The 72,089-nt window shown below is 44.2% G+C and overlaps 2 protein-coding genes across 5 annotated transcripts; one reads left to right on the forward strand and one right to left on the reverse strand.

The window, feature by feature from the left end:
• Nucleotides 1-22,092: 22,092 nt before the first annotated feature.
• Nucleotides 22,093-30,971, forward strand: LOC141026028 (uncharacterized). Its single transcript, XM_073501977.1, has 3 exons — nt 22,093-23,069; nt 23,822-23,959; nt 30,409-30,971. The coding sequence occupies exons 1-3, from the start codon at nt 22,154-22,156 to the stop codon at nt 30,969-30,971; spliced, it is 1,617 nt and encodes a 538-aa protein (XP_073358078.1). The 5' UTR covers nt 22,093-22,153.
• Nucleotides 30,972-39,705: 8,734 nt separating this feature from the next.
• On the reverse strand, nt 39,706-45,407 carry LOC109757660 (uncharacterized). Of its 4 annotated transcripts, none has more exons than XM_073501384.1 (5): nt 44,716-45,407; nt 42,830-43,515; nt 42,655-42,741; nt 40,463-41,383; nt 39,706-40,286 (listed from the first exon to the last, which is right to left on the reverse strand). In XM_073501384.1, the coding sequence occupies exons 1-5, from the start codon at nt 44,816-44,818 to the stop codon at nt 40,191-40,193; spliced, it is 1,893 nt and encodes a 630-aa protein (XP_073357485.1). In that variant the 5' UTR covers nt 44,819-45,407; the 3' UTR covers nt 39,706-40,190. The 4 variants fall into 4 exon arrangements, with proteins under 4 accessions (XP_073357485.1, XP_073357486.1, XP_073357484.1 ...); XM_073501385.1 differs by having other exon boundaries at nt 42,830-43,512; nt 44,716-45,388; XM_073501383.1 differs by having other exon boundaries at nt 40,463-41,392; nt 42,830-43,512; nt 44,716-45,387.
• Nucleotides 45,408-72,089: the final 26,682 nt, after the last annotated feature.

Raw genomic sequence — 72,089 nt, forward strand, 5'->3', positions numbered from 1 at the left:
ATTTCCGCATACTAATATCTCTACAACCCTAGCGTCACCGAACCTTAAGTGTGTAGACCCTACGGGTTCGGGAGACATGCAGACATGACCGAGACGACTCTCCGGTCAATAACCAACAGCGGGATCTGGATACCCATGTTGGCTCCCACATGTTCCACGATGATCTCATCGGATGAACCACGATGTCGAGGATTCAATCAATCCCGTATACAATTCCCTTTGTCAATCGGTACGTTACTTGCCCGAGATTCGATCGCCGGTATCCCAATACCTTGTTCAATCTCGTTACCGGCAAGTCACTTTACTCGTACCGTAATGCATGATCCCGTGACAAAACACTTGGTCACATTGAGCTCATTATGATGATGCATTACCGAGTGGGCCCAGAGATACCTCTCCGTCATACGGAGTGACAAATCCCAGTCTCGATTCGTGCCAACCCAACAGACACTTTCGGAGATACCCGTAGTGCACCTTTATAGTCACCCAGTTACGTTGTGACGTTTGGCACACCCAAAGCACTCCTACGGTATCCGGGAGTTGCACAATCTCATGGTCTAAGGAAATGATACTTGACATTTGGAAAAGCTCTAGCAAACGAACTACACGATCTTTTGTGCTATGCTTAGGATTGGGTCTTGTCCATCACATCATTCTCCTAATGATGTGATCCCGTTATCAATGACATCCAATGTCCATAGTCAGGAAACCATGACTATCTGTTGATCAACGAGCTAGTCAACTAGAGGCTCACTAGGGACATGTTGTGGTCTATGTATTCACACATGTATTACGATTTACAGATAACACAATTATAGCATGAACAATAGACAATTATCATGAACAAGGAAATATAATAATAACCATTTTATTATTGCCTCTAGGGCATATTTCCAACAGTCTCCCACTTGCACTAGAGTCAATAATCTAGTTACATTGTGATGAATCGAACACCCATAGAGTTCTGGTGTTGATCATGTTTTGCTCTAGGGAGAGGTTTAGTCAACGGATCTGCTACATTCAGGTCCGTATGTACTTTACAAATATCTATGTCTCCATTTTGAACACTTTCACGAATGGAGTTGAAGCGGCGCTTGATATGCCTGGTCTTCTTGTGAAACCTGGGCTCCTTGGCATGGGCAATAGGTCCAGTGTTGTCACAGAAGAGAGTCATCGGGCCCGACGCATTGGGAATAACTCCTAGGTCGGTAATGAACTCCTTCACCCAGATTGCTTCTTGTGCTGCCTCTAAGGCCGCCATGTACTCCGCTTCACATGTAGATCCCGCCACGACGCTTTGCTTGCAACTGCACCTGCTTACTGCCCCACCATTCAAAATATACACGTATCCGGTTTGTGACTTAGAGTCATCCAGATCTGTGTCGAAGCTAGCATCGACGTAACCCTTTACGACGAGCTCTTCCTCACCTCCATAAACGAGAAACATATCCTTAGTCCTTTTCAAGTACTTCAGGATGTTCTTGACCGTTGTCCAGTGTTCCATGTCGGGATTACTTTGGTACCTTCCTACCAAACTTACGGCAAGGTTTACATCAGGTCTGGTACACAGCATGGCATACATAATAGACCCTATGGCCGAGGCATAGGGGATGACACTCGTCTTTTCTCTATCTTCTGCCGTGGTCGGGCATTGAGCCGTGCTCAATTGCACACCTTGCAATACAGGCAAGAACCCCTTCTTGGACTGATCCATATTGAACTTCTTCAATATCTTGTCATGGTACGTACTTTGTGAAAGACCAATGAGGCGTCTTGATCTATCTCTATAGATCTTGATGCCTAATATGTAAGCAGCTTCTCCAAGGTCCTTCATTGAAAAACACTTATTCAAGTAGGCCTTTATACTTTCCAAGAATTCTATATCATTTCCCATCAATAGTATGTCATCCACATATAATATGAGAAATGCTACAGAGCTCCCACTCACTTTCTTGTAAACACAGGCTTCTCCATAAGTCTGTGTAAACCCAAACGCTTTGATCATCTCATCAAATCGAATGTTCCAACTCCGAGATGCTTGCACCAGCCCATAGATGGAGCGCTGGAGCTTGCATACCTTGTTAGCATTCTTAGGATCGACAAAACCTTCCGGCTGCATCATATACAATTCTTCCTTAAGAAAGCCGTTAAGGAATGCCGTTTTGACGTCCATTTGCCATATCTCATAATCATAGAATGCGGCAATTGCTAACATGTTTCGGACGGACTTCAGCTTCGCTACGGGTGAGAAAGTCTCATCGTAGTCAACCCCTTGAACTTGTCGATAACCCTTAGTGACAAGTCGAGCCTTATAGATGGTCACATTACCATCCGCGTCCGTCTTCTTCTTAAAGACCCATTTATTTTCTATGGCTCGCCGATCATCGTGCAAGTCAGTCAAAGTCCATACTTCATTTTCATACATGGATCCTATCTCGGATTTCATGGCTTCTAGCCATTTGTCGGAATCTGGGTCCGCCATCGCTTCTTCATAGTTCGAAGGTTCACCGTTGTCTAACAACATGATTTTCAAGACAGGGTTGCCGTACCACTCTGGCGCGGAACGTGTCCTTGTGGACCTATGAAGTTCAGCAGTAACTTGATCCGAAGTACCTTGATCATCATCATTAGCTTCCTCTCTAGTCAGTGCAGGCATCACAGGAACATCTTCCTGATCTGCGCTACTTTCCGGTTCAAGAGGTAGTACTTCATCAAGTTCCACTTTCCTCCCACTTACTTCTTTTGAGAGAAACACTTTCTCCAGAAAGGACCTGTTCTTGGCAACAAAGATCTTGCCTTCGGATCTGAGGTAGAAGGTATACCCAATGGTTTCCTTAGGGTATCCTATGAAGACGCATTTTTCCGACTTGGGTTCGAGCTTTTCAGGTTGAAGTTTCTTGACATAAGCATCGCATCCCCAAACTTTTAGAAACGACAGCTTAGGTTTCTTCCCAAACCATAATTCATACGGTGTCGTCTCGACGGATTTCGACGGAGCCCTATTTAAAGTGAATGCGGCAGTCTCTAAAGCATAGCCCCAAAATGAGAGCGGTAGATCGGTAAGAGACATCATAGATCGCACCATATCCAATAGAGTGCGATTACGACGTTCGGACACACCATTTCGCTGAGGTGTTCCAGGCGCGTGAGTTGTGAAACTATTCCACATTTCCTTAAGTGTGTGCCAAATTCGTGACTCAAATATTCCCCTCCACGATCTGATCGTAAGAATTTTATTTTTCTGTCACGTTGATTCTCAACCTCACTCTGAAATTCCTTGAACTTTTCAAAGGTCTCAGACTTGTGTTTCATTAGGTAGACATACCCATATCTACTCAAGTCATCAGTGAGAGTGAGAACATAACGATAGCCACCGCGAGCCTCAACACTCATTGGACCGCACACATCAGTATGTATGATTTCTAATAAGTTGGTTGCTCGCTCCATTGTTCCGGAGAACGGAGTCTTGGTCATCTTACCCATGAGGCATGGTTCGCACGTGTCAAATGATTCGTAATCGAGAGACTCTAAAAGTCCATCAGCATGGAGCTTCTTCATGCGCTTGACACCAATGTGACCAAGGCGGCAGTGCCACAAGTATGTGGGAGTATCGTTATCAACATTGCATCTTTTGGTATTCACACTACGAATATGTGTAACATCACGTTCGAGATTCATTAAGAATAAACCATTAACCAGCGGGGCATGACCATAAAACATATCTCTCATATAAATAGAACAACCATTATTCTCGGATTTAAATGAGTAGCCATCTCGAATTAAACGAGATCCTGATACAATGTTCATGCTCAAAGCTGGCACTAAATAACAATTATTGAGGTTTAAAACTAATCCCGTAGGTAAATGTAGAGGTAGCGTGCCGACGGCGATCACATCGACCTTGGAACCATTCCCGACGCGCATCGTCACCTCGCCCTTCGCCAGTCTCCGCTTATTCTGCAGCTCCTGTTTTGAGTTACAAATATGACCAACCGCACCGGTGTCAAATACCCAGGAGCTACTACGAGTACTGGTAAGATACACATCAATTACATGTATATCACATATACCTTTGGTGTTGCCGGCCTTCTTGTCCGCTAAGTATTTGGGGCAGTTTCCCTTCCAGTGACCACTTCCCTTGCAATAAAAGCACTCAGTCTCAGGCTTGGGTCCATTCTTTGGCTTCTTCCCGGCAACTGACTTACCGGGCGCGGCAACTCCCTTGCCGTCCTTCTTGAAGTTCTTCTTACCCTTACCTTTCTTGAACTTAGTGGTTCTATTCACCATCAACACTTGATGTTCCTTTTCGATCTCCACCTCTGCTGATTTTAGCATTGAATATACCTCAGGAATGGTCTTTTCCATCCCCTGCATATTGAAGTTCATCACAAAGCTCTTGAAGCTCGGTGGAAGCGACTGAAGGATTCTGTCAATGACCGCGTCATCCGGGAGATTAACTCCCAGCTGGGACAAGCGGTTGTGTAACCCAGACATTTTGAGTATGTGCTCACTGACAGAACTATTTTCCTCCATCTTACAACTGAAGAACTTGTCGGAGACTTCATATCTCTCGACCCGGGCATGAGCTTGGAAAACCATTTTCAGCTCTTCGAACATCTCGTATGCTCCGTGTTGCTCAAAACGCTTTTGGAGCCCCGGTTCTAAGCTGTAAAGCATGCCGCACTGAACGAGGGAGTAATCATCAGCACGCTGCTGCCAAGCGTTCATAACGTCTTGGTTCTCTGGGATTGGTGCTTCACCTAGCGGTGCTTCTAGGACATAATCTTTCTTGGCAGCTATGAGGATAATCCTCAGGTTCCGGACCCAGTCCGTATAGTTGCTGCCATCATCTTTCAGCTTGGTTTTCTCTAGGAACGCGTTGAAGTTGAGGGCAACATTAGCGTGGGCCATTTGATCTACAAGACATATTGTAAAGATTTTAGACTAAGTTCATGATAATTAAGTTCATCTAATCAAATTATTCAATGAACTCCCACTCAGATAGACATCCCTCTAGTCATCTAAGTGAAACATGATCCGAGTCAACTAGGCCGTGTCCGATCATCACGTGAGACGGACTAGTCAACATCGGTGAACATCTTCATGTTGATCGTATCTTCTATACGACTCATGCTCGACCTTTCGGTCTTCCGTGTTCCGAGGCCATGTCTGTACATGCTAGGCTCGTCAAGTCAACCTAAGTGTATTGCGTGTGTAAATCTGGCTTACACCCGTTGTATTCGAACGTTAGAATCTATCACACCCGATCATCACGTGGTGCTTCGAAACAACGAACCTTCGCAACGGTGCACATTTAGGGGGAACACTTTCTTGAAATTATTGTGAGGGATCATCTTATTTAAGCTACCGTCGTTCTAAGCAAATAAGATGTAAAAGATGATAAACATCACATGCAATCAAATAGTGACATGATATGGCCAATATCATTTTGCTCCTTTGATATCCATCTTCGGAGCGCCATGATCATCTTCGTCACCGGCATGACACCATGATCTCCATCATCATGATCTCCATCATCGTGTCTTCATGAAGTTGTCACGCCAACGATTACTTCTACTTCTATGGCTAACGTGTTTAGCAATAAAGTAAAGTAATTTACACGGCATTATTCAATGACTCGTAGGTCATATAAAAATAAAGACAACTCCTATGGCTCCTGCCGGTTGTCATACTCATCGACATGCAAGTCGTGATTCCTATTATAAGAACATGATCAATCTCATACATCACATATATCTCATTCATCACATCATTTTGGTCATATCACATCACAAGGCATATGCTGCAAAAACAAGTTAGACGTCCTCTAATTGTTGTTGCAAGTTTTTACGTGGCTTCTATAGGTTTCTAGCAAGAACGTTTCTTACCTACGTAAAACCACAATGTGATATGCCAATTTCTATTTACCCTTCATAAGGACCCTTTTCATCGAATCCGTTCCGACTAAAGTGGGAGAGACAGACACCCGCTAGCCACCTTATGCAACTAGTGCATGTCAGTCGGTGGAACCTGTCTCACGTAAGCGTACGTGTAAGGTCGGTCCGGGCTGCTTCATCCCACAATGCCGCCGAAACAAGATAAGACTAGTAGTGGCAAGAAAATTGACAACATCTACGCCCACAACAAGTTTGTGTTCTACTCGTGCATAGAAACTACGCATAAACCTGGCTCATGATGCCACTGTTGGGGATCGTAGCAGAAATCAAAAAAATTCTACGCATCACCAAGATCAATCTATGGAGTCATCTAGCAACGAGAGACAGGAGTGCATCTACATACCCTTGTAGATCGCGAGCGGAAGCGTTCAAGTGAACGGGGTTGATGGAGTCGTACTCGTCGTGATCCAAATCACCGATGACCGAGCGCCGAACGGACGGCACCTCCGCGTTCAACACACGTACGGTTGGGGAAGACGTCTCCTCCTTCTTGATCCAGCAAGGGGGAAGGAGAGGTTGATGGAGATCCAGTAGCACGACGGCGTGGTGGTGGAAGTAGCGGGGATCTCGGCAGGGCTTCGCCAAGCTCAGCGAGAGGGAGAGGTGTTATGGGAGGGAGAGGGAGGCGCCAGGGGCTGTGGTGTGGCTGCCCTCCCTCCCCCCCCCCCCCCTTTATATAGGCCCCCTGGGGGGCGCCGGCCCTGGGAGATCCCATCTCCAAGGGGGGCGGCGGCCAAGGGGGTGGCTTGCCCCCCAAGCCAAGTGGGGCGCCCCCCACCCCTTGGGTTTCCAACCCTAGGCGCAGGGGAGGCCCAAGGGGGGCGCACCAGCCCACCAGGGGCTCGTTCCCTTCCCCACTTCAGCCCATGGGGCCCTCCGGGATAGGTGGCCCCACCCGATGGACCCCCGGGACCCTTCCGGTGGTCCCGGTACAATACCGGTGACCCCCGAAACTTTCCCGGTGGCCGAAACTGGACTTCCTATATATAATTATTCACCTCCGGACCATTCCGGAACTCCTCGTGACGTCCGGGATCTCATCCGGGACTCCGAACAACTTTTGGATTTCCGCATACTAATATCTCTACAACCCTAGCGTCACCGAACCTTAAGTGTGTAGACCCTACGGGTTCGGGAGACATGCAGACATGACCGAGACGACTCTCCGGTCAATAACCAACAGCGGGATCTGGATACCCATGTTGGCTCCCACATGTTCCACGATAATCTCATCGGATGAACCACGATGTCGAGGATTCAATCAATCCCGTATACAATTCCCTTTGTCAATCGGTACGTTACTTGCCCGAGATTCGATCGCCGGTATCCCAATACCTTGTTCAATCTCGTTACCGGCAAGTCACTTTACTCGTACCGTAATGCATGATCCCGTGACAAAACACTTGGTCACATTGAGCTCATTATGATGATGCATTACCGAGTGGGCCCAGAGATACCTCTCCGTCATACGGAGTGACAAATCCCAGTCTCGATTCGTGCCAACCCAACAGACACTTTCGGAGATACCCGTAGTGCACCTTTATAGTCACCCAGTTACGTTGTGACGTTTGGCACACCCAAAGCACTCCTACGGTATCCGGGAGTTGCACAATCTCATGGTCTAAGGAAATGATACTTGACATTTGGAAAAGCTCTAGCAAACGAACTACACGATCTTTTGTGCTATGCTTAGGATTGGGTCTTGTCCATCACATCATTCTCCTAATGATGTGATCCCGTTATCAATGACATCCAATGTCCATAGTCAGGAAACCATGACTATCTGTTGATCAACGAGCTAGTCAACTAGAGGCTCACTAGGGACATGTTGTGGTCTATGTATTCACACATGTATTACGATTTACAGATAACACAATTATAGCATGAACAATAGACAATTATCATGAACAAGGAAATATAATAATAACCATTTTATTATTGCCTCTAGGGCATATTTCCAACAGTCTCCCACTTGCACTAGAGTCAATAATCTAGTTACATTGTGATGAATCGAACACCCATAGAGTTCTGGTGTTGATCATGTTTTGCTCTAGGGAGAGGTTTAGTCAACGGATCTGCTACATTCAGGTCCGTATGTACTTTACAAATATCTATGTCTCCATTTTGAACACTTTCACGAATGGAGTTGAAGCGGCGCTTGATATGCCTGGTCTTCTTGTGAAACCTGGGCTCCTTGGCATGGGCAATAGGTCCAGTGTTGTCACAGAAGAGAGTCATCGGGCCCGACGCATTGGGAATAACTCCTAGGTCGGTAATGAACTCCTTCACCCAGATTGCTTCTTGTGCTGCCTCTAAGGCCGCCATGTACTCCGCTTCACATGTAGATCCCGCCACGACGCTTTGCTTGCAACTGCACCTGCTTACTGCCCCACCATTCAAAATATACACGTATCCGGTTTGTGACTTAGAGTCATCCAGATCTGTGTCGAAGCTAGCATCGACGTAACCCTTTACGACGAGCTCTTCCTCACCTCCATAAACGAGAAACATATCCTTAGTCCTTTTCAAGTACTTCAGGATGTTCTTGACCGTTGTCCAGTGTTCCATGTCGGGATTACTTTGGTACCTTCCTACCAAACTTACGGCAAGGTTTACATCAGGTCTGGTACACAGCATGGCATACATAATAGACCCTATGGCCGAGGCATAGGGGATGACACTCGTCTTTTCTCTATCTTCTGCCGTGGTCGGGCATTGAGCCGTGCTCAATTGCACACCTTGCAATACAGGCAAGAACCCCTTCTTGGACTGATCCATATTGAACTTCTTCAATATCTTGTCATGGTACGTACTTTGTGAAAGACCAATGAGGCGTCTTGATCTATCTCTATAGATCTTGATGCCTAATATGTAAGCAGCTTCTCCAAGGTCCTTCATTGAAAAACACTTATTCAAGTAGGCCTTTATACTTTCCAAGAATTCTATATCATTTCCCATCAATAGTATGTCATCCACATATAATATGAGAAATGCTACAGAGCTCCCACTCACTTTCTTGTAAACACAGGCTTCTCCATAAGTCTGTGTAAACCCAAACGCTTTGATCATCTCATCAAATCGAATGTTCCAACTCCGAGATGCTTGCACCAGCCCATAGATGGAGCGCTGGAGCTTGCATACCTTGTTAGCATTCTTAGGATCGACAAAACCTTCCGGCTGCATCATATACAATTCTTCCTTAAGAAAGCCGTTAAGGAATGCCGTTTTGACGTCCATTTGCCATATCTCATAATCATAGAATGCGGCAATTGCTAACATGATTCGGACGGACTTCAGCTTCGCTACGGGTGAGAAAGTCTCATCGTAGTCAACCCCTTGAACTTGTCGATAACCCTTAGTGACAAGTCAAGCCTTATAGATGGTCACATTACCATCCGCGTCCGTCTTCTTCTTAAAGACCCATTTATTTTCTATGGCTCGCCGATCATCGTGCAAGTCAGTCAAAGTCCATACTTCATTTTCATACATGGATCCTATCTCGGATTTCATGGCTTCTAGCCATTTGTCGGAATCTGGGTCCGCCATCGCTTCTTCATAGTTCGAAGGTTCACCGTTGTCTAACAACATGATTTTCAAGACAGGGTTGCCGTACCACTCTGGCGCGGAACGTGTCCTTGTGGACCTATGAAGTTCAGCAGTAACTTGATCCGAAGTACCTTGATCATCATCATTAGCTTCCTCTCTAGTCAGTGCAGGCATCACAGGAACATCTTCCTGATCTGCGCTACTTTCCGGTTCAAGAGGTAGTACTTCATCAAGTTCCACTTTCCTCCCACTTACTTCTTTTGAGAGAAACACTTTCTCCAGAAAGGACCTGTTCTTGGCAACAAAGATCTTGCCTTCGGATCTGAGGTAGAAGGTATACCCAATGGTTTCCTTAGGGTATCCTATGAAGACGCATTTTTCCGACTTGGGTTCGAGCTTTTCAGGTTGAAGTTTCTTGACATAAGCATCGCATCCCCAAACTTTTAGAAACGACAGCTTAGGTTTCTTCCCAAACCATAATTCATACGGTGTCGTCTCGACGGATTTCGACGGAGCCCTATTTAAAGTGAATGCGGCAGTCTCTAAAGCATAGCCCCAAAATGAGAGCGGTAGATCGGTAAGAGACATCATAGATCGCACCATATCCAATAGAGTGCGATTACGACGTTCGGACACACCATTTCGCTGAGGTGTTCCAGGCGCGTGAGTTGTGAAACTATTCCACATTTCCTTAAGTGTGTGCCAAATTCGTGACTCAAATATTCCCCTCCACGATCTGATCGTAAGAATTTTATTTTTCTGTCACGTTGATTCTCAACCTCACTCTAAAATTCCTTGAACTTTTCAAAGGTCTCAGACTTGTGTTTCATTAGGTAGACATACCCATATCTACTCAAGTCATCAGTGAGAGTGAGAACATAACGATAGCCACCGCGAGCCTCAACACTCATTGGACCGCACACATCAGTATGTATGATTTCTAATAAGTTGGTTGCTCGCTCCATTGTTCCGGAGAACGGAGTCTTGGTCATCTTACCCATGAGGCATGGTTCGCACGTGTCAAATGATTCGTAATCGAGAGACTCTAAAAGTCCATCAGCATGGAGCTTCTTCATGCGCTTGACACCAATGTGACCAAGGCGGCAGTGCCACAAGTATGTGGGACTATCGTTATCAACATTGCATCTTTTGGTATTCACACTACGAATATGTGTAACATCACGTTCGAGATTCATTAAGAATAAACCATTAACCAGCGGGGCATGACCATAAAACATATCTCTCATATAAATAGAACAACCATTATTCTCGGATTTAAATGAGTAGCCATCTCGAATTAAACGAGATCCTGATACAATGTTCATGCTCAAAGCTGGCACTAAATAACAATTATTGAGGTTTAAAACTAATCCCGTAGGTAAATGTAGAGGTAGCGTGCCGACGGCGATCACATCGACCTTGGAACCATTCCCGACGCGCATCGTCACCTCGCCCTTCGCCAGTCTCCGCTTATTCTGCAGCTCCTGTTTTGAGTTACAAATATGACCAACCGCACCGGTGTCAAATACCCAGGAGCTACTACGAGTACTGGTAAGATACACATCAATTACATGTATATCACATATACCTTTGGTGTTGCCGGCCTTCTTGTCCGCTAAGTATTTGGGGCAGTTTCTCTTCCAGTGACCACTTCCCTTGCAATAAAAGCACTCAGTCTCAGGCTTGGGTCCATTCTTTGGCTTCTTCCCGGCAACTGACTTACCGGGCGCGGCAACTCCCTTGCCGTCCTTCTTGAAGTTCTTCTTACCCTTACCTTTCTTGAACTTAGTGGTTCTATTCACCATCAACACTTGATGTTCCTTTTCGATCTCCACCTCTGCTGATTTTAGCATTGAATATACCTCAGGAATGGTCTTTTCCATCCCCTGCATATTGAAGTTCATCACAAAGCTCTTGAAGCTCGGTGGAAGCGACTGAAGGATTCTGTCAATGACCGCGTCATCCGGGAGATTAACTCCCAGCTGGGACAAGCGGTTGTGTAACCCAGACATTTTGAGTATGTGCTCACTGACAGAACTATTTTCCTCCATCTTACAACTGAAGAACTTGTCGGAGACTTCATATCTCTCGACCCGGGCATGAGCTTGGAAAACCATTTTCAGCTCTTCGAACATCTCGTATGCTCCGTGTTGCTCAAAACGCTTTTGGAGCCCCGGTTCTAAGCTGTAAAGCATGCCGCACTGAACGAGGGAGTAATCATCAGCACGCTGCTGCCAAGCGTTCATAACGTCTTGGTTCTCTGGGATTGGTGCTTCACCTAGCGGTGCTTCTAGGACATAATCTTTCTTGGCAGCTATGAGGATAATCCTCAGGTTCCGGACCCAGTCCGTATAGTTGCTGCCATCATCTTTCAGCTTGGTTTTCTCTAGGAACGCGTTGAAGTTGAGGGCAACATTAGCGTGGGCCATTTGATCTACAAGACATATTGTAAAGATTTTAGACTAAGTTCATGATAATTAAGTTCATCTAATCAAATTATTCAATGAACTCCCACTCAGATAGACATCCCTCTAGTCATCTAAGTGAAACATGATCCGAGTCAACTAGGCCGTGTCCGATCATCACGTGAGACGGACTAGTCAACATCGGTGAACATCTTCATGTTGATCGTATCTTCTATACAACTCATGCTCGACCTTTCGGTCTTCCGTGTTCCGAGGCCATGTCTGTACATGCTAGGCTCGTCAAGTCAACCTAAGTGTATTGCGTGTGTAAATCTGGCTTACACCCGTTGTATTCGAACGTTAGAATCTATCACACCCGATCATCACGTGGTGCTTCGAAACAACGAACCTTCGCAACGGTGCACATTTAGGGGGAACACTTTCTTGAAATTATTGTGAGGGATCATCTTATTTAAGCTACCGTCGTTCTAAGCAAATAAGATGTAAAAGATGATAAACATCACATGCAATCAAATAGTGACATGATATGGCCAATATCATTTTGCTCCTTTGATCTCCATCTTCGGAGCGCCATGATCATCTTCGTCACCGGCATGACACCATGATCTCCATCATCATGATCTCCATCATCGTGTCTTCATGAAGTTGTCACGCCAACGATTACTTCTACTTCTATGGCTAACGTGTTTAGCAATAAAGTAAAGTAATTTACACGGCATTATTCAATGACTCGCAGGTCATATAAAAAATAAAGACAACTCCTATGGCTCCTGCCGGTTGTCATACTCATCGACATGCAAGTCGTGATTCCTATTATAAGAACATGATCAATCTCATACATCACATATATCTCATTCATCACATCATTTTGGTCATATCACATCACAAGGCATATGCTGCAAAAACAAGTTAGACGTCCTCTAATTGTTGTTGCAAGTTTTTACGTGGCTTCTATAGGTTTCTAGCAAGAACGTTTCTTACCTACGTAAAACCACAATGTGATATGCCAATTTCTATTTACCCTTCATAAGGACCCTTTTCATCGAATCCGTTCCGACTAAAGTGGGAGAGACAGACACCCGCTAGCCACCTTATGCAACTAGTGCATGTCAGTCGGTGGAACCTGTCTCACGTAAGCGTACGTGTAAGGTCGGTCCGGGCTGCTTCATCCCACAATGCCGCCGAAACAAGATAAGACTAGTAGTGGCAAGAAAATTGACAACATCTACGCCCACAACAAGTTTGTGTTCTACTCGTGCATAGAAACTACGCATAAACCTGGCTCATGATGCCACTGTTGGGGATCGTAGCAGAAATCAAAAAAATTCTACGCATCACCAAGATCAATCTATGGAGTCATCTAGCAACGAGAGAGAGGAGTGCATCTACATACCCTTGTAGATCGCGAGCGGAAGCGTTCAAGTGAACGGGGTTGATGGAGTCGTACTCGTCGTGATCCAAATCACCGATGACCGAGCGCCGAACGGACGGCACCTCCGCGTTCAACACACGTACGGTTGGGGAAGACATCTCCTCCTTCTTGATCCAGCAAGGGGGAAGGAGAGGTTGATGGAGATCCAGCAGCACGACGGCGTGGTGGTGGAAGTAGCGGGGATCTCGGCAGGGCTTCGCCAAGCTCAGCGAGAGGGAGAGGTGTTATGGGAGGGAGAGGGAGGCGCCAGGGGCTGTGGTGCGGCTGCCCTCCCTCCCCCCCCTTTATATAGGCCCCCTGGGGGGCGCCGGCCCTGGGAGATCCCATCTCCAAGGGGGGCGGCGGCCAAGGGGGTGGCTTGCCCCCCAAGCCAAGTGGGGCGCCCCCCCCCCCACCCCTAGGGTTTCCAACCCTAGGCGCAGGGGAGGCCCAAGGGGGGCGCACCAGCCCACCAGGGGCTCGTTCCCTTCCCCACTTCAGCCCATGGGGCCCTCCGGGATAGGTGGCCCCACCCGGTGGACCCCCGGGACCCTTGCGGTGGTCCCGGTACAATACCGGTGACCCTCGAAACTTTCCCGGTGGCCGAAACTGGACTTCCTATATATAATTATTCACCTCCGGACCATTCCGGAACTCCTCGTGACGTCCGGGATCTCATCCGGGACTCCGAATAACTTTCGGATTTCCGCATACTAATATCTCTACAACCCTAGAGTCACCGAACCTTAAGTGTGTAGACCCTACGGGTTCGGGAGACATGCAGACATGACCGAGACGACTCTCCGGTCAATAACCAATAGCAGGATCTGGATACCCATGTTGGCTCCCACATGTTCCACGATGATCTCATCGGATGAACCACGATGTCGAGGATTCAATCAATCCCGTATACAATTCCCTTTGTCAATCGGTACGTTACTTGCCCGAGATTCGATCGTCGGTATCCCAATACCTTGTTCAATCTCGTTACCGGCAAGTCACTTTACTCGTACCGTAATGCATGATCCCGTGACCAAACACTTGGTCACATTGAGCTCATTATGATGATGCATTACCGAGTGGGCCCAGAGATACCTCTCCGCCATACGGAGTGACAAATCCCAGTCTCGATTCGTGCCAACCCAACAGACACTTTCGGAGATACCCGTAGTGCACCTTTATAGTCACCCAGTTACGTTGTGACGTTTGGCACACCCAAAGCACTCCTACGGTATCCGGGAGTGCACAATCTCATGGTCTAAGGAAATGATACTTGACATTTGGAAAAGCTCTAGCAAACGAACTACACGATCTTTTGTGCTATGCTTAGGATTGGGTCTTGTCCATCACATCATTCTCCTAATGATGTGATCCCGTTATCAATGACATCCAATGTCCATAGTCAGGAAACCATGACTATCTGTTGATCAATGAGCTAGTCAACTAGAGGCTCACTAGGGACATGTTGTGGTCTATGTATTCACACATGTATTACGATTTCCGGATAACACAATTATAGCATGAACAATAGACAATTATCATGAACAAGGAAATATAATAATAACCATTTTATTATTGCCTCTAGGGCATATTTCCAACAAGAGGGCCTGCGCGACCTCCTGTGGGTCCTAGACCAGCAATTTGGCCTGCACCACAAACTATGGGGGCTATACAACCACCGCGGGGGCCTAACGCAGCAAACACAACCTATGTCACTAGTCTTGGACTGGCAGCATCGTCTGCATCATCAGCAACAGTGGATGGCAGGTATGGACAGCATCCAGGTTCTTCAACTACACAAGAAGAAAATGGCAATGCAATTTCATCTCCTATTGTGCAAGCTCCTGGTGGACATGCACACCAGCCACTCAGTATGGCATCTCTACATGCAGCTGTTGCAGCCGCACAAGGTACTACGATGGTTGAACCACAGTTTGGAAGACCTGCTACTACACTTGGCCCTGCAATTCCTAGAGACCCTCCAAAATCAACAACAAAAGGGAGGGCAAAGTCAAAAAGAATTCAATCAGCACTTGAGCTGCATCCGAAGAGAAAGAACAAGTGCAGCTATTGTGGTTCTGTTAACCACAATGGTGCAAGCTGCCCGACCAGGTTGATGTAATGGTCACACAGTGACCAGATGGCTGAAAGATGTGTTGAATGGCATTGACAAATTAAATTATATGTGGGTCTGTATGTTTGAACATCCTAAACTATTATTTCTGGTTTACGGTTTCTTGTGGGTGACTTGCCTCACACTGGAGTTTGAATTGCCTGGTTATAAGTTTTGAGTTGCCTATTGTGTGCTTTGAATTGCCCGCAGACACCCTTCCCTCCCCATAATGGTCAAAAACTTACATACATAAGATTCTGCAATGCTAAAAATGCAACAATTCCCTGGTTATGTAATGATCATACTATTTGTCTTTTATGGGTTCTTCTGATTAACTTGCCTCACATTAAAGCTTAAATTGCCTGTTTATGCAATTGAGTTGCTTGGTCCAAGTTATTATACAGGCAACTCCCCCGGCAGTCCAAAGTTCACAAAGAGCAAGAAAAAAACACATGCATTTACATGGATGTAGTGCGCGTGAGGGAAGAAAAAAACTGACATATGCTAACTTGACTATGGTTTTCCATGGAGCCTTGTTGTTGGCGTTGTCAACCCACGTGTTAGTCAATTGTTTCCTGATGCTTGGAATATCCTCAGCTGTGAAATGTGGAACAGCCCTTGCCTCCCAACCGTTTGCTAGCGTAAGAGCAAAAACACCACAGTCGAACCTAAACAAAAATTGAAAAAAGAACTTTTCTAGTTAGCTAGCTTACTCTATGTAGTAGTGTGTCACTTGTAAAAAACTGAACAAAAACGTAGTTTTATGTAAAAAAGTGGATGCTTACTCAGTTTTTTGTTTTGGAACGTCGATGTTGGTAAGCCCAAAGTCATCCAGTGAGACGCGAGAACTGGCGTAATGCTCTTCCCATAGAGACCGAAAACTTGCAACCATTTTCCTTGCGCAAACATCTAGAGCCTTGTTTTGGAGCGTCCTCCAAGAATCAAGAGCTTCAAAACATCGATCCCTTATGTTCACGTTAAAAATCCAGTAATGATTGCCTGTTTTAGGCTTTGTCTTGTCAATGTTCTCTAAAACTGGGAACATAATCTGTTAGAAAAAACAAATGGGGTTAGTATAAAATAAATAAAACAATATTAGAAGCTGGATGTAAGCAACTTTTTCTGTGTGCTCTCACAAATTAAGACATGGACTGAAGAAGCAAAGATGCACATGCAAAGTTTTGTACTTATGTGAGTAATTTGCCAAAAACAGAAGATGCATAGGCAAGTTATGTACTTATGTAAGCAACCTGCCAAAAATGCACAGGCAAGTTGTGCAATTATGTAAGCAACTTGCCACAGAAAGCAATTCATGAGTGTGGTCAACTTGCCCCCCCCTAAGAATATTTACATTTGTGTGAGCAAAGTTTTTAGCATAAAAAGTGACATATAAAAAAGGCATTGGTAAAAAGTAAAGAAACCATTAACTTACCATGTCTTTACGGTCCAAGCGATTCGACTTCTTGAACCGGGAAATGAGCTCCTTGCCGTTCAATTCCATGTTTTGCATCTGAACCTGGTGTAAAAAGAATACGGACATGACCATGACCTTTTATGAAAAAAAGAAAAAGAAGAAACGCAAAACTACACTATTAGCTGCTTCGCATTTTCTTACCGAGAACCTGAGGGGCATCACGAGCTTCTTTGAGTCTGGTGGCAAGTTCATCATTGTAGACTCTATACCAACTTCCATTACATGGATCAAGACAAAACCTTCCTTCTTCATTGAGTTTGCGAGCTCCCTGACTGTGACAAAGTATTTGCCATATTCAATTACCCTTGGGCTGCATGAAAAAAAAGAGGCATTCAGCTCACAAAATCCTTCCGTAATTTTCCTACCACCATTCAACTCAGGGAAAACACATGGGGGGCATGGTCATATGAAGGAGAAACTATTTCAAAATAAGCATTTCACACTAAGCCAAGTTGCCTGATTCTATATATGGATTGCTTGTAAAAACAGTTTGAATTGCCTCAATAACATGATAGACCTTGCCTGGGGAAAAGTGCATTGTGCAAAAGGCTGACAAGAGCAATCCAATGATATATTGTCATACCTGGTATCCAGATCTGGTGATTCTTCTTCATTAATTCTCCCATGCAAAATAACCGATACATACAATCTATTTGCTTCGGGTTTGGACATGTAGACTTTCTTCTCATTATAGTCAATGAATGGTGACCTCTTGCAAGGAGGTGGCTTGATAATCCTTCTCTCAAATTGATGTGGATGCATCTCTCCTGAGCTACTACTGTTGTAAACCTTGCTGCCCGACCCCACTTCTCCTTGGTTGGAACTTTTTTCAGGTGTTTGGTACGCATTTCCTTCTGCTTGCGCACATGGTTCATTTATGCCTTCAAGGTCCAACAGATCATCGTCATCGATTAGATCGATGATTGGCTGGGTATGTACTGGAAGTTCCTTGAACTCATGCTCTGCAAATGTGCTTGACCCAACATGTTGATGTGCTCTGTTGTCTGCAGATCCTGTGGGCAAATCATCTATGCCAAGATCGAAACTTGGTGCTGGGCAGTACTCTCTATATAAATCATTCGATCTTTCAGTGTCCCTTTGCTCAAAATGTTGTTTATCTTTATTCGGTGAGGTGTGATTTGTGGAGTTGGATTGGGGATTCTTCCTGTTTGGATCAACACACCATGCAAAAAGCTCACTCACATCTAGAACATTGATTTGTAGTGCATTGGTTGTCTTCCCACTAACACGCATGAATTCATGGTACCGCTCCTCCACATCAGAGAAATGGGAAGTGTTCCCCTGGCTAGTTGCTTCTATTATTTCTGGAACACTTGTGGCCTCAGGTTGGGCAAGCACAGTTGAGCAGACAGGCAATTTCCCTAGGGCTGTTAGCAACTTTTGTTCCGGACTTTTTCCCATGGTTACAGCTTCAGGCAAGTCTTGTATCCTTTTGATCTCCATACATGACACTGGAGGGATGTTCTCTTTCTCCTTTTTGTGTCCTGCATGATTTAATTCTGCAGCCTCAGGTGATGCCTTGAAGTCTTGCACCTTGGCCCTCTGGATACCATTGGCTGACTGCATCACATTTCCTCGAGACGGGAAAGGAACTTGACCATTTAAGTCACCTAGTGGTTGTGTTCCGCTGTGGTTTGTTGTGCTTACTATCACTGTGGGTCCCTTTTTGAGTTGAACTGGCCTTACTTTTATGGGGTCAAGTGTTCCCTCTGCACAACTTGCCTGAAAAGCAGCTAGTCTTGCTTCCTGCTTGGACTGAGTTGCCAGAATATGTGATCCACTTGCTTGACATTGGGAATGAAAATTACCCGACTGCTTTGGGTCTGCTCCTGTAGGTACTGCCTCATCTCCAACTTGGCTGCACGGGGGTACTGCTGAGCTTGATGGTGTACTCTTTACCACCTGTGTTTTGTCATTCACATGAATTGCCTCTTTTGTTTCAGAATTTGCCCGTTATTACTGCTGAGAAGGACTAGATTTTTTCATGGTTGACTGCCTTGACTTTCCCCCTTGGCCGTAACCGGGATTTTTGGCACGATATGCTTGCGGATGCATTGCTGTTTCATTCATCACAGATGGCTCTAATACGAAACTGACAGTTTTCTTCATCTTCTTTGATGGCGAGAGTGGTGGTAGTTGGTTTCAACAAGCATTCTTTGGTTCTGTAGCTTCATTTAGAGCCCCCATTTCTCTCATTATTTTCTGGCGAACCGGCATTGGACATATTTCCTTAGGGTTGAATGTGAAGACCATTTCCAAGTCTTTCTTCCTCAACAACTCTTGGAACATGATCCTCGCTTCGGTTGCCATGGATACGTCATCAATATCCAACATTTCTTTCACTTCAAAAACAGGGAAGCGTGGTTTTGCGGAAACAGCAGTTTTGAATTCTGTCATCACAAGGTCTGTGATAGAGATCCTATTTGCCTCATCCAATCCTTTTGCCTTTCTGTCCCTCTTCTTTTCAATCAGAAATTGCATCGTGCATTGTTCATCATCATCGCTACTTGGGTTTTCAGCTGCGGGATCCTCATCCCGACCGGAGCCACCGTGCTGCCTGAACCACCGTTGCCACCTCCGCTGTCATCTTCATCATCTTCATCCTGCTTCCCCTGCCCATCATCTTCCTTGTCTTTATCATTCCCATTGCCTTCTTCATCGTCATCGTCCTCCTTTCCTTCATCCTCTTCTTTTTCGTCATCCTCTTGTTCTTCATCATCTTCATTGTCCTCGTTCCCCTTAGTTCCGTCTTCCCTCCCCATGTCAGCACTTGCCCCCTCGTGGTGATCCACCGTTTGTCGTGCTCCCTGTGATGAGGAGTGAACCTCGAGACAAGGGTTGATCCATTGTTGGCCCGATCTTTCACGGCACAAACCTCCATCGCAGCAAGAACAAGTCGCGGGTTTACGAAGATGTTCGCAAATCCCATGGAAACAACACGCCAACCCCTCAATCCGAAGGAATAACGTGGACGAACCGTATAGGCTCAGCTTGTAATCCCCTACGCGTCGCGTCGCAGGAACTCACACGCCAGTAGAGATTTTGACAAGAATTCTCTAAACTCGATAATGGCCGACGGCCGAATCACACGCGGTGTCTAATTCATCTCAAAATAACATACCCTACAATTATCATATGCTATGGCTATTTATATCAGTATAGCCGACCCAAACATGAATACGCTACAAGAAAGAAATATAAACAGGACTCTGCCAAAAAATTATCAACCGAATCTAATTAAATCTAAGCAATAGAAACTCTTTTTATTTGTGCGCCACATATTTGGTTTGCCCATCTTGGTGGCCCCCACCCGGACTCCTTCAACAGCAAATCCCATGTACATGTTCTGGAACCCATCGTGGCATACTCCTTGCATGGTAAGAAGTAAAACAAGAAATAAATGTTGATTCTCTGCCATCTAAACCAGCGTATCTCCTTCTTATCTTCTAGTAGCAAACTTGCATGAGACTCCTGATGTTGCACGCTTGCTGATCTGAATAAGAAATCCAAAAGTAGTTTAATCATTTCCTCCTTGTGGGTCACAAACGTAGCTTGGCTTAAGCCATGGTTAAAGTCAACGGGCCTATGCCCAATGGATTCGACCGCATGCATGTGTGGGTATTGAACGTTCTGATCTATGTGATCTCGATCATCAGCTCGTGCATCATCTTGAGCATCAATAGTAATAGGAGCAGGCATGGCCATATCACCCTGGCTACTTGATTTCCCCTGAACTCCACTTGATCCATCATGACCATCATTGTTGTCTGAACTGCCATCGCTATCGCTTTCATCACTACCTTTATCCCTGCCATCTCCCTCACTTTCACTATCAGCTACCTCGATGTCGTCGCTATCGGAATTAAATGACTCCTCCTCACTTGCTAAGCTGTCTCTTCCGGCTGGTACTTGCTTGCCCCTTCTATTAGACTGCCGCCTGATTGTCTCCGCAGTAGTAGGATCTGCCTCCTTTGTCACCCATTCATCATCATCTATCTTCCCAACCCCAGTCACGAGCTTCCCCACTGCATGTGAAATTACGGAACACATTTCGTGCACCAACCCTGTGAGGTTCTTTTGCTTCTGTAAAACAAAAAATTGGATGGTAGAGAACATGATAAGTACATATCTTCTATTGAAGATTCTGAAAAAGTGTAACGCCCCGAGACCGACGCTTCAGAAGACTTCCTTATTTTCGTGATCGCCGTGTGTTCCTTTTGGTGCTTGCTCTTTTATTTTTGCATTGCATCATGTCATCATGCCATCATGTCATTTAATTTTTAAAACTCAACTAAGTAAATTGCATGGATCTTCGATCCATTTAAATCGAGGGAATTCACATGGTGATTTCTCTTTATAACATATCCTCCTAATATTTATGGAGCTATTATAAATATTCCATTAGTTTGGAATTAACCGGAACACACTTGCAAAATAATTCCCATGCCTATTTCCACTTCAAGTTTCACCTCCAAGCTTTGCCAACAATTCTTTTCCCTCTTATCGAGGCCCTTCCTAAATGTTCAACATGTTGGACACTTTGTAATCCTACTCCTTCTCATCTTCTTTTCTGTTTCATCTTGCCTTTGCCATCTAAAACATCATCTAGTGCAACACCCCATCACAAGCGTCTTCCTTTCAATTCTCACCCATTTATTGCAAGCGGTATTTTTCTGTCCCAGTAAAATGTTCACTTGCTTTCTATAAATCTTGAACCATGCCAACTACCTCTTTGTCAAATTTCATCTCTGTTAAAGTTGTTTTGGTTGGGCTAAGAATTTACTCAAGTTTGAATAAAATTCAAACTTGTTTAAATTTTCTGTCTATAAAAGTTGCCAAACCAATTTTATTAAATCTTGCATGTTCCCAGGAGCATGAGGATATTCTTACATCTTCCAAATTCTTTCCCTAGTTCCCCTTCTTTTCTTTTTCTGAAATCTGTTTATTATAAAAACAGAGAGAAGGGAACTACCTTTTTCCTTATCTGGGCGCTGCTCTTGGGCCTTCCCCTCTCCTTACAGCCCGCCGCAGTCCACTTGGGCCTCCTGTTAGCCGCCGCCCGAAGGCCCATCCCCGCGGCCCACCTAAGCCAAACCCTAGCCCGATCTATTCCCCATCTCTCCCTCTCGTCCCTCCCTGCGCCGTCACGCACACACATGCCCGCATAGAGCCAGGGAGAGGAGCTCCCTTCTGCTCGCACCGTCCATGGCTTGCTGCTCCCTCCAGCGCCCAGCCTCCTCCTCGTCCAGAGACGCAGCGCCATCCCCACCTCCAGCCGCGCCCGTCCTGGAGCTCGCCCGCCGTCCAGTCGCGTCGCCATGCCTGGCTTGCTCCGGCCATGGCCACGTCGCCCCGCGCCTCTGCCTCCGCGCCACTCGTCGGAGCCCCGCGCGTTCGTCCCCGCCGCGCCAAGCCCTCTCCGTCGACCTCTGCGATAAGCGCCTCCACTACCTCCCCGTCGCTGCGCCTGCCTCCTCTCATCGCGCTGTCCCCGTCCTCTTTCCGGCAGGATCCGCTCCGCCGTCGTGGTTCCCGGCGCCCCGGACCTCCCCTGCTTCGCCAAGTTCGCCGCGCCGCCCTGGGTCTCCGTCGGGGTCGACCTCCTGCCCCGCCGGTCTACCTCCCCACGCCGGCAGCAAGCCTCGCTGCCGCCGCTTTTCACCAAGTCCCAGCTGCTCCCCTGCATCGCCGGGAGCTCCTCCAACTATTGCCCCGTATACCGCGTTGCTGCTGCCACTGGATCACCGAGACCGATCCTCCGAGGAACCCCGTGTTCAACTACACAATGAGCAGCAAGTACCACTACGACGGTGTTCAACTACGTGGATTTGCCAAGTATTTCTTCGGATACACCAAGTTGACTACACTGCGAGACCCGTACCCGGACCGTCAATCTTCTCCGAGAATTTTGCCAAGTACCACGACATCCAGAGCCCCGGATACACCAAGACCGTCCCGGATAACGTCAAGTACCTCTACCGACGACCCCGAACATCTACGAAAACGTGTACCACTACCGTCGCCGAAGACCCGCGTAACGGAACCGTCAAGTTCAACTACCTTCGTGTACCACTACTTCCCTCGACGATTTTGAACCGCTCCGAAAATGCACGCTTCGAAGGTATAACCGCCGAGAACGACGCCCGTGAACGAATGTGTGTGTGTGGTATGAGATGCTCGTGTTTGCACCGTTTCCGAGTTGTCATTCCATGTTCCTCCTCGTTGTCATGCCATCGTCCTGTGGGAACCCGGTACCCGGGATCACCCCACCATCTTTTGCATGTTCCGCACATCCACATCTTCGTTTGCACCGCTCGCTCAACGAGTTATCGGAACCGGGACGTTGCCATGGCATCGTTTCCGTTTTCATCGCCGTGGCACCCAATTCTTTCTGCCATGGTGACCAAATGCTCCTAATCATCTTCATGTCAACATTTTCATAAAATTGCTTAAACCTTGCATATGTCATCCGCATCATGATAACAACATTTAAAATGTCTAAAATTGATGGTTGCATTAAAATTGCTAAATGACATGAGGATTTTCCGGTATTGTCGTTTGTTATTTCCGGCCTCATTTAAACTTGCCTTCATAGATAGTTTCCATATGCTTCACCTCTTGCCATGGTTAAAAACATTTAATATTGTTGGGTCCATAAACGAGAGAGAACTAAATAATTGATGTGGTGTTTCGTCAATATGCAACTCATTGCATATTGAGCTCCACTTAATTTGTAGTGTTGTTTGTTGCACTTTGCCATGCCATGCCTCATTAAACCGGACATGCATCATATTTGTTTTTGCATCATGCCATGTGTATGTGGTGGTTGTTTACTATGTTGTTTGTTTCTTTCCGGGTTGCTTCTCTCGTTAGCTTCGGTTTCGTTCCGGAGTTGTGAGGATTCGTTCGACTACATCCGTTTGACTTCTTCATGGACTCGTTCTTCTTCCTTGCGGGATCTCAGGCAAGATGACCACCCCTCGAAATCACTTCTATCTTTGCTTGCTAGTTGTTCGCTCTATTGCTATGCTGCGCTACCTACCACTTGCTATATCATGCCTCCCATACTGCCACGTCAGCCACTAACCTTTTCACCCTTCCTAGCAAACCATTGTTTGGCTATGTTACCGCTTTTGCTCAGCCCCTCTTATAGGGTTGCTAGTTGCAGGAGAAGATGAAGATTGCTCCATGTTGGATTCTATTTATGTTGGGATATCACAATATCTCTTATCTTAATTAATGCATCTATATATTTGGTAAAGGGTGGAAGGCTCGGCCTTATGCCTGGTGTTTTGTTCCACTCTTGCCGCCCTAGTTTCCTTCATACCGGTGTTATGTTCCTTGATTTTGCGTTCCTTACGCGGTTGGGTGATTTATGGGACCCCCTTGACAGTTCGCTTTGAATAAAACTCCTCCAGCAAGGCCCAACCTTGGTTTTACCATTTGCCTACCTAAGCCTTTTTCCCTTGGGTTCTGCAGACTCAAGGGTCATCTTTATTTTAAACCCCCGGGCCAGTGTTCCCCTGAGTGCTGGTCCAAACTAGAGCCACTTGCAGCGCCACCTCGGGGAAACTCGAGGTCTGGTTTTAGTTGTACGTAGTGTTCATCCGGTGTGCCCTGAGAACGAGATATGTGCAGCTCCTATCGGGATTTGTCGGCACATCCGGGCGGCTTTGCTGGTCTTGTTTTACCATTGTCGAAATGTCTTGTAAACCGGGATTCCGAGACTGATCGGGTCTTCCTGGGAGAAGGTTTATCCTTCGTTGACCGTGAGAGCTTATGATGGGCTAAGTTGGGACACCCCTGCAGGGTGTTATCTTTCGGAAGCCGTGCCCGCGGTTATGTGGCAGATGGGAATTTGTTAATATCCGGTTGTAGAGAACTTGGCACTTGACCTTAATTAAAACGCATCAACCGCGTGTGTAGCCGTGATGGTCTCTTCTCGGCGGAGTCCGGGAAGTGAACACGGTTTCTGGGTTGTGTCTGACGTGAGTAGGAGTTCAGGATCACTTCTTGATCATTGCTAGCTTCACGACCGTTCCGTTGCTTCTCTTCTCGCTCTCATTTGCGTATGTTAGCCACCATATATGCTTAGTGCTTGCTGCAGCTCCACCTCATTACCCCATCCTTTCCTTTAAGCTTAAATAGTCTTGATCTCGCGGGTGTGAGATTGCTGAGTCCTCGTGACTCACAGATACTTCCAAAACAGTTGCAGGTGCCGATGAGACCAGTGCAGGTGACGCAACTGGGCTCAAGTGGGAGCTCGATGAAGATCTTGTTCGTTGTGTTGTTTCTTTTCATGTTGATCAGTAGTGGAGCCCAGTTGGGACGATCAGGGATCTAGCAGTTGGGTTGTCTTCTTTTATTTTGGTTCCGTAGTCGGACCTATGTGTGTATCTTGAATGATGTATGATTATTTATGTATTGTGTGAAGTGGCGATTGTAAGCCAACTCTTTATCCCATTCTTGTTCATTACATGGGATTGTGTGAAGATGACCCTTCTTGCGACAAAACCACAATGCGGTTATGCCTCTAAGTCGTGCCTCGACACGTGGGAGATATAGCCGCATCGTGGGTGTTACAAGTTGGTAATCAGAGCCATCCCCGACTTAGGAGCCCCCTGCTTGATCGAATCGCTGACGTTGTTGAGTCTAGAACGAAAATGTTTTGAGTCTTAGGATTATATATATCGGAGAGTAGGATTCTTTTTACTCCTCAGTCCCTTCGTCGCTCTGGTGAGGACTCCTGGCGTAGAAGTTTTGACTATTCTCTCCTCAAATTTCACTAAAAAAAATTAGGATCACGCGGGTATCTTGGAATCGTTCCGATGGTTTTGTGATGAGAACATTGTTCTTGGTGCCTCCTGACATTTAGGGGTTTTGGCAGTGTCCCGGGGAGTTGAGCTCCGAGGTGTTGTCGTCACAATTTTATTGTTGCAGTTCTGGAATACCTGAGTTTCGCCGACATCGAAATCTCTTTTATGCAGTTGTTGGTGAGATCACCTCGACGCCACCCAGTACTGGGGCGGGAGTTCGGGAGTATTGCCATAACTTGTATAACGGATGTTTTTCGAAGGTTGAGGTAAACGATTTCTGGAGTTTTCTTGGTTATGTGTTGACGGATGGATACAGCTGGATCTAGGTATTGTTAGTTTGGGTGATATATTTTTGTGTCCCCTGTATCCCCAACACCAGATTGCATAACCAGAAAGTTTCGGGAGTTTATAAGTGGGAATTCAAGTAGCCTTAGGATATCTTTCCGACAGATGCATGATATGAGATTGGGGTTCGACGTCTAGTGGTCCGCCTATACACGGTTGGTTTTACAGTGGTCTCGTAGTGTCTTAAAGAGTCCTTGGCTATGACGACTCGGGGACGCTTCATATGTCATGTGCACAGCCTTGTACATGATGGTGTTGTACGATCGAGCCCGTGTGGGCCCCACCACGAAAACTTCGGACGAAATCTCTATCATATGTTTGTTCCGGCTTATTCTGCAAGCCAAATCCCTTGTTTTGTTTTATTTGTGGTATTCGAGTTGCTTCAATGACAAGTGTTGATTCCATACCTTATTCTAAGTGGTGTTCTCATATTTCTATGCGGATGATAATCCTTCTTGATCATCGAGATCGTCATGTTAATTCTTTTCCAACCGGCGTGTTTCTCTTCAAGTGCATCCAGTCATTCCAACGTTCGCAAGATCAATTCTAAGCTTTTCTCAACGGTGTTTGTTTCATCTGCCCCAAGTTGCCTTTGTTTTCCCACCCTCCCACCCTTTTTTTTCAAGGACTCAGATTCTTAACCAAGTATCCATTTTATTCATGTGAAGTCCCTTCATTCTTTTCAATAAATGTTCTTACCCGGTGGTTCTCATGAAGATGTTCCTCAAGTTTATCATTCTTCGTTCTTTTTCTCCTCCGGTGGATTAAATTCAAGCTTTGTCGATCATATCCTTTCCTTGTTTCAAATGTTTTCTCATGCCGGTGTACCTCTTAATCACTCACTTCTCGCCATTCAATTGTTCCGGAGTGCTGAAGATATCTCTGAAGATTCGTGTTTCCACTCCGCATCAATTCTAACTAGTTCGAGGTTGTTACCTCATTCAAGCCATTTAATTCAACCGGTGCAATCTCCTTTTCAAGTAATCATTTCAACGGTGGTTCTTTTCAGTGGGCCCTAACCCACAAGTCTTTTCCCAGGATCTTACCTGACTCTTCTAATTTTTCTGGAGTTATTCTCAAATTCATTGCAAAGTTTGACGTAAGAATGAATTTTCATCAGTCATATGCCTTTCTCCAAGATCTTTCAAATTCTTTCATCGTTGGTTCAACCTTTCTAATTTTTCATCCCGGAGTATCTCAATAATTCATGGTGGTGTTTCTCATCATCATTCTCCACATTTGAAGACCGAAGAAGAATTTCTCGTGAATCTTGGTCCGTTCTTTCAGAGATTCATAGTTCTAGATTGATGCCATCCTCTCATAATTGTTTTCGATTGTGAGAATTCTTTTCATACCAATCCGGAGCATTGCATGAGTTGTTTTCATTTCTTGATCATCCAAAGGCCATCATTTCAGAAGATTTCTTCGTTCTAAGTTTTCAGCTTCGTTCTTCAATTATTCTAAATTGATGTCTCTTCGGTCATCTCCATATTATTCCGGTGCATCGTCCAAGTATTCTCTAATCAGCTCGTGATCTCTTCGTTCACTTGTATCTAAATTCCCTCGAGTATTTTCGCGCGTTCTTTAATTTTTACGGTGTTTCGTCCTCTTTTCTTCAATTGTTTTCAATTCTCGTGGTGGTTCGTTCAAGATTTCTCTTCCCTCGTTATCATATCAATTTATTCGTTGTTTCAATCCTACCGGTGGCTCGATGAAGACCTTCCCAAGTTTGCGCAATATCTATCTTAATCCTTTCTACGAGAATAAGTAGTGTGCCAAATCCGTTGCTTGTCATCAATTTAAATTGGTGAAGGATACGCGTAATGTAATTCTTATTCTTGTTTCCTCCAAGTGTTTAATCCTTTCTTTTGGAGTTCGTTCATGATATCAAATTCTCGGTTCCAAGTTGTTCATCTTTTCTTTCCGGAGCTCCAAGTTATTTCAATTATACCATTTCAAAGCTTCATCTAATCATTGCAAGGCTTCTCCCGGAGTTCTTTTCAACTTTCCCTTTCGTTTGATCATTCTTTTATTATCGGAGTTCTTCATGGAGGATCAACATGGTGGCTCATCAAGGATTCGTTTCATTCTTCAATTGTTCTTCAAGATTTCTCTCGGAATTAAGATCCGTCAAGCTATACTCTAAAATAAACATGGTGTTCAACACATGTTTCTTTTGAGAGGTTCAAGCATTCTTCATATCGCATTCCGAAGTGCAATTCTTTCTTCCTGATCTTTGAGGTGGTGTTATGTCCTTCTTGATAATTTCCTTCAGGTTTCATGATTCACAAGTTGTCAGGAATGAGATAATTAAATCCATCATTTTCTCTTCGTTCAAGAGATCTTTTCAACCAATCAATCTTTTGTTGGAGTTATATTGGGTTATAATTCACCTAAAGCCTTCCCTAAGGAATATTGCTATTATGGTGTCTATCAATGATCCAAAATTTCTCCTATCCTCTCGGCGAGAGAAGTTTTCATCTCTTTGTTGATCTCAAGCAAGCAATTGTTTTTGTTAGTGGCAGAATTTCTCCTCAAGTTTCGAGATGTCTCCATAAGCCCATGAAGTTCATATCCTTTCTTTGTTGATTTTTCAACAACTCCGTTCTTCTCCGTTCTTTTCATTGCATTCTTTCATTTCTACCGGAGGCTTTGTGATGTTGCTCTCTTCGACCAATCATCTTGTTTTGTCAAGATCATGTAATTTTTCCTTTCTTATCCGTCTAGCCGGAGTGTCGTGTTTTCATTCGAGTTCTCTCATCTTATCAAGTTTTGCCTCCTTCCTCAACCGGAGTGCTGTCTGAAATCTTTCTTACCCCTTGTGCCATTCTTTCATTAGTTCCGGAGGTAATGTGTTGTTGATTTCATCTAGTATCCTCTCATCTTGTCAAGATCATGTTCAATTCCTTCCATTTACAGTCGGAGTGCTGCCCAAATTATATCATTCTTATTCCTTCCCTATCTTGTTTTAACCGGAGTGGTTTAAATATCTATCGTGTCAATTAACCTCAAGGTTCACATGGTGTTCCTTGTCTCTCTTTTCTACCGGAGTCTTCTCAATTTTGTTCACCTCTGTCGTGTCATTTCTTCAAGCTTTGCTACCACTCAAGGTTCTTTGGTTTCACTCGTTTGTCAAAGAAGCAATTTGTTTTACCTCTTCCTCTTCCGCTTTTCTCCGGTGCCATCCTAGATCTCGGGACGAGATCCTCTTGTAGTGGTGGAGTGTTGTAACGCCCCGAGACCGACGCTTCAGAAGACTTCCTTATTTTCGTGATCGCCGTGTGTTCCTTTTGGTGCTTGCTCTTTTATTTTTGCATTGCATCATGTCATCATGCCATCATGTCATTTAATTTTTAAAACTCAACTAAGTAAATTGCATGGATCTTCGATCCATTTAAATTGAGGGAATTCACATGGTGATTTCTCTTTATAACATATCCTCCTAATATTTATGGAGCTATTATAAATATTCCATTAGTTTGGAATTAACCGGAACACACTTGCAAAATAATTGCCATGCCTATTTCCACTTCAAGTTTCACCTCCAAGCTTTGCCAACAATTCTTTTCCCTCTTATCGAGGCCCTTCCTAAATGTTCAACATGTTGGACACTTTGTAATCCTACTCCTTCTCATCTTCTTTTCTGTTTCATCTTGCCTTTGCCATCTAAAACATCATCTAGTGCAACACCCCATCACAAGCGTCTTCCTTTCAATTCTCACCCATTTATTGCAAGCGGTATTTTTCTGTCCCAGTAAAATGTTCACTTACTTTCTGTAAATCTTGAACCATGCCAACTACCTCTTTGTCAAATTTCATCTCTGTTAAAGTTGTTTTGGTTGGGCTAAGAATTTACTCAAGTTTGAATCAAATTCAAACTTGTTTAAATTTTCTGTCTCTAAAAGTTGTCAAACCAATTTTATTAAATCTTGCATGTTCCCAGGAGCATGAGGATATTCTTACATCTTCCAAATTCTTTCCCTAGTTCCCCTTCTTTTCTTTTTCTGAAATCTGTTTATTATAAAAACAGAGAGAAGGGAACTACCTTTTTCCTTATCTGGGCGCTGCTCTTGGGCCTTCCCCTCTCCTTACAGCCCGCCGCAGTCCACTTGGGCCTCCTGTTAGCCGCCGCCCGAAGGCCCATCCCCGCGGCCCACCTAAGCCAAACCCTAGCCCGATCTATTCCCCATCTCTCCCTCTCGTCCCTCCCTGCGCCGTCACGCACACACACGCCCGCATAGAGCCAGGGAGAGGAGCTCCCTTCTGCTCGCACCCTCCATGGCTTGCTGCTCCCTCCAGCGCCCAGCCTCCTCCTCATCCAGAGACGCAGCGCCATCCCCACCTCCAGCCGCGCCCGTCCTGGAGCTCGCCCGCCGTACAGTCGCGTCGCCATGCCTGGCTTGCTCCGGCCATGGCCACGTCGCCCCGCGCCTCTGCCTCCGCGCCACTCGTCGGAGCCCCGCGAGTTCTTCCCCGCCGCTCCAAGCCCTCTCCATCGACCTCCGCGACCAGCGCCTCCACTACCTCCCCGTCGCTGCGCCTGCCTCCTCTCATCGCGCCGTCCCCGTCCTCTTTCCGGCAGGATCCGCTCCGCCGTCGTGGTTCCCGGCGCCCCGGACCTCCCCTGCTTCGCCAAGTTCGCCGTGCCGCCCTGGGTCTCCGTCAGGGTCGACCTCCTGCCCCGCCGGTCTACCTCCCCACGCCGGCAGCAAGCCTCGCTGCCGCCGCTTTTCACCAAGTCCCAGCTGCTCCCCTGCGTCGCCGGGAGCTCCTCAAACTGTTGCCCCGTATACCGCGTTGCTGCTGCCACTGGATCACCGAGACCGATCCTCCGAGGAACCCCGTGTTCAACTACACAATGAGCGGCAAGTACCACTACGACGGTGTTCGACTACGTGGATTCACCAAGTATTTCTTCGGATACACCAAGTTGACTACACTGCGAGACCCGTACCCGGACCGTCAATCTTCTCCGAGAATTTTGCCAAGTACCACGACATCCGGAGCCCCGGATACACCAAGACCGTCTCGGATAACGTCAAGTACCTCTACCGACGACCCCGAACATCTACGAAAACGTGTACCACTACCGTCGCCGAAGACCCGCGTAACGGAACCGTCAAGTTCAACTACCTTCGTGTACCACTACTTCCCTCGACGATTTTGAACCGCTCCGAAAATGCACGCTTCGAAGGTATAACCGCCGAGAACGACGCCCGTGAACGAATGTGTGTGTGTGGTATGAGATGCTCGTGTTTGCACCGTTTCCGAGTTGTCATTCCATGTTCCTCCTCGTTGTCATGCCATCGTCCTGTGGGAACCCGGTAACCGGGATCACCCCACCATCTTTTGCATGTTCCACACATCCACATCTTCGTTTGCCCCGGTCGCTCAACGAGTTATCGGAACCGGGACGTTGCCATGGCATCGTTTCCGTTTTCATCGCCGTGGCACCCAATTCTTTCTGCCATGGTGACCAAATGCTCCTAATCATCTTCATGTCAACATTTTCATAAAATTGCTTAAACCTTGCATATGTCATCCGCATCATGATAACAACATTTAAAATGTCTAAAATTGATGGTTGCATTAAAATTGCTAAATGACATGAGGATTTTCCGGTATTGTCGTTTGTTATTTCCGGCCTCATTTAAACTTGCCTTCATAGATAATTTCCATATGCTTCACCTCTTGCCATGGTTAAAAACATTTAATATTGTTGGGTCCATAAACGAGAGAGAACTAAATAATTGATGTGGTGTTTCGTCAATATGCAACTCGTTGCATATTGAGCTCCACTTAATTTGTAGTGTTGTTTGTTGCACTTTGCCATGCCATGCCTCATTAAACCGGACATGCATCATATTTGTTTTTGCATCATGCCATGTGTATGTGGTGGTTGTTTACTATGTTGTTTGTTTCTTTCCGGGTTGCTTCTCTCGTTAGCTTCGGTTTCGTTCCGGAGTTGTGAGGATTCGTTCGACTACATCCGTTTGACTTCTTCATGGACTCGTTCTTCTTCCTTGCGGGATCTCAGGCAAGATGACCACCCCTCAAAATCACTTCTATCTTTGCTTGCTAGTTGTTCGCTCTATTGCTATGTTGCGCTACCTACCACTTGCTATATCATGCCTCCCATACTGCCACGTCAGCCCCTAACCTTTTCACCCTCCCTAGCAAACCATTGTTTGGCTATGTTACCGCTTTTGCTCAGCCCCTCTTATAGCGTTGCTAGTTGCAGGAGAAGATGAAGATTGCTCCATGTTGGATTCTATTTATGTTGGGATATCACAATATCTCTTATCTTAATTAATGCATCTATATATTTGGTAAAGGGTGGAAGGCTCGGCCTTATGCCTGGTGTTTTGTTCCACTCTTGCCGCCCTAGTTCCCGTCATACCGGTGTTATGTTCCTTGATTTTGCGTTCCTTACGCGGTTGGGTGATTTATGGGACCCCCTTGACAGTTCGCTTTGAATAAAACTCCTCCAGCAAGGCCCAACCTTGGTTTTACCATTTGCCTACCTAAGCCTTTTTCCCTTGGGTTCTGCAGACTCAAGGGTCATCTTTATTTTAAACCCCCGGGCCAGTGTTCCCCTGAGTGCTGGTCCAAACTAGAGCCACTTGTAGCGCCACCTCGGGGAAACTCGAGGTCTGGTTTTAGTTGTACGTAGTGTTCATCCGGTGTGCCCTGAGAACGAGATATGTGCAGCTCCTATCGGGATTTGTCGGCACATCCGGGCGGCTTTGCTGGTCTTGTTTTACCATTGTCGAAATGTCTTGTAAATCGGGATTCCGAGACTGATCGGGTCTTCCTGGGAGAAGGTTTATCCTTCGTTGACCGTGAGAGCTTATGATGGGCTAAGTTGGGACACCCCTGCAGGGTGTTATCTTTCGGAAGCCGTGCCCGCGGTTATGTGGCAGATGGGAATTTGTTAATATCCGGTTGTAGAGAACTTGGCACTTGACCTTAATTAAAACGCATCAACCGCGTGTGTAGCCGTGATGGTCTCTTCTCGGCGGAGTCCGGGAAGTGAACATGGTTTCTGGGTTGTGTCTGACGTGAGTAGGAGTTCAGGATCACTTCTTGGTCATTGCTAGCTTCACGACCGTTCCGTTGCTTCTCTTCTCGCTCTCATTTGCGTATGTTAGCCACCATATATGCTTAGTGCTTGCTGCAGCTCCACCTCATTACCCCATCCTTTCCTTTAAGCTTAAATAGTCTTGATCTCGCGGGTGTGAGATTGCTGAGTCCTCGTGACTCACAGATACTTCCAAAACAGTTGCAGGTGCCGATGAGACCAGTGCAGGTGACGCAACTGGGCTCAAGTGGGAGCTCGATGAAGATCTTGTTCGTTGTGTTCTTTCTTTTCATGTTGATCAGTAGTGGAGCCTAGTTGGGACGATCAGGGATCTAGCAGTTGGGTTGTCTTCTTTTATTTTGGTTCCGTAGTCGGACCTATGTGTGAATCTTGAATGATGTATGATTATTTATGTATTGTGTGAAGTGGCGATTGTAAGCCAACTCTTTCTCCCATTCTTGTTCATTACATGGGATTGTGTGAAGATGACCCTTCTTGCGACAAAACCACAATGCGGTTATGCCTCTAAGTCGTGCCTCGACACGTGGGAGATATAGCCGCATCGTGGGTGTTACAAAAAGGGTTGAATGTACAAATGGCGATAAAAAGGGGAACAACATTGAGAGGGAAAACAAGTGCTAGATAACTTACTGTTTTGTCATACGACTCGGGCAATCTTGTGGCAACAAATTTGGTGATGTGGTCCATACTGCCAAACAAGCTATCATCCGCACACCGGGAAAACTCCGTCTGGATATGGTGGTTTATAGCCAAAGAAGATTAAAAAAAACTATGAGTGACAACAATTCTGGCACTCCCATACCAAGAAGAACTGAGAAAATGAAGAAAAATAGTAGTACTAATTGTCTGAAAATTCCTGCAACCATTATGCCACTTCCCTGTTGCCTACTATTAGTGGATACTGTAATCAGCAAAAATGAAGAACTGGTATGCAAGTTGCTAGTTTTCAGAACATAAGTTGCTTGTGTTGTTGTATAAACTTGCTACTTTTCAACATGTAAATTGCACACACACAAAAAAGAGCTAAAATGTACTACAGCAGCTACTATTAAATACAACAACCCAACAAATCCTTCCTGTGAACATTATCCAACTGTGTGCATGGCAAACGAAAAAGGTTCGAAGAAGTCTGGTAACTACTTGGACCTACTTGAAATATATGTGAAACACTTGCCCAAAAAGTTACATTACCTTGCTTGCTCTTTCAAAGTGAATTGCCTACTCTAAAATGGTAGTGTTGCCTAAAAACAATATGACAATAATATATATATCCTAAAACAGAAAAATTGAGTTACCCGCAATTGGCCATATTCTCCTGGAGCCTTCCTGTCCTTCTTGATAACTTTGGAAATTAAATCTGAATTCCAAACTGAAACCCTTGGTACCAAGTTCGGGATTGGCTCATCAACATCCAGAGAGTCTAGGTACAACAGCTGCGTAAAGGCAAGGAAAAAGAAAACAAAGTGAAAGTTAGCTAATGATTGCAAACAAAAGAAAAGTAAAGTAAACAATGGATGCTTAAAAAAACAAAACAGCTTGAAGCACTTACAACAAGGTGGAAAACACAACAACAAACGGCCTTCTTGTTGCCACGCCCCGAAGTGAACGCAAGCTTTAGTTGATCAACAACAAACTGGCATATATTGGTTTCCGTTATTCCATTGACATCCATGACTGCCAGGAAGCTTTTTGGGGAAATACTCAAACTAGTTGAAGGGGCAAGGAAGCACGAAAAAACAAGAGCTAGCCAAGCGCGGACAAAGTCATCATCATAAGATCCTCCCATGTATATGATCATCTTGCACCATTCTGTGAGGGTTGGGGAGCTCTTGGTTGTGATGTTGTAAATACTGTACATTGCCTTTGTGATTTCACGCCGATTCTCGAAGCACACCTTCCTGCCCCTGTTGGGCAAACCCCATATCCTACGGACACTTGCGGCATCTACATGAATCTTACCCCTTTCTAGAATGACTATCTGCGAAATCTCCGGGTCGTAATGCTTCATTATCCACTGGCTAAGACCTCCGGGCATGCTACTCGCTGCAAGGTCCAGAATGCCACCAAATTCTTTTCCAATGATGACACCCTTTTGGTCAGGAACAAAGTCCTTGTTCAACTTGAAGAGCCTTGCAGGGGATGCCCTGTTCCTACAACCCTATTACACATGAGGAAAAAACAGAAAAAAGGAATTAGCAAAAGGAAAAGAGGTTCATCACAACATAGGCAACTTAGGCAGCATTGCTGGGCAACTGCTTAGTGAAACTGAGGCAACTATGCAGATACCTCAGTGCCTCCCGTCTTCTGGCGTTTTGCTTTTGGAGGTTGGTCGACGTCTGCACCTTCGACATTTTTATTCCTAGCATCTGCAGCTTGGCTCTCGTTACTATTCTCGTTACTAATGATATCATCAGGGCGCTTCCCCCGTGCAATAACTGCTTTAGTTCTCTGACGCTTGTACCCAGTTATTGGTGCACTGCTCCGTGGCTGGAAGATGGAAACCACATAAATCAATAAAAAATGGAAAACAAACTCTGTTATGTACATGAAGAACATAAAAACTTCCTGAGCATGTGCACACATGTGTTTGATGCTCTTCATTCCCATGAGATGCAAGGTCATCATGACTTGATCCAGCAGGTCCATCCTGTTTTGACTTATGACTTGCCCCAGCCTTCTATTTTCTACTGCATATTTAAAGGACAAGCAGTGAGATTCATCATAAAAAAACAGAAAACATGATTCTGAAAGAACTCTATATCATCCAACAAAATTCGTTTGACTAAATTCTTACTAAACTAAGCAAACAGCAATTTACAAAAAGTGGACAATGAAAAGGGTTGTAAACTATCTGATTTTCACTATATTACAACTATCCTACAACTGGCCCTATTACCCTCCCTCTACATGTCCTATAAAATCTGAAACAAATCAAGGCGCCTAAAACAAAATCACTGAATGACTTCTCATGAAGTGCTTAAAACTGTCCTACAAATAGCCCTATTACCCTCCCTCTACTGGATTACTTCCTACCTCACGCACACACAAAACATCACATGTACATTTTCCGTTGCTAAATCATTATTGTCCTGCAGTAAATCAAAAACCACTGGCTAAAACACATGCATAGGCAACACATGAACCATATCAAGCAAGTCACTCACAATACAGGGGCAACATTGACATGGGAGAAGCATTACTGTCCTCAAAAACCACTGGCTAAAACACATGCATAGGCAACACATGAACCATATCAGGCAAGTCACTCACAAGACATGGGCAACATTGACATGGGAGAAGCATTATTCTCCTACACTAAATCAAAAACCACTGGCTAAAACACATGCGTAGGCAACACATGAACCATATCAGGCAAGTCACTCACAAGACATGGGCAACATTGAAATGGGAGAAGCATTATTCTCCTACACTAAATCAAAAACACTGTCAAAACACCTGCGTAGGCAACACATGAACCATATCAGCCAAGTCACTCACAAGACATGGGCAACATTGACATGGGAGAAGCATTATTCTCCTACACTAAATCAAAAACACTGTCAAAACACCTGCGTAGGCAACACATGAACCATATCAGGCAAGTCACTCACAAGACATGGGAACATTGACATGGGAGAAGCATTATTCTCCTACACTAAATCAAAAACATTGTCAAAACACCTGCGTAGGGAACACATAACCATATCAGGCAAGTCAATCACCCATCAGGAGCAACCTCAACATCTACATCACCAAAAAAACATCGCCTAATATACAGCCTTCATGAGCATCCTAACCCCCAACACACACCACAAAAATCTACAGCACCAAGGCTTGCCTTCGAATCGTAGTTCACCAGTAGCCTAAGAACACGAAATGCCTCGTGTCGTCGTCCCTCTCCAAATTAACGAGTGCTTCATCCATTCTACCATCTGCTAGTCGATTTCGTCAAATGTGGAGGAGCGCATCGACCCGCCGCGATTCGGCACCTCTGCAACAACCGCACGACGGCCGCACGCGCGCCGTTTCTCCTCTGTCCGCAGCGGAGCGCGTCGATTTGGACAACCTAAACGCGGAGGAGCGGAAGAGATCGATGGGCTTGCCAGGGATTTCGCCGCGATTTTGCCCCTCTGCGCCAACAGAACAGCGGCCGCGCGCGCCGTTCCTCCTCTGCCGCGTCTCCGGTACGGTTGCTCCTTCCGCCGCGGCCTGCTGCTACAACACAGCAAGGCGATTCTGCAGCGCGAACAACACGGCGAAGGCGCGCGCGTCGTCCCTCCTCGGTCGCGTCTCCGCCGCTGCAACGCCATCCTTCACGCCGCGCCCGCTATCCCGCCCTCACTCCGGCGGAAGACGACCGCCGAATCGCCGCCACGCCGCCGGCTGCTCTGGATTTGGGGGATTGGAAGTGGAAGGAAAGGGGATCGGCTCCGCTGCGCTCGGGAGCAGTTTCGAAATGGGAGGAACGGGAGTGGGGAGGCGAGACGCAACCGCTCTGAGCACCCAACGGGTCTCGACCACGTCGCCACGACCAGGGGACACCTGGCGCACGCATCGATACATCGGCGGTTTCCACCTGAAACGCGCGCGACCGTGAGATGGGGATCGGACGGCGCGCGAGCCCGATTGCTCTGTAAGACAAGGGAGCACGCGACCACTTTTTAGGTTTTGGGAATAAAAACATGTACAGAACCTACAGTTTTCTCATTTACACGTCTATGGAGAATCCCTTCTCTTTTTGGAGTATGATGAGAGTCAAATCTGCACACAAACACATTAATTTCCATTTTGTTTTCCACTTTTTTCATCCTATTATGATATGATTTTTCGTAAGTCAGCCACGTGTGTGTTCGAATTATTAAACAGAGAAAAAAGGAATAAAATAAATAGCTCGCTCCGGGATTCGAACATTGGCCTCCTGTGTGGTGTCCCACGCTGCCAACCAGTACGCTACGCTCATGGTTGTGCTCATAAATGGCGCCTGGTCCCTTTTGACTTTAACAGACATGTGTGTGTAAACAAAGAAATAAAAATAAGGGTGTTGGGATTCGACCCCTGACCTCCTAAGTTGATGCTCGCACTGGCAAGTGGCAACCACCTTTGCTGGCTCCTGCCTGTGATTTCTAAGGGCACCTGGTCCATTTTGAAAGATAAGTCAATTCTTCCTGTGGCGCAAGGACGTGGTCGAGTTCCGGTCTTTACGGCGAGCAAATCAGCTGTAGTATGCCGCGGGCGTGCAGAAATAGGGTGCGGTGGCGGCATGGGCATGCGGAGCCGCGGGCGTGCAGAAATAGGGTGCGGTGGTGGCATGGGCATGCGAAGCAGCTGCAACTGTCGCGTGTGCAGTGATATGCCCAAGGCCCGTCGAGGCAGCGTATAATAATCCTGTAATCAATATTTTCATATATGTTCTCCCATTAACAGTCCCATCTTGCTATCTTGCACATATTTTCACCTGTTTATACATAATTAAGCCGGTCGTTAAGAAGGCTAGAGAAATGAGGCAGCCTTGTTGGTTTAAAAAGATGGGATTTATGACATGCATGATAAAGGATAGGAAAAAACGAAAAAAATCACAAGGTTACTCAAAGGATGATGCACATGAAACGCCATTATGATCACTGAGAAGGCTGGAGCAATGAGCCGTTGGTTTAGAAAAATGACTTTCATGACATATAAGATAAAGATTGTTAAATTCTTAGATCAATCAAAGGAAAACAACATAAGGTGACTCAGAGGATGATGATGAGTCAAACAGCGGCCAAAATAATATAAAACATACGAACTAACCCTATATATCACGGTGTCGCTCTAGGGACCGGAGGAACTCACAATTCAGCCACACTCATGAAGCTCCTAATAATGGGCGAGCAACCCTCCAAGGTGTTTGGAAAAGGTTGTGCCGGTCCAAAGTCTCCCGTTGCAACGCACAGGCAAATGTGCTAGTCATACTACAATACTTCTCACATTTTTCCCACAGGGTTTTTGGAGAAGAGTTAATTCAAGGGTGATTCCAGAGATGATCGGTGGCAACCGTCGCGCCGCTCCCCTTGCACCTCTACAAACAGTCGCATGCATCTCTCGATCGTGTCTGTTCCCCTTATATATACCGAGAATCAATCAATGGAATCGACAGTTCAATCATTTATTCAATTGTCTCCCGTTTACAATTCAGTTATCCAAAGTTAACAAACCCGATGATAGCAATCCTAATTGGGTTTTTTCAACATATGAAAATACTATACCTAACAAGTAGGGGAAATGATCTTTTCAGTGAGAGCAACGGATATTTAGACATATTAACATTATTAGAGGGTATTCCCTCCGTAAACTAATATAAGAGCGATTAAATCACTAATAAGAGTGTTTAGATCACTACCTCAGTGCGTTTAGATCACTACTCTTATATTAGTTTACATCGGGAGTACTTTATTGCAGTCAATCACGGAGCGTTTTCTTCAGAGTCAATCGACAAGAGAAAGGCAGCCATCAAATAGCGAATCAATCTCACAGGAAATAAAAGAGGACATCGAGTTAAAGAAACTTTTTCTGAGACGAGTGTAATCATATCCACCTTTTTCATGGTTGAAAATACCACCTTATCCTTTTCGAAAATAAAGATAAGACCTGATGAGGGGAAAAGCAACCTATTTTTCAAAGGGCAGCAGGACAGGACCTACATTTGGTACTCCTGGGAAAAATATGATAAATCCTAACCTCATTTTTCCAACATGCCAAAAATTGTCAGAACTACTTGTGAACCACCTTCCCCAAGTTGATAGACGAGAGTCATCAGGGAAAAAAAAATCTCGACTTGTTAATCTAGACAAAACTCATGCCAAGTACTCTTTGCTATCAGTTCTCAGCATCAAAAGATGTGACTAGCCATTGCATTTTGCAAACTGTGGCTTCCATAGTCCCTAGTACCTGCCTTTTGAAGCGTCTGTTTCCTGTACTCTAGGCTCCTTCAACCTTTCATTTAGCTCTGACCGCAAAGATAAAGGAGAATTATCTTGATGTCGGCGTTGGCTTCCATGGAGAAAAGCCTCTGCTCCAGCCCCTTATGGCGCCTCACCTGCACAAGATTGCAATTGGTGTCATAGCAAAAAATGGCGTCAAATTTTTTCATGTGAACAAGTAACTACAGGCTATTAATTAAGTCCAAACATTACGGGCCTCAAGTTTTGGTGAATTGGGCATATGTCACTAGAATGTGAAGGACATCAGAAATTAAGAATGAAAATGACTTACATAGTCAGCAATTTCTTCCAAACCCAAAGGTTGCACCTTTTCATCTTTACTCCAGCCAAGGGATATCATGAAAGCCAGATCTTCTGCAGTGAATATGGCTTCAGCTGGATACTCCTCATCTTCTGGTTCAGTAGCCTCTGACGATGAACTAGCTTCCTCATTGCCAGACTGTGAGTTCTTGTACCCATCATCTGAATCTGCAAGTGCTGAGGAGGAGCTACCATCCGCATTGTCTGAGCCGGATACCTGGAATCCTTCGTCTCCTGTGTCAGCAAGTTCAGATGAGGAGTCAGACTCCAGGTTTTCTACAACAAGCTGCTGAGATCCCCCAGCTGCCATGTCAATAGACTGCAAGGATGAATTGTTCTCTTCATTGTCTGAATGGTGCCGCTGAGATCCCTCAGAAGAATTTGCTTCTTCACAGAAACACTTTCCATTCCCCATGCATTTCATTCCAGAATTAAGACAAGAATCATGCTTCGCATCAACTCCGCTGGATGGAGATGGCTCACAACCTGACTCAACGGCTGAACTTGAACCATTAGATTTGGTTCGCAACGACTGGAAGAACTTTAATCTTGATTTGCTAACACCACCAGATGAACCTTGCACTAGAGGAAGATCATGTGTGGAAACCTTGGGCTTTTGGCTGAGAGGAGGCTTCTTGTGTGGTTCCATGGAAGCCACACAAGCTGGAGGACTCGCAGGATTGCCTGGAGAGTCTTTAGGAGTCTGTGCAGTACAATTTTGCTCTCGGCTGAGGATTTTAAAGCTTCCTGAAAGAGTAAGCTTTGAAAGCTCGGTCTTGGCTGGAGCTCGAACAGAACCATTGGCGGGAAGTGCTAATGATTGTTGTATGGCCTTACTAGTACCAGCAAGATCTCCAATCCGTGTTCCTTTTGATTTGGAAGAGCTTGTTACCTGAATAATCTTGAAATAAGTTAGCTAAGCAAAATACATTGGTGCATGCATATCACACACTCAAAAAAGGTGAGACAAACACAACCAGAACACACAATTGCCAGAACCATGTAACGTTTACTAGCATCAGTTTTATGAGTGAGCCTTTTCTTTTCGAGGCAAAACTTTTGCTTGCTTTTTAATTATAGTATATGTGGCACATTGCACGTCGAGGACAGAACAAGGTCACATCCAGATAATCATAGTCTAGCACACTGCCATCATGGGCATGGTGACACCGATTAGGGCAATGGATGTGGCAACAGCAATCAAATCCATAGGTATAGGAATTGGGAGATTAGTTTCCCTGCTAGATTAAGTAGTTATTTCCTTCTCTTTTTAGGTTACCATTTTACACATCGTTTCAATCAATATTTTGTTATTAGGCACACACATCTCTGCATAAGATGAACGATTATTTTGATCATCAAGCAAGAGTAGTGATAAATCCTTCTCTACCAGGTTCCCTCTTCTTTCAAGCTGTGCCATCTGGCATCCTTCCACAGTAGTTACCCATTGGTCAAACCGTCAAAGTTCATAACACACACAAGGAAAACAACCTATCAAACTAATTCAGGACAGTAGCCCTTAGGAATACTTCAGCATATATTTTTAAATCGCATTAGAGTGAAACATTAAGTGCAAAGTAGGTATCACATGCAAATTATTTATGCACTTCATAGCAGTCATTCTGCCCATGCCTCTTAACATACAAAATAGCAAGGGTGTAAATATTCCACTTCCAAAGCATGTTTAGATCGCCTTAGTGCATATCTGCACAACCAGCGAAATATAAAGCATCTCCCGGAGTACCATTAGTTGAGTAATGTTCGGGTACAATTAAACATGTGATCATGCTAGAGCAGAAAATCCAATACTACATTTTGCATATATCAGAGGCAAATGAAGTGACCCATGATGTTATACTAAATCATAACATAGGAAACAGAAAATGTAATGTCTAGTCCAACACCATACATACATACATACATACATACATATATATATATATATATATATATATATATGTATATATATATATATATATGTATATATATGTGTATATATATATATATATATTGATAAATTGTTTTATTACTGCAACTGCCAGCAAATATGGGAAGTGATCTACACCCACAAGTAAGAGCAAAAAGTAAATCACAACCATTCTTGCAGGTATAAGGTACTAAATGTGAAAAATTCTTCTGGTCAAAAGGCAGATGATAACTCACAGAAGATTTGCTTGTTGTAGAAGTCATAGGTCTTAGAGTGTTTTGTCTCAAAGTTCTTTCTTCAATCTTCTGAGCATCAATTGATAGCTACAAGCAAAGAGTACGTGAACATGAATCCAGAGAGACAACATTTATATCAATGAGAACATTATAAACACCATGCCATGGTTCCTACCTGAGGTCCAGACGAAGTTCTCTGAGGAGCTTGCATAACAGTCTCTGCCATGCTTAATGCAGTTCCACTGTTCAGTGCTACTTCAGGCTTTTTACTAGGAGCGGCTTGTGGTACAGAAGAGGCAACAAGATTTTTCTTTGGCTCACTTGATAGAGGAGCACCTACTAGCTTGGAAGTCCAGCCATCAGATGGAGTAAATGGAGGCAGGCTCTGAATTGGGGTGGTGATACCAGGAGATGGGACTCTGCTAATGTCTTGCCTTCCATTCTTGTCCTCGGAACTAAGCTGTGGGAATTCTCGCTCAAAGGCAACGCCAACAGTATTGCTTTTAGATGTAAAACCATTATTTAGACTAATTACTCCCTTACTTGATGTGTCTGCCTTCGAGCGAGCACGATTTAACCTATCCCTTTCAGGTCTACATGAGCTAAATGATTGAAAGCCATCACGATCTGCTGTAACGGACCTACTCTCCCTATCACGGGAATCAAAGTCCTTCTCCCTCTCCTTATCCTTGTTCCTTCCAAAATTTGCATAGCCCCTTGTCTTCCCCATGTCATCCCGGTCAAGCCTCCGGGATCCACTTGAGACTGAACTCCTCCGTGATGAAGACTGCCGGGAACTCTGGTCACGGTTGTGCCCAGATGAGCGATTTCTTGATGAACCACCCTTACCTTGACAATCTACTAGAATATCCAAGAGAAGACCTGTTAGGATAATATATGACAGCATTGCAACACAGAAAAACAATGCCACTTATAGTTCACAGGTGTATGAAACTACAATGTCTCCCCCTCCCCCCACCCCACATAAGAATCATTCTTCATAATGGCATTTGCAGACAAATAGTATGCTCGTAAGAGCACATAAAAATCACCGTAATTGAAAAGAAGTAGCAGGGTATGTCTGCATGGTGGCCAAAACTCACCTGCCAATTTTCTCACCAAGATCACTATTTTAGGATGGTTGCCAATTATTTGGGGGGCCAATGCCTACTTAGCACCTTATTAAGTTCATCTTTCTTGCCAATGTTGGCCAATTCCATTTATTTGTTGAAAGTTAACATTAGTAGGTCAAACAGCCTTCCATACTAACAAAAAGTGCTGCTTCCTAGTACAACAATGTATAGATGGTTCAATTTAAGTGTGATGCCCTTTTAGCAAGGTACTTTCCGCTTGCAAATAATTGTCGTTTAGCTGTTCAAGGAAATATATTCCACCAACAACTATAAGTGTTAAATTGGTATACTATAGAGTAAATAAAGCATGGTCATAAATAAATTAATAAAGCATTAACCCCTCAGTTGATGGCTTGATCAAATATCTACTCTGTAAACCAGAGGGGCGCTTCTATTAATTTAAAGCCGGACGCTTCTAGCGTCTTCGTTCCAAAAAAAAGTGTCACGAGCCTTCCAGATGTTACCATGTTTACAAATAGTATAAACTACAGTAGAACATGTAATGAACACAACGCAATGGTTTGTTATTGCAGCTGACACCCGCAGCTGATACCACCTGAATCATATGAGCATCATTTCAAACTACAGGAACCCTTGATACTACATAAAGAACACATGAATTCTTCAATGATGCCCATAATTGAGCCAATATTCCCATCATCTAATTAATCCAAGAAACAACATTCGAATTCACCAATCTCTATTTTCAAAGCAAAATCACATCAGGCTAAAAGGCACCACAAAACCCTAATCTCCTCTTAAACAATACCCGCACGAAAGTATCCCATTAAATAAGCATGTATCTCCAGCGTGAATCAAAATGCATCCCGTTTCACCACACAGCTAGCAGCACCCGGCGATAGATTACATTTATAACACTAGAAGTCTGAGAGTAGCAAACACAAAATTGGTAGGCTGGTGAATTCACCTTTGCGTGACGAAGCTGCGGCCCAGAGGGTCGCGGCACCAGTGGCCGTGACCTGGCCCTGCATCAGCCATTGCGGCTTGAAGGCGGGTATGTCCTGCTCCATGGGGGGCACCACTCACCATCTACCCACCAATGGCTGCGGAGAGGGGAGGTCCTTCTCCAGCGATCCAATCGGTGCGCCCACCAGCCTAATCCGCGGCTGCAATGCCACGCCGCCGCTGCCACCAACGCTCCGCTCCTATCCCCTTATCACCAATCAACGCATGCCGGCGACCTCCACGCCACCCCTCCGTGGAGGTAGGGCTACCACCGAAACCCTAGCGCGGCAGCGCCTTCGCCTCGCCGCCCGACCGAAACCCTAGATAGGGCTATCACCAGAGCCGCCCCTATAATCAGCCCCGAAAAATCACGGGGAAAAAAAATCGGGGCCGCCGCCGCCTCCAATTTGCCCCGTATCGTATCACGGGGCGCCTCTTTCCCGATTGAAGGGCCCCCAATCCGCTCGTAATCAGTCGGCGAGATGGGGGTAGGGTCGTATCGGCGTCGATTTCTTGAGCTGGGTCGGCGAGTTTGCCCTCGGCGAATTGAAACGGCCGGCGGCTGCGGGGCGGAAGAGGGGGGGGGGGGGGGGGGGGGGGGGGGGGGGGGGGCAGGGGGAAACGAACAAAAAGCAATTTGCGAGAGAGGAGGATAGGGATATATATTTTGTTGGGGGTTTTATAGGATTTGGCTGCCTGGCAGCAGGGGAGCTCGACTCGTACACGTTCTGGATGTGGATACTACCTGGAGAAACCCTACGCAAAATTCTTTTGCTCTTATTAGGTGAACTTTAGGTGGATAGCCTCCTCTGCTATTTGTGTATATAGGCACCTTATATATAAGGAGCAGGAGCATAGGTGGTGTTTAGTTTGGCTCTGGATTGTGAGAAAGCTGCAGTGGAAAATCTGAAGAAAAATAATTGATAAGAATTGTTTTTAATGCCCTTGAAGACTGTTTACATATTAATTAATTAACTGTAAACATCGATTTATACACTGAATGACATGTAAATGATCATTTTGGAAGGAAATTATCATGTTTTAATGTTGCATAGGCTTGAAAAATATGAACAAAACGATAGTACCAAAGTTCAACATAATCAGTACATTCCAATTTTATAGGAAATTCATCAACACTCGCATAAATTGGTACGAAGATATCAAATTATTCATCAATATTCATCTAAATATCACAAATTCAAAAGGAAACTATAACTTTGTACAAGTCGTTCAAATTCGTATAAAGACCACAAACAATCTTTGCAAAAAAAAACACAAATTCCTTCCCATTTGTATCAAAGTGGCATTAATTTCATAAGATTCCACACTAGTGGCGGGAGCAATCGGAGTACTAATAAAATTATTATTAGTAGTATTGGAAAAGTCACGCAATTTGGTGTTTTCTTGAGACATCGTGACAAAGCAAGCAATCTAACACACAAGCAACCAAAAAGCAAACGAAAAAACAAACGAAAGAAGGGCGAATAAAAAGGCAAATATTTTTGTGTTTTTCTGAAAACATTTTAGAAATGGAGAAGAGGAAAACGAGAGGCAAATGGCAAATAATGTAAGTGCAAGAGATGAGAGTTTATGATGGGTGCTTGTTAGGCTTGATGTAGAACCTCCCCGGCAACGGCGCCAGAAATTCTTCCTGCTACTTCTTCAGACTGCATTGGTTTTCCCTTGAAGTGGAAAGGGTGATGCAGCAAAGTAGAGATAAGTATTTCCCTCGATTAAGAACCAAGGTATCAATCCAGTAGGAGGCACAAGCAAGTCTCCAATCTATGCACCTGCACAAACTAACAAACACTTGCACACAACGCAAAAAAGGGTTTGTCAATCCCTTCACGATCACAGACAAGAGTGAGACCTGAAATAGATAGGTATAAAAGATAAATAAAAAGGCAAACTAAAGTAAATATGAATAAATTACAGCAAGGTATTTTTGGGTTTTTTGGTTTATAGATCTGAAAATATACGATGGAAAATAGACCCGGGGCCATAGGTTTCACTAGAGGCTTCTCTCTTGAAAGGAAACATACGATGGGTAAACAAATTACTGTCGAGCAATAGATAGAAAAGCACAAAGTTATGACGATATCCAAGGCAATGATCATGAATATAGGCATCACGTCTGTGTCAAGTAGACCGACTCCTGCCTGCATCTACTACTATTACTCCACACATCGACCGCTATCCAACATGCATCTAGAGTATTAAGTTCATAAGAACGGAGTAACGCCTTAAGTATGTTGACATGGTGTAGTGGGGTAATCTCAAGCAACATGATCAAAACCCCATCTTTTTACCCTTGATGGCAACAATACAATACGTGCCTCACTACCTCTACTTTGTCACTCGGTGGGACACCGCAAGATTGAACCAAAAAATAAGCACCTCCCCCATTTGCAAGAAATACCAATCTAGTTGGCCAAACCAAACCGATAATTCAAAGAGAAATACAAAGATATTTAATCATGCATAAAAGATTTCAGAAAAGACTCAAATAATATTCATAGATAATCTGATCATAAATTCACAATTCATCAGATCTCGACAAACACACCGCAAAAAAATATTACATCGGATAGAACTCCAAGAACATCGAGGAGAACATTGTATTGAAGATCAAAGAGAGAGAAGAAACCATCTAGCTACTAGCTATGGACCCGTAAGTCTATGGTAAACTACTCAGGCTTCATTGGAAGGGCGACAAGGTTGATGTAGATGCCCTCCGTGATCGAATCCCCCTTCGGTAGGATGCCGGAAAAGGCCCCAAGATGGGATCTCACCGGAACAGAGGCTTGCACCGGCGGAAAAGTATTTTGGTGGACACTTCTGGTGGTTTGGGAAATTTTGGGAATTTATAGTGCAAAGATTAGGGTTGGGGGACTCCCGAGTTGTCCACAAGCCAGGGGCGCGCCCTGAGGGCTTGTGGGCCCCTCAGGACTACTTTGACCCCCTCTCCAAGTCCTACGGGTGTCTTCTGGTCCAAGAAAAATCATGACGAAAGTTTTATTCCGTTTGGACTCCGTTAGGTATTCCTTTTCTGTAAAACTCAAAAACAATGAATAGACAGAAACTGGCACTGGGCTCTAGGTTAATAGGTTAGTCCTAAAAATAATATAAAATAGCATATTAATGCATATAAAACATCCAAAACAGATAATATAATAGCATGGAACAATAAAAATTATAGATACGTTGGAGACGTATCAGTGGATTGGTATTGCCCGGGAATCCTGGTATCTACCATTGATCATCTCGACGGAATGCCACGCAGAGTCAAAGAGATGGATGGATACTTCAAGGCCGGAAAGCATACATGTGCAACCGCAAGTCATTATTGGCTCTGGCTTGGTTGACCTTATTCGTGTCTCTACCTGGTCAGTTGCTAGCAGACGTGGACGGACGATATGATTGGATGGGCACTGACATCTATTGGATGATCGCTCTAGAAGACCATGTTTCAATCATCCCGTTCTCAAACACCAGGCAGTGCGAGGACATAACGGGAGGGATCGAATCTTGCGGGTAAAGTGTACAAGACTCTGCAGAGTAACAACCTAATCGATTAGCCGTGTCCCCGGTTACAGACAATATAAGCACCGGAGATGATGCTATTAGCCAGTCTTAACATAATTAATTATAATGAGTGGGTTTATTAATAATTTTGGGATATGAGAATTGGTTGGTGGAACCATCTCATTAACAGCCAGCTTTTGTAGTAATTTTTTCATTTGACTCCTTTGTTGTAGGAAAAAAACAGCTTTTCGCACAAATTATAAACTTAGAGCCCCACCAGCCATATTTGCATATAGTATAGATATTTTATTTTATCAGTTCTCTCTTGTGACTTTGCCGACATATTCAAAATGCTGACCTACACGACTGCAACATCTCATGTTGAAGAGTATTATTCCGAGGAGTGAGGCTACATTCTACGCTTGGTGATATGCCCTTAGAGTCGGATGGACTCGCTATCTTTTATATCTTTCGCAGTAGTTTATCTCATGAGTTGGACTTCAGGCAATTTATTATTTTTGTAATAAAGACTCTATATGAGATTTCGGTGTAATAAAGCATGTGTGATTGCACTTTGATATATCCATTGATATACTGTGTGTGCCAGCATGATCTTGGGATGGTACAGATACATAGAGGACCGTTTTCGGGTCGGGTCGCTACAGTTTTTTTCATCAAACATCTTTACAGATAAGATACTCTCATAGCGTCCAAACGTAAACGAGAAGTACATAACATAGTTTGTGTAGAAAAATAAGCATAATACAGAAATCTTTCGCCACAAAATCCAACAAGCACATCCAAATACAGATATCTCTCTTAGGCCCTATTTGGTGGGATTTTCAACTGGCTTCCACCACTGAAAAGCCCAAAGCTAACCAAACAGACATATTCCAAATGTGCTTCTCCCGAATCCATCAAAAAACATATGCACAAGAGAAAGCTACCAAAGAGGTGCTTTTCCGGATTTGGATTCCTCTTTCCTCGAGCTTACCCCAGCCTTTGGATGAATTTACCAACCTTGCCACCAAAACAAGTCGAACCGGTACTAGAGTCCCAATTGAGCGAGCAACTCATTGAGCGATTTCTCATCGAGCCTCCCACCTCCAACGACCCTGTAGTGTTAGCACGTGACATCGTTTCGTCCCGATATCTTCCTTGTATTCCCCGTCGCCGTCCGGTTGACCCTCTAGCAAAGCTTTGCCACTTTGGACGTCGCCTCACCTTGCTAGGTTTTCGCGCTCGACCCCCTCCGGTTGGCCCTCACTGCACGGTGTCGTCTCCCTGTTATGAAAAAACTTATTTTGCTTCATTGCTAACATGCACTACCAATTGATGGTTGCGATGAATTGATTCATATGCACAATGATGGGAAGAGGCGATGGAGTTGCCACACGAGAGGAGACATGATGTGAATGAAAGGTTACAACAGTCGTGTAGATCAACATTTTGAATATGTCGGCAAAGTCACAAGAGAGAACTGATAAAATAAAATATCTATACTATATGCAAATATGGCTGGTGGGGCTCTAAGTTTATAATTTGTGCGAAAAGCTGATTTTTTTCCTACAACAAAGGAGTCAAATGAAAAAATTACTACAAAAGTTGGCTGTTAATGAGATGGTTCCACCAACCAATTCTCATATCCCAAAATTATTAATAAACCCACTCATTATAATTAATTATGATAAGACTGACTAATAGCATCATCTCCGGTGCTTATATTGTCTGTAACCGGGGACACGGCTAACCGATTAGGTTGTTACTCTGCAGAGTCTTGTACACTTTACCCGCAAGATTCGATCCCTCCCGTTATGTCCTCGCACTGCCTGGTGTTTGAGAACGGGATGATTGAATCATGGTCTTCCAAAGCAATCATCCAATAGATGTCAGTGCCCATCCAATCATACCGTTCGTCTATGTCTGCTAGCAACTGACCAGGTAGAGACACGAATAAGGTCAACCAAGCCAGAGCCAATAATGACTTGCGGTTGCACATGTATGCTTTCCGGCCTTGAAGTATCCATCCATCTCTTTGACTCTGCGTGGCATTCCGTCGAGATGATCAATGGTAGATACCAGGATTCCCGGGCATAACCATGATAGATATTAGGCTGCCAGATGCAATACCAATCCACTGATACGTCTCCAACGTATCTATAATTTTTATTGTTCCATGCTATTATATTATCTGTTTTGGATGTTTTATATGCATTAATATGCTATTTTATATTATTTTTAGGACTACCTATTAACCTAGAGCCCAGTGCCAGTTTCTGTCTATTCATTGTTTTTGAGTTTTACAGAAAAGGAATACCTAACGGAGTCCAAACGGAATAAAACTTTTGCCATGATTTTTCTTGGACCAGAAGACACCCGTAGGACTTGGAGAGGGGGTCAAAGTAGTCCTGAGGGGCCCACAAGCCCTCAGGGCGTGCCCCTGGCTTGTGGACACCTCGGGAGTCCCCCAACCCTAATCTTTGCACTATAAATTCCCAAAATTTCCCAAACCACCAGAAGTGTCCACCAAAATACTTTTCCGCCGGTGCAAGCCTCTGTTCCGGTGAGATCCCATCTTGGGGCCTTTTCCGGCATCCTACCGAAGGGGGATTCGATCACGGAGGGCATCTACATCAACCTTGTCGCCCTTCCGATGAAGCCTGAGTAGTTTACCATAGACCTACGGGTCCATAGCTAGTAGCTAGATGGTTTCTTCTCTCTCTTTGATCTTCAATACAATGTTCTCCTTGATGTTCTATCCGATGTAATATTCTTTTGCGGTGTGTTTGTCGAGATCCGATGAATTGTGAATTTATGATCAGATTATCTATGAATATTATTTGAGTCTTTTCTGAAATCTTTTATGCATGATTAAATATCTTTGTATTTCTCTTTGAATTATCGGTTTGGTTTGGCCAACTAGATTGGTATTTCTTGCAAATGGGGGAGGTGCTTATTTTTTGGTTCAATCTTGCGGTGTCCCACCGAGTGACAAAGTAGAGGTAGTGAGGCACGTATTGTATTGTTGCCATCAAGGGTAAAAAGATGGGGTTTTGATCATGTTGCTTGAGATTACCCCACTACACCATGTCAACATACTTAAGGCGTTACTCCGTTCTTATGAACTTAATACTCTAGATGCATGTTGGATAGCGGTCGATGTGTGGAGTAATAGTAGTAGATGCAGGCAGGACTCGGTCTACTTGACACAGACGTGATGCCTATATTCATGATCATTGCCTTGGATATCGTCATAACTTTGTGCTTTTCTATCTATTGCTCGACAGTAATTTGTTTACCCATCGTATGTTTTCTTTCAAGAGAGAAGCCTCTAGTGAAACCTATGGCCCCGGGGTCTATTTTCCATCATATATTTTCAGATCTATAAACCAAAAAACCCAAAAATACCTTGCTGCAATTTATTCATATTTACTTTAGTTTGCCTTTTTATTTATCTTTTATACCTATCTCTTTCAGATCTCACTCTTGTCCGTGATCGTGAAGGGATTGACAATCCCTTTTTCGCGTTGTGTGCAAGTGTTTGTTAGTTTGTGCAGGTGCATAGATTGGAGACTTGCTTGTGCCTCCTACTGGATTGATACCTTGATTCTTAATTGAGGGAAATACTTATCTCTACTTTGCTGCATAACCCTTTCCTCTTCAAGGGAAAAATCAACGCAAGCTGAAGAAGTAGCAGGAAGAATTTCTGGCGCCGTTGCCGGGGAGGTTCTACATCAAGCCTACCAAGTACCCATCATAAACTCTCATCTCTTGCACTTACATTATTTGCCATTTGCCTCTCATTTTCCTCTTCCCCATTTCTAAAACGTTTTCAGAAAAACACAAAAATATTTGCCTTTTTATTCGCCCTTCTTTCGTTCGTCTTTTCATTTGCTTTTTGGTTGCTTGTGTGTTAGATTGCTTGCTTTGTCACGGTGTCTGAGGAAAACAGCAAATTGTGTGACTTTTCCAATACTAATAATAATGATTTTATTAGTACTCTGAGCTCCCGCCACTAGTGCGAAATCTTATGAAATTAATGCCGCTTTGTTGAATCTTGTTATGAAAGAACAATTTTTCGGTCTTCCTAGTGAAGATGTTGCATCCCATCTAAATACTTTCGTTGAGTGGTGTGATATGAAAAAGAAAAAGGATGTGGATAATGATATTGTTAAATTGATGCTATGTCCGCTCTCTCTACGAGGTCGTGCTAAAACTTGGTTTTCATCTTTGCCTAAAAATAGTATTGATTCATGGAATAAGTGTAAAGATGATTTTATTTCCAAGTATTTTCCTTCCGCTAAGATCATCTCCCTTAGGAACGATATAATGAATTTTAAGCAACTTGATCTTGAACATGTTGCACAATCTTGGGAGAGGATGAAATTGATGATAAGAAATTTCCCTACTCATGGTTTAAGTTTATGGATGATCATACAAAAAAATTATGCCGGATTGAATTTTGCATCTAGAAATCTTTTAGATTCTGCCGCGGGAGGTACTTTTATGGAAATTACATTAGGAGAAGCTACTAAACTCCTAGATAATATTGTGGCTAATTACTCTCAGTGGCATACTGAAAGATCTTCTACTAGTAAAAGAAGTGCATGTGATTGAAGAAATTAATACTTTGAGTGGAAAGATGGATGAACTTATGAAATTGATTACTAGTAAGAGTGCTCCTATTGATCCTAATGACATGCCTTTGTCCACTTTGATTGAGAATAATAATGAATCTACGGATGTGAATTTTGTTGGTAGGAACAATTTTGGTAATAACACATATAGAGGTAATTTCAACCCTAGACCGTTTCCTAGTAATTCCTCTAATAATTATGGTAATTTGTTGGGAAACGTTGCATGAAAAAATAATCTATGCACACGCAATGATCTATCAATGGATATGCATAGAAACGAGGGGGAGAGTGTGTCTACATACCCTCGTAGACCATAAGCGGAAGTGTTTCACAACGCGGTTGATGTAGTCGAACTTTCTTCGCGCTCCAACCGATCTAGTACCAAACGCACGGCACCTCCGCGTTCTGCACACGTTCAGCTCGGTGAGGTCCTCCGCCTTCTTGATCCAGCAAGATGGCGAGGTAGTAGATGAGTTCCGGCAGCACGGCGGCGTGGTGACGGTGATGGTGATGTGATCTCCGCAGGGCTTCGCCTAAGCACTACGAAAATATGACCGAGAGAGTAAATGGTGAACGGGGGCGCCACACACGGCTAAGACAATGTTGTGTCCTTGTGTGGCGACCCCTACCTATGTATATATAGGTGGGAGGGGAGGAGGCAGCCCCTAGGGCGCCCCAAGAGACCTGGCGGTAGCCCTAGGGCCGCTGCCTTGCCCTGCGCCCCCCTTTCCTTGTAAGAAGAAGGGGAAGGAAAGAGGGGGGAGAGGGAAGGAAGGGGGAGTCCTACTCAACACTTTCCTTTCCCTCCCCTCTTTCCTTCTCCTCCTCATAGGGTCGGCCACTATAGGGGCGCACCAACCCCTTGTGGGCTGGTGTGTTCCCTCTCTTGGCTCATAAGGCCCATATCTTTGCCGGGGGTGCCCGAAACTCTTTTCCGGTGACCCGATAAGTACCTGGTACCCTACGAAACACTTCGGTGTCCGAATACCATCGTCCTATATATCAATCTTTACCTCTCGACCATTTCGAGACTCCTCGTCATGTCTGTGATCTCATCCGGGACTTCGAACAACATTCTGTCACCAAATCACATAACTCATATAATACTATATCGTCAACGAACGTTAAGCGTGCAGACCCTACGGGTTCGAGAACTATGTAGACATGAACGAGACACCTCTCTGGTTAATAACCAATAGTAGAACCTGTATGCCCATATTGGCTACTACATATTCTACGAAGATCTTTATCGGTCGAACCGTTATGACAACATACATAATTCCCTTTGTCCATCGGTATAATACTTGCCCGAGATTCGATCGTCAGTATCTTCATACCTAGTTCAATCTCGTTACCAGAATGTCTCTTTACTCGTTCTGTAATACATCACCTCGTGACTAACTCCTTAGTCGTTTGCTTGCAAGCTTATGATGTGTATTACCGAGAGGGCCCAGAGATACCTCTCCGATACTCGGAGTGACAAATCTTAATCTCGATCTATGCCAACCCAACAAACACCTTCAGAGATACGTGTAGAGCATCTTTATAATCACTCAGTTACATTGTGATGTTTGATAGCACACAAAGGCATTCCTATGGTATCTGAGATTTGCATAATCTCATAGTCGAAGGAATATGTATTTGACATGAAGAAAGCAATAGTAATAAAACTGAACGATCATAATGATAAGCTAACGAATGGGTCTTGTCCATCACATCATTCTCCTAATGATGTGATCCCGTTATCAAATGACAACTCATGTCAATGGTTAGGAACACTTAACCATCTTTGATCAACGAGCTAGTCTAGTAGAGGCTCATTAGGGACACGGTGTTTGTTTATGTATTCATACATGTATTAAGGTTTCCGATCAATACAATTCTAGCATGAATAATAAACCTTTATCATGAATAAGGAAATATAAAATAACAACTTTATTATTGCCTCTAGGGCATATTTTCTTCACTCTCCCACTTGCGATCACTACAAAAAAAAGGACACATCCGTGACATTTTGGGAAGAACGAATTTTTTTTCTATCATACTTATGACACTTCTATGACGATAACTGTGACAAAACCCGGTATCATCATAGATGTGGTGGGCTCCTACTTCTATGACAAAAAATCATGACAGAAAATGGGCTTTTCGTCCTGGGCGGGCCGGAGACGCAGCTGCATGACATTCTTTGGGTCGTCCATGATGGAAAAAACCGTGGTAGAAGCGAGGGCGAGGAAAATATCGGGGAGTTCCCGGTTACGGTGGGTGGTCGGGGGCTGAGCGATGCGCGTTTCTCTCATACGTACGCGCGTGTGTACGAGGTGTTGGGCTCTAACTGAACCCGAGCGATTGCACTGCAGGCTACGCGTTACTGAACCCGAGTGGTCGATCGATCCCTTGTTGTTAACTGAACCGAGTGATTCCTTTGCTACTGCTGCTAACTGAAGCCGATCGATGCTGCCTCTAGATGAATAGTGAGTGTTATTGGGGGGTTTGGATGAACAGTTCCCGGTGGGGGGTTGGATGAACAGGACCCGTGGTAGTAGAGGCCGTTGCCGCTGGATGAACAGTACCCCGATCGATCGAGCCGGTGGATGAATAGGACCCCGTGGAGGGCTGGATGAACAGGACCCCGTGGAGGCTGGATGAACAGGACCCCGTGGAGGGCTGGTTGAATAGTAGCCCGTGGACAGGTGGTTGAACAGGACCCCGTGGAGAGGGCTGGTTGAACAGTAGCCGGTGGAGGAGCGCGCGGTGGAGGCTGGATGAACAGGAGCCCGTGGATGAACAGTCGCAGGTGGAGGCTGGAGGAGGTCGACGGTGGATGAACAGTAGCCCGTGGAGGCAGTCGATGGTGGATGAACAGTTGCCCGTGGAGGCAGTCGACGGTGGAGATGAACAGTATCCCGTGGAGTCCCGTTTTGTGGTACGCCACACCCCTCCTGTTGGGGATATGACTATTGGATATGACCCGCCCGGGAGGGGCCGGGTTATCCCAATGGCAGTTCATAAACCAAGCCCATGAATATGTTGAAGATGGCGGTTCATGTAGTAGGCTTGTTAAAGGGCCCAAAACTCAAAGGCGGCTTAAGGCCCATAAGTGTAAACCGCCATGTATATGTGACTTGTATTGTAAGGCATGTAAGATAAGTCACCGGGCCGGACACGTTTGTATGAGCCGGCCGGGACTCTGTAAGCCGCGGGGCGTCAACCCGTGTATATAAGGGGACGACCCGGCAGCGGCTTAGGGCGAGAAAACAATAGATCGAAAGCCAGGCTAAGCGTATTCGCTCCCTGGTAATCGAAACCCTAGCAATACCACCTCAAACTGGACTAGGCTTTTACCTTCACCGTAAGGGGCCGAACTAGTATAAACTCCTCGTGTCCTTTGTACCATTTTAACCCCTTTAAGCTAACTACGTCGCAATGGCTCCACAACTAAGTCCTTCCACTAGGACATCTGCCGTGACAATTCCACGACAGTTGGCGCCCACCATGGGGCCTGCGCACGGTGGTTTTGAGTTCTTGAAGGGCAGCTTTGAAGGGATCAAGGGATACTGCTACCTCTTGAGCACTGCGTTGGTTTTCCCTTGAAGAGGAAAGGGTGATGCAGTAAAGTAGCGTAAGTATTTCCCTCGGTTTTTGAGAACCAAGGTATCAATCCAGTAGGAGATCATGCACGAGTCCCTCACGCCTACACAAACAAATAAGAACCTCGCAACCAATGCGATAAAGGGGTTGTCAATCCCTCAACGGTCACTTACGAGAGTGAGATCTGATAGATATGATAAGATAATATTTTTGGTATTTTTATAATAAAGATGCAAAGTAAAATAAAAGGCAATAAAAATAGCTAAGTGTTGGAAGATTAATATGATGGAAAATAGACCCGGGGGCCATAGGTTTCACTAGTGGCTTCTCTCAAGAGCATAAGTATTACGGTGGGTGAACAAATTACTGTCGAGCAATTGATAGAATTGAGCATAGTTATGAGAATATCTAGGTATGATCATGTATATAGGCATCACGTCCGTGACAAGTAGACCGAAACGATTCTGCATCTACTACTATTACTCCACACATCGACCGCTATCCAGCATGCATCTAGAGTGTTAAGTTCATAAGAACAGAGTAACGCTTTAAGCAAGATGACATGATGTGGAGGGATAAACTCATGCAATATGATATAAACCCCATCTTTTTATCCTCGATGGCAACAATACAATGCGTGCCTTGCTGCCCCTGCTGTCACTGGGAAAGGACCCCGCAAGATTGAACCCAAAGCTAAGCACTTCTCTCATTGCAAGAAAGATCAATCTAGTAGGCCAAACCAAACTGATAATTCGAAGAGACTTGCAAAGATAACCAATCATACATAAAAGAATTCAGAGAAGATTCAAATATTGTTCATAGATAATCTTGATCATAAACCCACAATTCATCGGATCTCGACAAACACACCGCAAAAGAAGATTACATCGAATAGATCTCCACGAGAATCGTGGAGAACTTTGTATTGAGATCCAAAGAGAGAGAAAAAGCCATCTAGCTACTAACTATGGACCCGAAGGTCTGAGGTAAACTACTCACACATCATCGGAGAGGCTATGGTGTTGATGTAGAAGCCCTCCGTGATCAATGCCCCCTCCGGCGGAGCGCCGGAAAAGGCCCCAAGATGGGATCTCATGGGTACAGAAGGTTGCGGCGGTGGAAATAGGTTTTTGGCTCCGTATCTGATAGTTTGGGGGTACGTAGGTATATATAGGAGGAAGAAGTACGTCGGTGGAGCAACGTGGGCCCCACGAGGGTGGAGGGCGCGCCTGGGGGGGTAGGCGCTCCCCCCTGCCTTGTGCTCTCCTCGTTGATTACTTTGCGTAGACTCCAAGTCCTCTGGATCACGTTCGTTCCGAAAATCACGTTCCCGAAGGTTTCATTCCGTTTGGACTCCGTTTGATATTCTTTTTCTGCGAAACACTGAAATAGGCAAAAAAACAGCAATTCGGGCTGGGCCTCCGGTTAATAGGTTAGTCCCAAAAATAATATAAAAGTGTATAATAAAGCCCGTTAAACATCCAAAACAGAATATAATATAGCATGGAACAATAAAAAATTATAGATACGTTGGAGACGTATCAAGCATCCCCAAGCTTAATTCATGCTCGTCCTCGAGTAGGTAAATGGTAAAAACATAATTTTTGATGTGGAATGCTACTTGGCATAATTTTCAATGTAATTCTCTTAATTGTGGTATCAATATTCAGATCCGAAAGATTCAAGATAAAAGTTTAATATTGACATAAAAATAATAATACTTCAAGCATACTAACTAAGCAATTATGTCTTCTCAAAATAACATGGCCAAAGAAAGATATCCCTACAAAATCATATAGTCTGGCTATGCTCTATCTTCACCATACAAAATATTTAAATCATGCACAACCCCGATGACAAGCCAAGCAATTGTTTCATACTTTTGGTGTTCTCAAACTTTTTCAATCTTCACGCAATACATGAGCGTGAGCCATGGACATAGCACTATATGTGGAATAGAATGGTGGTTGCGGAGAAGACAAAAAAGGGGGAGATAATCTCACATCAACTAGGCGTATCAACAGACTATGGAGATGCCCATCAATAGATATCAATGTGAGTGAGTAGGGATTGCCATGCAACGGATGCACTAGAGCTATAAGTATATGAAAGCTCAACAAAAGAAACTAAGTGGGTGTGCATCCAACTCGCTTGCTCACGAAGACCTAGGGCATTTTGAGGAAGCCCATCATTGGAATATACAAGCCAAGTTCTATAATGAAAAATTCCCACTAGTATATGAAAGTGATATCATAGGAGACTCTCTATCATGAAGATCATGGTGCTACTTTGAAGCACAAGTGTGGAAAAAGGATAGTAGCATTGTCCCTTCTCTCTTTTTCTCTCATTTTTTTATTTGGGCCTTTTCTCTTCTTTTTCATGGCCTCTTTTTTTCTTTTCTTTTTTAATTTTTCGTCCGGAGTCTCATCCCTACTTGTGGGGGAATCATAGTCTCCATCATCCTTTCCTCACTTGGGACAATGCTCTAATAATGATGATCATCACACTTTTATTTCTTACAACTCAAAAATTACAACTCAATACTTAGAACAAAATATGACTCTATGTGAATGCCTCCGGCGGTGTACCGGGATATGCAATGAATCAAGAGTGACATGTACGAAAGAATTATGAACGGTGGCTTTGCCACAAATACGATGTCAACTACATGATCATGCAAAGCAATATGACAATGATGGAGCGTGTCATAGTAAACGGAACGGTGGTAAGTTGCATGGCAATATATCTCGAAATGGCTATGGAATGCCATGATAGGTAGGTATGGTGGCTGTTTTGAGGAAGGTATATGGTGGGTGTATGATACTGGCAGAAAGTGCGCGGTGTTGGAGAGGCTAGCAATGGTGGAAGGAAGAGAGTGCGTATAATCCATGGACTCAACATTAGTCATAAAGAACTCATATACTTATTGCAAAAATCTACAAGTTATCAAAGCAAAGTATTACGCGCATGCTCCTAGGGGGATAGATTGGTAGGAAAAGACCATCGCTCGTCCCCGACCGCCACTCATAAGGAAGACAATCAATAAATAAATCATGCTCCGACTTCATCACATAACGGTTCACCATACGTGCATGCTACGGGAATCACAAACTTTAACACAAGTATTCCTCAAATCCACAACTACTCAACTAGCATGACTCTAATATCACCATCTTAATATCTCAAAACAATTATCAAGCATCAAACTTCTCATAGTATTCAACACACTCATAAGGAAATATTTACTAATCTTGGATGCCTATTACTTTAGGACTAATTTCTCGATTTAAGCAAATTACCATGCTGTTTTGTAGGACTCTCAAAATAATATAAGTGAAGCATGAGAGAACAATAGTTTCTATAAAACAAATCCACCACCATGCTCTAAAAGATGTAAGTGAAGCACTAGAGCAAAAACTATATAGCTCAAAAGATATAAGTGAAGCACATAGAGTATTCTAATAAATTCCGAATCATGTGTGTCTCTCTCAAAAGGTGTGTACAGCAAGGATGATTGTGGTAAACTAAAAAGCAAAGACTCAAATCATACAAGACGCTCCAAGCAAAACACATATCATGTGGTGAATAAAAATATAGCTCCAAGTAAAGTTACCGATGGAAGTAGACGAAAGAGGGGATGCCTTCCGGGGCATCCCCAAGCTTTGGCTTTTTGGTGCCCTTAGATTATATTGGGGTGCCATGGGCATCCCCAAGCTTAGGCTCTTGCCACTCCTTGTTCCATAATCCATCAAATCTTTAACCCAAAACTTGAAAACTTCACAACACAAAACTTAACAGGAAATCTCGTGAGCTCCGTTAGCGAAAGAAAACAAAACACCACTTCAAGGTACTGTAATGAACTCATTATTTATTTATATGGATGTTAAACCTACTGTATTCCAACTTCTCTATGGTTTATAAACTATTTTATTAGCCATAGATTCATCAAAATAAGCAAACAACACACGAAAAACAGAATCTGTCAAAAACAGAACAGTCTGTAGTAATCTGTAACTAACGCAAACTTATGGAACTCAGAAAAATCTACCAAAAAAGTCGACCTAGAAAATTTGCTTATTGATCTACTGCAATTGGAATCAGTATTTTATCACGTTCTGGTGATTTTTAACAATTGTTTTCGTGAACAGAAAGTTTCTGGAATTTTCAGCAAGATCAAATAACTATCATCCAAGAAGATCCTATAGGTTTAACTTGGCACAAACACTAATTAAAACATAAAAAATCTAACCAGAGGCTAGATCAAATATTTATTCCTAAACAGAAGCAAAAAACAAAAAACTAAAATAAAATTGGGTTGCCTCCCAACAAGCGCTATCGTTTAACGCCCCTAGCTAGGCATTGATAATCTTAATGATGCTCACATGAAAGACAAGAATTGAAGCGCAAAGAGAGCATCATAAAACATGTGACAAACACATCTAAGTCTAACATAATTCCTATGCATAGGCATATTATAGGCAAACAAATTATCAAGGCAAGCAAAAACTAGCATATGCAAGGAAGCGGAAAGAAACAATAGCAATCTCAACATAACGAGAGGTAATTTAGTAACACGAAAATTTCTACAATCATATTTTCCTCTCTCATAATAATTACATGTGGGATCATAAGCAAATTCAACAAAATAGCTATCATATAAAATATTTTCAACACGATCCACATGCATGCAAAGTTGAAACTCTTCCAAAATAGTGGGATTAACATTAACTAAAGTCATAACCTCTCCAAACCCACTTTTATCAAAAACTTCATAAGATTGAAAATTCTCCAAATATGTGGGATCTAAAGTTGACACTCTTCCAAACCCACTTTCAATATTATTGCAAACACTATTATCAATCTCATATTCATCATGGGGCTTAAATAAATTTTCAAGCTCATAAGAAGAATCACCCCAATCATGATCATTGCAACAAGTAGTAGACATAGCAAAACTAGCATCCCCAAGCTTAGGGTTTTGCATATTATTGGCACAATTGACATCAAGATAATTTATAGTAAAATCATTGCAATCATGCTTTTTATTCAAAGATCTATCGTGAATCGCTTCATAAAGTACTTCATCACAATTTTCAGATTCACGAATTTCAAGCAAAACCTCATAAAGATAATCTAGTGCACTCAACTCACTAGCAATAGGTTCATCATAATTGGATCTCTTAAAGAGATTAGCAAGTGTATGAGGATCCATAAAGTTTTAGCAAGCGAAGATGCAAGCAAAAAGAAGGTACATGGCAACACAAGCAAACGACAAAGACGAACGGAAGAGGGCGAATAAAACGGCAAAGGTGAAGTGGGGGAGAGGAAAACGAGAGGCAAATGGCAAATAATATAATGCGAGGAATAAGAGTTTGTGATGGGTACTTGGTATGTCTTGACTTGTGCGTAGACTCCCCGGCAACGGCGCCAGAAATCCTTCTTGCTACCTCTTGAGCACTGCGTTGGTTTTCCCTTGAAGAGGAAAGGGTGATGCAGTAAAGTAGCGTAAGTATTTCCCTCAGTTTTTGAGAACCAAGGTATCAATCTAGTAGGAGATCACGCACGAGTCCCTCACACCTGCACAAACAAATAAGAACCTCGCAACCAACGCGATAAAGGGGTTGTCAATCCCTCAAGAGTCACTTACGAGAGTGAGATCTGATAGATATGATAAGATAATATTTTTGGTATTTTTATAATAAAGATGCAAAGTAAAATAAAAGGCAATAAAAGTAGCTAAGTGTTGGAAGATTAATATGATGGAAAATAGACCCGGGGGCCATAGGTTTCACTAGTGGCTTCTCTCAAGAGCATAAGTATTACGGTGGGTGAACAAATTACTGTCGAGCAATTGATAGAATTGAGCATAGTTATGAGAATATCTAGGTATGATCATGTATATAGGCATCACGTCCGCGACAAGTAGACCGAAACGATTCTGCATCTACTACTATTACTCCACACATCGACCGCTATCCAGCATGCATCTAGAGTATTAAGTTCATAAGAATAGAGTAACGCTTTAAGCAAGATGACATGATGTGGAGGGATAAACTCATGCAATATGATATAAACCCCATCTTTTTATCCTCGATGGCAACAATACAATACGTGCCTTGCTGCCCCTGCTGTCACTGGGAAAGGACACCGCAAGATTGAACCCAAAGCTAAGCACTTCTCTCATTGCAAGAAAGATCAATCTAGTAGGCAAAACCAAACTGATAATTCAAAGAGACTTGCAAAGATAACCAATCATACATAAAAGAATTCAGAGAAGATTCAAATATTGTTCATAGATAATCTTGATCATAAACCCACAATTCATTGGATCTCGACAAACACACCACAAAAGAAGATTACATCGAATAGATCTCCACGAGAATCGTGGAGAACTTTGTATTGAGATCCAAAGAGAGAGAAAAAGCCATCTAGCTACTAACTATGGACCCGAAGGTCTGAGGTAAACTACTCACACATCATCGGAGAGGCTATGGTGTTGATGTAGAAGCCCTCCGTGATCAATGCCCCCTCCGGCGGAGTGCCGGAAAAGGCCCCAAGATGGGATCTCACGGGTACAGAAGGTTGCGGCGGTGGAAATAGGTTTTTGGCTCCGTATCTGATAGTTTGGGGGTACGTAGGTATATATAGGAGGAAGAAGTACGTCGGTGGAGCAACGTGGGCCCCACGAGGGTGGAGGGCGCGCCTGGGGGGTAGGTGCTCCCCCTGCCTCGTGCTCTCCTGGTGGATTACTTTGCGTAGACTCCAAGTCCTCTGGATCACGTTCGTTCCAAAAATCACGTTCCCCAAGGTTCCATTCTGTTTGGACTCCGTTTGATATTCTTTTTCTGCGAAACACTGAAATAGGCAAAAAAACAGCAATTCGGGCTGGGCCTCTGGTTAATAGGTTAGTTCCAAAAATAATATAGAAGTGTATAATAAAGCTCGTTAAACATCCAAAACAGAATATAAGATAGCATGGAACAATCAAAAATTATAGATACGTTGGAGACGTATCAGATACGCTGTGGGCCGAATGACCATGAGTCGTCGCGGCAAGCTCTACATCGACGACGCAGGCTAGGGCCCCGAGGCCGGCTCAATTGAGTATGGGTACCGGGTCCCCTTCGGCGGAATCCACGTCTTCATCGGCAAGATCGGCGAACCGGGCCCTGAGCCGGACTTCTGCACCGACATCATCGAGACGGCTCAGCGTGCACGACCCGCCCGGATTCAACCCACCGTGAAGTGTGCCTTTGTTGGATTTATCCATGGGGATGAATTGGAAGGCTCTGTGTCTGGCGGTGAGATGGCCATCTACTCCGATGGTGAATCGTCTACGGGCGAGACCAACTCAATGTATCAACTACAAGACGGACGGCTTGGGGGCTGTTCCGATGGTGACAGTATTTCGAACCCCCATGAGCCGCCGAACAGGGTGGCGATCTTCATGGCTGGCACCAAGCCGGTTCTCGGTTCGACAGCCGCCGCGACTATGACTTCCAGCACAGCGACGACAACGGCAGCAGGTGCTAGCAGATCAGCACACCCGCCAGCTCAAGTTTTAACAGATCTATTGGAGGCTCTGGCAACTCCGATGGGGGTGGAGGTAACCCTGGACAACCAGGAACAACATAAGGTGGATGTGGCTAAGCTGCGTGATGAGATAGCGCAAGCCAAGGTAGAGCTGGCGGTGGAAAATGCTAGGATCACCGCAGAGCAGGCCGTTTTAAACGCCCAAGCACAGCGGATTCAAGCGGATTCATATTGGCTCACGTTGAATCAGAACGCTTCAAACGAAGTCTTGAGGAGAAAACACCAGAGTCGTCTGCCCTTGGTTTATGAATCAAGAAACCTCTTCAACACACCCGGAGCGGGGGCCAGTAACCAGCCGGTGGTAAACCAGATGACTGAAGCGCCAGTGGCTGGAGCGCAGGTTCAGCCGCGCATGACAGGTTCCCCGCATATGAATAACACCCCACCTCAGCACGTGGTGACGCCTCCAGGTCATTATTCCAACCCTTTGGACAATATGATTGCTGCAGCTATGCGATTGGCGGCTTTGCCAGTCGAGGGCGAGTCTCCGACGGTAGTTGAAACCCGAAGGGCCAGGGAACTTCTTCAAACAGCGCTGGTACAGCAACAGGCTTATTCTTACAGTCGTGATCGGGTACACTCAACCCCTTGTCCAAGCCGGAGCTACAGCAGGCACATTGAATCGCCAGCAGTTTCGAATACTAAGCAGCACCATAACCAACCTCGTGGGCAGGACCCGACGCGCAATGGTGCCAATGCACATAATTTGGTGGATCAGGGCAGAGCGCGCCGGGAGGCCGAGATGGCGGCTCAGTTGGCAGCTCATCATCACGCACCGGTTACCCGACGACTTCGGTAGAGGCAGGTGTGGCCTCTAGAGCTTGGGGAGTGCTGTGTTTAACGGTGGCTCTGCATAATGAGCGTTTGCCCAAGGACTTTAAGGGCCCTCGTAAGGTGCCTAATTACACAGCAGATCAACCCCCTGAGGCTTGGGTGGAGAGTTATGAGATGGCTATGGAGATGCTGGATGTTAGTGAAGTTGCGTATGCTAAGTATTTCACCATGATGCTGGAAGGAACGGCTTGTACTTGGTTGAAAGGGCTTCCCGCCAACTCCGTTGGGTCGTGGGCAGAGCTGAAGGCCCGGTTTATTCAAAATTTCAAAGATACGTGCAAGCAGCCTATGTCGATCGTGGATTTGGTTTCTTGTGTTCAAGCTGAGGGTGAGTCGACAACCAGCTGGGTGCGCCGGGTCTTGACTATATACATTCTTCAGATAATATTAACGTCGGCTCAGCGGTTTTAATGTTGGAGAAAAATTGTCGGTTCCTTCCACTCAAGCAGAAGCTTGGGCGGCTTAAGCGTCATTGCAGTGACATGGGGGAGCTCATGGCGGCTCTAGTCAAGTATGCCGACTCCGATAGTACCAAGGACCCCGACTCTGAGGATGAAAGATCGGGAAAGGGAAGGAAGAGTAACGGTATGAAGGGACAGAAGCACAACCCGGCCAATCAGGGCGGCAACGGTAAGCGCAAAGCTGATGATTTTGTGGCTAACACCGGTGCACGGAGTTATAACCAGCGTCGTAAAGGGAGGCCGGCTCAAGGGACAAAATTTGACCTTGAAGCAATAATGAATCAACATGTCCGAAGCACGGAACACAGAAGAAGCCGTCTACCCATCTGTGGAAGGATTGCAGTATCATGAGACAATTCAGGGAGTCTTTCCAGCACAACCATGGTCTGAATGGTGGTTCAGGGTCCGGCCCTCATGGTCCGGGTCATGGAGGCGGCAGTTCAAATTCCGGGTTTCAAAGCTAAGGCAATCAGGGTGGTTACAACCAGCAGAATAGTCAGGGGAATCAGCAGCAGCAACAGTCGGGTTATCAAAGCAATCCGAAGCAATTGAACAGTGGACAATACCACGTCTTCACCACTAGCTTATGTAAGCGGGACCAGAAGCTTCACAAGAGGGCAGTGAATGCTGTTGAGCCAGTGGTACCATGTTACTTGCGATAGTCGGAGCAGCCTATAGTGTGGAGTCATGAGGATCACCCGCCCCGGGTTGACAATCTGGGTCACCTGGCTCTAGTGGTGGCACCTCAGGTTGGGGGCTATAAATTTACTAAGGTATTGATGGATGAAGGCAACAACATTAATATAATTTACTATGAAACCTTCTGTCGCATGGGACTGACCGACAAAAATCTTAAGCCGTCAAACACCATTTTTCACGGTGTGGTGCCTGGTAAATCAGCATATCAGGTGGGTAAGATATCCTTGGAGGTTGCTTTTGGAGATGAGTATGATTCCAGATCTGAGGCGCTGACCTTCTAAGTGGTTAAAATCAAGAGCCCTTATCATGCTCTGTTTGGGCGGCCGGCTTATGCTAAATTCATGGCGAGGCCTTGTTATGTTTACTTGCAGCTTAAGATGCCAGGTTACAAGGGCACCATCACAGTGCATGGGAGTCGCAAGGTGGCCTTGGAGTGTGAAGAAGGCGATGCTGCTTATGCTGAGTCTGTTTGTGCAACGGAGGAGCTAAAATTTTACAAAGATAATGTTGACCCGGCGGATATGACGTCCTTGAAAAAGCCAACCACAGAGCATGATCCTTTGCTAAAGTTTAAGTCAGCAAATGACACTAAAGTGGTTGATTTTGTTCCTGGCGACTCATCTAAGCAGTTCAGCATCAGTGCTAATCTGGATCCGAAATAGGAAAGCACGCTCATCGAGTTCATCCGTGAGAACCGGGACATCTTTGCATGGAAGCCTTCAGACATGCCAGGTGTACCGAGGGAACTTGCTGAGCACACTCTTAATATTGATCCGAAGTTTAAGCCGGTCAAGCAATTCCTTCGTCGTTTTAACGAGGAAAGGTGGAAGGCCATTGGTGAAGAAGTGGCCCGGCTCTTGGCGGCCGGGTTTATCATTGAAGTTTTTCATCCTGAGTGGTTGGCTAACCCGGTGTTGGTGCTTAAGAAGAACGGTACTTGGCGAATGTGTGTGGATTACACGAACTTAAACAAGGCTTTGATACGTCTCCAACGTATCTATAATTTATGAAGTATTCATGCTATTATATTATCTGTTTTGGATGTTTATGGGCTTTACTAAACACTTTTATATTATTTTTGGGACTAACCTATTAACCAGAGGCCCAGCCCAAATTGTTGTTTTCTTCCCTATTTCAGTGTTTAGAAGAAAAGGAATATCAAACGGAGTCCAAACGGAATGAAACCTTCGGGAGCGTTATTTTTGGAACGGAAGCAATCCAGGAGACTTGGAGTAGACGACAGGGAAGCTTCGAGGAAGCCACGAGGCAGGGAGGCACGCCCTACCCCCCTGGGCGTGCCCCACCCTCATGGGCCCATCGCGGCTCCCCTGACCGACTTCTTTCGCCTATATATGGCCATATACCCTAAAAACATCGAGGAGCAGAATAGATCGGGAGTTCCGCCGCCGCAAGCCTCTGTAGCCACCAAAAACCAATCGGGACCCTGTTCCGGCACCCTGCCGGAGGGGGATCCCTCACCGGTGGCCATCTTCATCATCCCGGCGCTCTCCATGACGAGGAGGGAGTAGTTCACCCTCGGGGTTGAGGGTATGTACCAGTAACTATGTGTTTGATCTCTCTCTCTCTCTCTCTCGTGTTCTTGAGGTGATACGATCTTGATGTATCGCGAGCTTTGCTATTATAGTTGGATCTTATGATGTTTCTCCCCCTCTACTCTCTTGTAATGGATTGAGTTTTCCCTTTGAAGTTATCTTATCGGATTGAGTCTTTAAGGATTTGAGAACACTTGATGTATGTCTTGCATGTGCTTATCTGTGGTGACAATGGGATATTCACGTGATCCACTTGATGTATGTTTTGGTGATCAACTTGCGGGTTCCGCTCGTGAACTTATGCATAGGGGTTGGCACACGTTTTCGTCTTGATTCTCTGGTAGAAACTTTGGGGCACTCTTTGAAGTTCTATGTGTTGGTTGAATAGATGAATATGAGATTGTTTGATGCATATCGTATAATCATACCCACGGATACTTGAGGTGACATTGGAGTATCTAGGTGACATTAGGGTTTTGGTTGATATGTGTCTTAAGGTGTTATTCTAGTACGAACTCTATGATAGATCGAACGGAAAGAATAGCTTCATGTTATTTTACTACGGACTCTTGAATAGATCGATAAAAAAGGATAACTTTGAGGTGGTTTCATACCCTACAATAATCTCTTCGTTTGTTCTCCGCTATTAGTGACTTTGGAGTGACTCTTTGTTGCATGTTGAGGGATAGTTATGTGATCCAATTATGTTATTATTGTTGAGAGAACTTGCACTAGTGAAAGTATGAACCCTAGGCCTTGTTTCCTAGCATTGCAATACCGTTTACGCTCACTTTTATCATTAGTTACCTTGCTGTTTTTATATTTTCAGATTACAAAAACCTTCATCTACCATCCATATTGCACTTGTATCACCATCTCTTCGCCGAACTAGTGCACCTATACAATTTACCATTGTATTGGGTGTGTTGGGGACACAAGAGACTCTTTGTTATTTGGTTGCAGGGTTGTTCGAGAGAGACCATCTTCAACCTACGCCTCCCACGGATTGATAAACCTTAGGTCATCCACTTGAGGGAAATTTGCTACTGTCCTACAAACCTCTGCACTTGGAGGCCCAACAACGTCTACAAGAAGAAGGTTGCGTAGTAGACATCAAGCTCTTTTCTGGCGCTGTTGCCGGGGAGGTGAGTGCTTGAAGGTATATCTTTAGATCTTGCAATCGAATCTTTTAGTTTCTTGTTTTATCACTAGTTTAGTCTATAAAGAAAACTACAAAAAAATGGAATTGAGGGTACCTCATATGCTTCATCTTTTTAATGTCTTTCGTGAAAATGATGGGAAGGAAAATTGTGCTCAAGTACTAGAAGAAGAATTGCATAGAATGCTTGGCATAAAATATGTGAATGATGAGCATGATTGCAATGTTGTTAGTATGAATTCTTTGAATACCCTTGATGCTAATGATATGCAAAGCCACAAGCTTGGGGAAGCTACGTTTGATGAAGATGATATTTTTTTGTCCCCCAAGCTTTCATGAGCAAATTTACTATGATGAAAGCATGCCTCCTATCTATGATGATTATTGTGATGACATGTATGCTATAAAGAACAATGATAACCATGAAACTTGTCATCATGATTTTAGTTTTCAATTGGATTACGCCTCACATGATAGTTATTTTGTTGAGATTGCTCCCACTACTATCAATGAGAACAAATTTGCTTTTGTGGAGAGTAATAAAATTTCTATGCTTGTAGATCATGAAAAGAATGCTTTATGTGCCAGTTATATTGTTGAATTCATTCATGATGCTACTATAAATTATTATGTGGGAGGAATATATGCTTGTAGGAATTGCAATAATATCAAGTTTCCTCTCTATGTGCTTAAAGTTTTAAAGTTATGCTTGTTTTGCCTTCCTATGCTAGTTGATTATTGTTCCCATATGTTGTTTGCTCACAAAATCCCTATGCATAGGAAGTGGGTTAGACTTAAATGTGCTTGCCATGTGTTTCATGATGCTCTCTTTATGTTTCAATTCTTATCTTTTATGTGAGCATCATTGAAATCATCATGCCTAGCTAGGGGCGTTAAACGTTAGCGCTTGTTGGGAGGCAACCCAATTTTATTTTTGTTCCTTGATGTTTGCTCCTGTTTAGTAATAAATAATTCATCTAGGCTCTGGTTAGATTTGGTTTTTTGTCTTAATTAGTGTTTGTGCCTAGTAGAACCTTTGGGAAGACTTGGGTGAAGTCTTTATGATCTTGCTGTAAAAAACAGAAACTTTAACACTAACGAGATTAGCTGACATTTTTTACTGGAGAGTGATTTTAGGTTGATTCTTTTTTCTGATGATTAATATACAAATTCCTCAGGTCCATAAATTTATTTTATAATTTTTGGAGTTCCAGAAGTATACGTTTGATACAGATTACTACAGACTGTTCTGTTTTTGACAGATTCTGTTTTCTATGTGTTGTTTGCTTATTTTGATGAATCTATGAGTAGTATCGGAGGGTATGAACCATAGAGAAGTTGGAATACAGTAGATATTACACCAATATGAATTTAGAATGAGTTCACAACAGTACCTAAGTGGTGATTTATTTTCTTTTACTAACGGAGCTTACGAGTTTTCTGTTAAGTTTTGTGTTGTGAAGTTTTCAAGTTTTGGGTAAAGATTCGATGGACTATGGAATAAGGAGTGGCAAGAGCCTAAGCTTGGGGATGCCCAAGGCACCCCAAGGTAAATCCAAGGACACCAAAAAGCCAAAGCTTGGGGATGCCCCGGAAGGCATCCCCTCTTTCGTCTTCGTTCATCGGTAACTTTACTTGGAGCTATATTTTTATTCACCACATGATATGTGTTTTACTTGGAGTGTCAATTTATTTTGTTAGGATTTGCTTGATGTTAATTATAAAAACGTTTTGCATCTTTTATTTCAATAAAATTGGCATTGATAGCCTTTACTATGCTTATTTTACAAGTCTACATGTTGCTGTTTGAAAACAGAAAGTTTACCGCTGTTGCAAAAATTCCCTAGAAAAGTCAGAATGTGATAAAATTTTGAAACCTTTTGCATAATAAGCTCTGATAAATTTACTACACTGGGAAGTTTCGTTCATAATTTTTGGATCTAGGGAAGTATGGATCTTGCTGCATTCTTTACAGACTGTCCTGTTTAGGCAGATTGCTGTTATGTTTGCATTGTTTGCATATGTTTGCTTCTTTAATGATTCTATTTGAGGATAGGACTATTAAATATGCAGAGGAATTTAGTATGCAATGTCGAATAATAATTTTAGTGATTTGCTACAGTAGAGTATGATAAGGTTTTTGCATTGGTTTATACTAACTTATCTCACGAGTCCTTGTTGAGTTTTGTGTGGATGAAGCTTTTGAGATTTAGGGAGACTGTGATATGAGAAGAATTAAGGAGACACAAAAGCTCAAGCTTGGGGATGCCCAAGGCATCCCAATATAATATTTCAAGAAGTCTCGAGCATCTAAGCTTGGGGATGCCCCGGTGGCATCCAACCTTTCTTCTTCAACAACTATCGGTTAGTTTCGGTTGATGCTAAGCTTTTGCTTCTTCACGTGATGTTTGCCATTCTTAGAATGTCATTTTATTTTGTTTTGCTTGATGTTTGAATAAAATATCAAGATCTGAAATTATTAAATGGGAGAGTCTTCACATAGCTAAATAATTATTCAACTACCCATTGATCTTCACTTATATCTTTTTGGAGTAGTTTGTCATTTACTCGTGTGCTTCACTTATATCCTATGAGTAAATAGTTGAATGATTTGAATATAATAAATCTGAAATTATATATGTTTCATATGCTTATCCCATGGGGAGTAATGAGTTCTCATATAAGAAGTAGAGGTGGTAAATTTATTGAAGGTTAGCAAACATTGTATTGGTCACTTGAACAATTCATGAAGAATATTGAAGGAAGAGAGATTTCACATATAAATATACTATCTTGGACATCTTTTGTAATTGTGAGCACTCATTAAAATATGACATGCATGTTAAAAGGTTGATGTTGGACAAGGAAGACAACATAATGGGTTATGTTTTCTTATATCTGAAATAAAGTATATTGTCATGGATCATCCAACATGTTGAGCTTGCCTTTCCCCCTCATGCTAGCCAAATTCTTTGCACCAAGTAGAGATACTACTTGTGCTTCCAAACATCCCTTAAACCAGTATTGCCATGAGAGTCCACCATACCTACCTATGGATTGAGTAAGATCCTTCAAGTAAGTTGTCATCGGTGCATGCAATAAAAATTTCTCTCTAAATATGTATGATCTATTAGTGTGGAGAAAATAAGCTTTATACGATCTTGTGATATGGAAGCAATAAAAGCGACGGACTGCATAATAAAGGTCCCTATCACAAGTGGCAATATAAAGTGACATTCTTTCGCATTAAGATTTTGTGCATCCAACTATAAAAGCGCATGACA

This window comes from Aegilops tauschii, chromosome 6 (genome assembly GCF_002575655.3).
Source record: "Aegilops tauschii subsp. strangulata cultivar AL8/78 chromosome 6, Aet v6.0, whole genome shotgun sequence".
Lineage (NCBI taxonomy): Eukaryota > Viridiplantae > Streptophyta > Magnoliopsida > Poales > Poaceae > Aegilops > Aegilops tauschii.

Coding starts and splice junctions, on each gene's coding strand:
- LOC141026028 (XM_073501977.1), top strand. CDS start 22,154: ATGGCTTGCTGCTCCCTCCAGCGCCCAGCCTCCTCCTCGTCCAGAGAC. Junction 23,070..23,821: donor CGAAAATGCACGCTTCGAAG/GTATAACCGCCG, acceptor TTCTCTCGTTAG/CTTCGGTTTCGTTCCGGAGT. Junction 23,960..30,408: donor TCTATCTTTGCTTGCTAGTT/GTTCGCTCTATT, acceptor TGCTCCCTCCAG/CGCCCAGCCTCCTCCTCATC.
- LOC109757660 (XM_073501382.1), bottom strand. CDS start 44,818: ATGGAGCAGGACATACCCGCCTTCAAGCCGCAATGGCTGATGCAGGGC. Junction 42,742..42,829: donor GAACTTCGTCTGGACCTCAG/GTAGGAACCATG, acceptor CTTTGCTTGTAG/CTATCAATTGATGCTCAGAA. Junction 40,287..40,462: donor TGGAAGAAATTGCTGACTAT/GTAAGTCATTTT, acceptor AATCTTGTGCAG/GTGAGGCGCCATAAGGGGCT.